The sequence below is a fragment of the Seriola dumerili genome, unplaced genomic scaffold, assembly GCF_002260705.1.
Source record: "Seriola dumerili isolate Sdu_G_001 unplaced genomic scaffold, Sdu_1.0 BDQW01000331.1, whole genome shotgun sequence".
NCBI classification, from domain to species: Eukaryota; Metazoa; Chordata; class Actinopteri; order Carangiformes; family Carangidae; genus Seriola; species Seriola dumerili.
Genome location: NW_019174586.1, coordinates 7,742,032 through 7,814,120, shown reverse-complemented (window position 1 = coordinate 7,814,120; position 72,089 = coordinate 7,742,032). Strand labels below are relative to the sequence as shown.

Sequence of the window (72,089 nt, the reverse complement as noted above, 5' to 3'; positions counted from 1 at the left end):
TGCACACTGCCCAGGGAGGCAATTAACTCCTTTAATGCCAGAGCATGAATCAGAGGTGTTTGAAACCTCTAACTATGTGCAAGAAGTGAATGACAAGGTCAAATGTGTTACAACTAAGAGAAGACCGGATGAGTTCAAATTCAAGTTTCACTGTCATGTACATTTAGAAAGTACAGCTGTACATTCAAATGCAATGAAATGCATCTGCCCAGGCTCTCTCAGCCCTTAAAACTATATATAAATAAATGAGAATAAATAAAAAAAACAAAAAAAAACAACAACAACAGTACTTAAAAACACAACCAATAAATAGCAACTAATCCCACAATACACTAATCAGTGAGTTATGTAAGGTGCATTTTGTTCAGTAGTCTAATCGCCTGCGGGGTAAAAACTGTCTTTGAAGTGGTTGGTCCAAGCTCCAATACTCTGTAGGCGTTTTTCTGAGGGAAGGAATGTGAACAGCCCATGCGCCGGGTGGCTAATATCTTTCATAATAATTAGGGCCTTCCTTCACAGACAGTATGGTCTCTGTTGTGTTTTCTTAATGACACAACTGGTGTTTAGAGATCAAGAGAGAGTCTGAGATCTGAAATAAAAAAATCTAGTAGATATTCACAATTTCAACAGGGACATCGTTGATGTAAACAAGTGGCTTAACAGTTTTGGATTTATTTTCCTAAAACAAATAAACAGACACAGGAGAAAACTATTGAAAATATATCAGAATATATCAGAATCTACTCCTTCTTTTATAATATAATGCTTTATGATTCACTAGTTTTTGTATTTACACTGAGAAAGATAAGTCAGAGAGAAACAGCTGAAACTAGCTCAACAGTGCCATCAGGATTGATGGGATGGATTCTTAAGTTTTTATTTGAGGCAGCAGCTCTATGTTTGGGATATTAGTTTTTCACTTTCTTGCCAAAAGAGAGATGAGAAGATACCACTCTGAGGCCTGTCCACCAAATATTAAGCTACATGTAGGAGATGGTTAGCTTAGCTTAGCAAGACTGGAAACACAGGTAAACAGCCTGGTTCACATAATCCCATAAAGCCGCAAATTGCTGACTTTACACTTTGGTTTTTGTAAAGATAAAAAACAAAGTATAAAGTGTTAAATATAGAGATTTAGAGAAGCTGGTAGAAAGATTGTCTTGCTGTTCAAAGGATCAGTCTGCAAAGTCATGCAAAGTTAACAGCCCAACCCCAAATTTGGTATTCAGCTGAGCATTTATCCAGACTGGCACACTGCACAGTCTTACAGTCAACAATGGCGTAAGCTACTCCCGGAGCAAAATGATCATGACAAAATAACTTGAGTGATAGATTTATTATATATTTTTCTCATCTTAGATTTGTATTTTCATTCGATTTATTCTAATTGCGGCGAAAAAAACTGTACGGCACTTGTGACAGGTTCACTCCGTCAGTGACAGCGGCAATAATTGGTTGTTTAGTAGATTTTTGTACAATAAATAAATCGATGGATAAAATAACTTGAATAGTCAGTAAACAGTTTGTTGTAATTGCCATAACTTTGCCAACAGCTAATTCCAATTCTATTACGCATTTTGGTGACTATGTGAGAATTATCTTTTGAATAGACTTAAATAGGAGCATGTACTGTAGCATCTTGAATTATTGTTGTGTGTGTGTTAATTGTAATTGCACCAAACACTGCTATATTATTTGGAGTTTTCTGTTAAATGAAGGGGAGGATGCAAATAAAATATTAATAGGATAATGGAAAATTGGAAAAATGGAAAATCTCGCTTTTTTACAAAGTAAAACATAACTTTCACGTCCTGCTCTTAAACCACAAACCAGGTGATTCCCATGAAAATGTGCAGTAATTAACATTATATGACAGAAATCAAAACGTTTTAGTTTTTGATTATTTTCAATGGCAATATTGTGCCAGAAATCATGTTATGAAGCTCCAAAATGTAAAAAGTAGAGGTGACAAAGAGCAAAACAACTGATTTAGTTGTGAAATAACTTCAACATAAATTGGTTCTAACTGATCAGTTATAACTCTGAAGTTGAATTTGAGCCACGGCTTCAGTTTGATAAACCTGCTGCTTTCTCAGTGGTATTTCAGTGTATCAGTGTTTTGCAGGGTTTATATATTTACTGTTCTTTGGCAGTGGCATAGATGGCAGCAGTGCAGACTTTGCCTGGAGTATAAAAGTCTGTGTGCTCTTCCAGGTGATAATTTAGGTGACATGAGGTGGAGAGCTCGCTGCTCGCTCGTCTATGCAAGTAAGTACCGAGTTAATGGGAGGCAGGAAATGGAAAACTTTATTCTGCCACAGCGTTGTGTTATAATTGTGTGCACCAGCCTTGGCACATTTGCTGAATCTGGAGGTGCATGTTAATTTTGACGCAGCACACGTCTGACTGGTTTCATGTTTAATATGTTTCTTCACCATTGTTGTTTTCAGTAGTGTCTGCTGTTGAAACTTGGTTTAAAGACATGCTGCTAGGCTGTAAACATACAGTAAATGTGATGTTCGCTTTGGTGTCATGTTGGGGTGTGATTATACTGTGTTTTCAGTCATGCTGTCTCTTATTTCATCTCATGCTCTTATTCACTTACTCAGCGACATTGTGGCAGTTGTCGTCTGTAAACTGTAAGTAAAATGTGTGCTCATGTGGCCATCATGGTTGTTTTCCATGATTGCTCCATGGAAACGTAACGTTTGCACATCCGAGTCACTGTGCTGCCGATCGAAGCGGTGAGAGCAAGTCTGAGAAACATCAGTAAGATTGATGTTTCACAAACATGTCAGTGAAAACATGAAACCATGTTTCTGAATAGAAGCCTTCAGACACACACACACACACACACACACACACACACACACACACACACACACACACACACACACACACACACGCACACACACACGCACAAACAACCTTGAGCCTCTCCTTCAGCACTATTTACAAGGCATCTTATAAACGTCTTTTTTCCTGCCTTCAAACATATACAGTATAGATTTTATTTTATGGGGACCTGTCTATGATTTATGAGAAATGATGTATATGCAGTACCTCACATCCACCTCATGGACCGAAAGAGTTGCGTGGCTACAGTGTTGTACTAAAACTTGATAGTTTAAAATCTTGTATTCAGCTAATGCACTACAGTTTATGGTGCAAAGCTAAAGGTGCTAATACAGATATATTTGACCCAAATATAGAGTAGTCAAGGCTGAATAAACAACACAACCTGTGCACCTATAGCTTTGAAGCTGATCTTTACAGCTTGGCTGCTTCTTGGCTCGACTGTCTTTAAATTATTTTACACAGCAATGACACATGCATCGATTTATAGTAAAGATGTTCATAGTGAAGTGATAATACAGTAAAGCTGTCATCAGGATGATTGTTATAATACCTGAGGCCATATCCCACAGGGATTATAAAACACAAGAGAACAGAGAAAAAGCTGTTCTCTACTTAATTCTAAACACTTCCGCTTTAGCTTCACTTCCCCTTAATGTCCTTTCCTAAAATGCACCCTGCGAACAAAACACAAATCACACTTTGACTACTAAGTTACACTGGCCTCTAATAATCGCAGCCTCAGAGCCAAATTGTGAATTACATTTTACTATACAAGAAGATGAAGGGGATGAAAATGTAAACAAAAACATTCACATGAAGGCAGCTACCTCAACAAATGTCCTCCAGGACCTGCATCAACTCTGGGGTGAACATATCACATAACCTTATTTACTATCTACCACTGGGTCTCTGCGGGTCTCGTTTCATGACTGTTGAGGGCAAGAGCTTTATTGGGCATCCCTCTTCAGGATGTTTCCATCATGATTGCTGGAGAGGCGCTTGGATGAAAGAAACAGAATTATTACAAGATTACATCTCACTCCTGCTCCTTTCACTCCCCCCATGTGGCTGTTGATGATATTCTGAGCTGCTGCCCTACATGCCTCTCGCTTTCCCCTGCTTATAAATCCAAAGGCAAGCTGCCATTTGAGACTTTACGACGTTCACAACCCAAGTCAATGATCCAGGCTTGTGCAAGTTAAAACAAGCTTGTGTAAAATGAGATTGGCTGGCAAGAATGTTCAAACTGTAGTGTAATAATTTTGATAATATAAGACATATTTTTGTGTTAGATGCAGGATAAATCATCAAGAATAAACATATCTTCTCTCTTCATAATACAGCACCACAGATATTATACTTCTACAGAGTTTGAATGGTTAATTAATGATGATCGATCACCTGAGTGTGTCATTAAACTCAGCATAATGTCATCCCAGAAGAAATGGAGATATTTGTATTTGCTATAGACTTATATAAACCCATTGGAAAATGTCCTTTTCTTCCTTTTACCCACAGCATAAAGCGGAATAGAACCTGGGTTTGAGTCCATGTCCACACGGCATGTGTGTGTTTGTGCTTATGTTGGATGCTGGTGTCGGTGTTGGGGCGACTTCAAAAAAAGCCAGTGGTTGCCATAGAGACGGGCACAGAGAATTATGGGTGGAACAGACACTAAGGGAGACATCATCGGTGTTTGTTTAGTTAATGTTCCAATATGTTCCCTTTCCTCCTCCTTCCTGTTCTGACATCCGTGGAATCTGAAATGACCTCCATGCATCTCCAGCACTTTCCAAACTCCTTTCACCGATCTTTTGTTTTATAGTTCTTCACATAACTTAGTATTCTACCGACGTGTAACCCCTCACACGCCCCGACTTGTGTTCCCATTAGCCATATTTATTGGTGTAATTCCTCACTCTTAAGACAAGAGGAGCAGTATTGCGTCCCCTGGTGTCATTTGCTATCATTCCATTAGTGCCTGTCGGTTTCATTGTAATGTAATAGCAGCAAGCAAACATGAAACCCATTACATGACCCTCCTGCGAACCCCACACCCCAGCCCTGCTCTCTACAAATTTCAAAGTCGTAAGGGAAATGTAAATTTAGAATAAGGAGAGAGCTTGTGGCAGCAGCTTTAATTTGCGAGGTTTGATGTGACACAAAAAAAAAAAAAAAGGTTTAATTTTCTTGCCCTCAAAGAGGTGAAGATAGAGAGCAAAGAAAGAGCGGGGCTTTCCTTTCGGGTAGCAATAACACCGTCCAAACAAACCAGACCATATCAACAAATACTAAATCACTGTTTTTATTCATCAGTGAAGAAAAATTAACAGGTCTTAAAAACATCAGAATTCAGTTTTATTTTTCATTTCGCCAAAGGCATTTGGTGAACGCTAAATCTAGAGCACCTGTGTCAGTCCTCCCTTATTCTCTTTTATTTTAATTATTCTGTTCAATCTATCCCTCTCTTTCTCTCTTTCCTAGATCTACATGGCCATCACAAAAAAGAAGAAAAAAGCCACTATGTGGACATTCTGTCTAATTAAGGGATTAGATACACTTCCCTGGTCTTGTAGAAAAGCCCCATTTATTTCTTCTTATTGAATTTTCGTTTGTTTTGTTTCTGTTTTATTCAATTTTATGCTGCAGTTTGTATTCATTAGAGGGCAACAGCAAGAGTCAGTGGGCATCCAAAACAATGCCACACAGAGTTTAAGTATCTCCGCCTGAGCAATGATCAGAAAGTATTTGCGTGCATTACCATCTTAATGTTCTTGACTCTTCCTCCATCAAGGAAGGCATGGCAAGCATCCAGGCCTCATATAACATGTAAAAACATTCCTGGTCCTTTTTTTTGTAATTTGCATTGGCTTTATGGTCAGAGATCATCAGGTTGTTCGTCACTCATAATGATCTATTCTAAATACACTGCACTGTACTGTGTTTTCAAATACTTAACCTTGAGGATTAGGTTTTTCCTTTGCCAATTCTTAGTACTTCTGTGTAGCAAAACCCATTATTCATTCATGACATACTACAAGCATTTTAGAATAACATCAGCAAGTAGCAGTCATTTCTGCAAATGCTCAAAAAGCGACATATGTTTGTGTTCAAGACAAGGACAAGCAGCGGCCATAGAAATGGTGACTGTTGTCACCAGTGGAGCAAGGAGGAAATGATGTGATGTTGTCAGAAAGCTACAAAGCCCACAGAGGGAGGAGGACAGGATGGATGGATGGATGGATGGGTTGACAAAACATAAAGATATCATTTAACTATGATGAAGGTCCCAGGTTTTGCCCTGACTCTAACCAAGCTGTTCTTGTGTCTAAGCCTGCAAACCGTAGAGAACCATAGTGGTGTCAGAAAATGTTTATTTCTAATGATTTTAGAGGGTGCTGACAAATGATCCTGCCTATAGGGCAAGTGCAAAAGATCTACTGAGTCATTTAATTTGGAGGATTTGTCGTCAAGCCACCAAAATCTGTGGTTAAACCTATCAAATTATGTTAATCTTCTCACTCTCAAATTACAAAGATTCTTTAAACCGACAGAGCTTTATTGTAATGTCTAGTTTCCAAATTATGTTAGACTGAAATGATATACAGTATATAAGCATACATACACACACACATATATATATATATATATATATGTGTGTGTGTGTGTGTGTAAAATACTTCATATTTTATAATATGATAGAGTGGCTGCCATTGTCTTCACCTGGTGTAAATGTGGCATATATGGTATTTACGTGTATTTGCCCACTCACTTGTAGCTGTATAATTTATAGTTCTTGATTTTAGTAGCTAGAAAATATATAGGAAATATTTATTTTAACCTGTAATACTGACATTGGTGTCTTTGGATTCATTTATTGTTTTTCTAAAAGAATATATTAATTACAAGAATTGTACAGAGAATGAGTTTTGATTTATTTAGTTTGATATATTTGTTCTGAGTCAGATCAGTTGGTAGTTATACCTTTATAGTAAAGCCACTGAAGACCAGCGAAGTCATTGTTGTTTCTTTTATTCTTTCTGAATAAAAGTAGCCTCTTTCTTTAAATATATTCATCCTGAGTCCAGTGTGATTCGTGGGTGCAACATAAACATCATATGCTGTAGCATCAATACAAACATCTGAAACAAGCCGACACAGACTATATTTTATGTATGATAATGTCAGACTGTGTGGACTAAGGTGATTTTTTTCCATCCTGAGGAAAAACAAGAGAAAACAACCAGAATATGTGTTAGAACCAGTTAGAACCTCAACATTTATCTGGTCTATCTCACCCTAAAATTTACTAAAATCTGTTAAAAACCTCTTCAACCAGTGCAGCATCACCAGCCCACAGTGCAGGTATTACGCATTAGACAAACATGGAATCGGACTGGAATTAATAAAACTACGCATTCGTCCGTTACTCTCCTTTCCATCCAGGTACACTCCGAATACAGGTTGTACTACAGTTTTGAGACCTTTAAAAAGTCTTTCATCATATTCCTGCAATAGAGATGGAAACAAGAGGAGGAAGTTCCCTCGTAAGAGAGAAGATACTGTCAGTTAGTTACTTGGCCTTATCAGTGTATCTCAGCAGGGAGGCCAGAGCCAATCTACAGCGGCTGGTTTTGTCAGGATCCATGCCACATTGGGCTTTTGTTTCTTCAGCTTCCCCGGAGAGCTAGCCATGAGCCTGAGAGACGCGACTGAATGTCAGCCTCTCTGAAAAGAAGATCCCACAGGTGTCTCAGCAGGATACTGCTTAAAGAAGGGCTCCAAGACAGTTGAGCACACACCAGCACAACCCTGCCAGGAAGTCATATCTAGGTAGGCCATCATGCAATTCTGTGGTCTGAAAGGAAAGTGCAGAGGAGTTTTAGTGAGCCATAAAATTGAAGCTGGCATCAAAGTTCATAGAAGTAAAAAAAAAAAAAAAGTGAGAAATTAAAAATAGTAGTGTATTTTTACACCAAATCAGTCAAGGCTCACCATCCTCGTCGCAAGCAGAGACATAGATTTAAAGATGCCATTTCTTGGAACTTAGAAAGTGGGAAGTGTTTTGCAAATTTGAAAAAGGCTACAGTGAGACGAGTCCCAAAGGGTGGCTGTCACTTATGTGATATAAAAAACACAAAGGCTCTTTTGAGGCATGAAAACCTCTGCTCAGGGATTTCAAAGGAGGAAGATGATTATTATGATGAAGATGCCTACAAAATGGCAGACATGCAGGCAAGCACAGGGGTGTGATTTTCATTAACAAAGACATTCATGTCAGAAGGCAAAAGTAGCGGGAGTGAGCACTTCTGAATTTTAATAGACCATAAACAAGAAACAAAAAAGAAGAGTGAAGGAAAATGCTTCAATTTTTTGTGGTCCCTCTTGAGTGGGTGGTGTATCCTACAATAGAGACACTTGCTGGAGGGCACCAAAGCCAACTTAACCATAGAAGGGTGACCTAAATGTTCATGTACAGATGGTGATTAGAAGGATTGATACATGAGCAGGCATCTTATTTTGTCTGTGGATGTAAAGGAAAATGTCCCGCCCCCCCCCAAAGTAGTTAAAAAAAAGAGAATCTGAAATGTCTAGCTGAGATAATTTTAAGATCCAGGAAATCAGTTCTCATTTCCTGAAGTTGCTTGCCTACCCATTAATTTTCAGAATAAGATGTTGTGCCTTTGCATGTCATAAACCTAATTACCCGTGATGGATGTTAGACAAGTTTCTGACAAGAACTAATAACTATGTTGATCATTCCCTGAGAGTTCGCTGCTTCCCCTTCCTCCCACACCCAAACCCTGCCTTCCATCATGTCTGGGGATGCTTTGACAAAATAAACCCACAACATGCTGATGAATTATTCAATTTTGACTCAGTGATGTATGAAGACGGAGTTGCAAAAGAGAGATGCGGTTAGCACTACTGGCAAAACCCTTCCTCCCTCCCTCCCTCCCTCCCACTGACTGAACCTCCAGTCAAACCAATTACCATCCACACCCCTCCAGCTCTTGAGCTCCGTGTGAGAAGTCAGAATAGAAGCGGCTGCTGACATTATTCTAGAGTAGCTGCAGCCAAAATTGCTGTGGTGGAAAGATGGATGTGATGGAAGTTATCAATTCATAGTGTACCTCAAAGTGATTTCCAGTTGTTCCAGCAGTTTGTCATTGGCAATCTGAGAGGAAGTTACTGCTGTACTTCGCAGCTAAAGCGAACAGAACACTGATGTGATGTGAAGTCTAAGGCTGCAGCTCACAATGATTTTCATTATCAATTAATCTGTGGATTTACTTCTCGATTAATCAGTTAATCATTTGTGTATGAAATAATGAAAAATGGCTGTTTATAATTTCCAAGGTGATATCCTCAAATGTCTTGTTTTGTCCAAGCAACAGTCACAAGCCAAAGATATTCAGTTCAGTTCCTATTTCCTGCTGCCCACTGCCAAATTGAGAATATGATCAACCCTCACCAACCAAATCTCTCACTTTTCACTTTCTCACTCTGAATTCCCCCAAACTGAAACGTTATGATTCTCTCCCTCTCTCCCACCCTCCCTCTCATGTGCCCCTGGCTGTTGGTCTAAAGCTCTCTTAAATATTCATAACCAGGGAGAGGGGGAAACAGATGAGGAGAGCAAAGAATCACACTCTTCAAAAAAGTAAACCAGAACTATACCCCCGTTTCTGGAACAGTAATACACACTTTTTCAAAGTCATGTTTTTGACAAAAAATGTACCTGTACCTGAAACAAGCCAGAAGCACCACGGCTGGGAATCCAGCAGATCGCTATGGGCCATTGATTTGTTGTGCGGAATTAAAATCCTGATCAGGCCTGAAATGATTACCGGTAGTTAATTGACGGACAATTGATTGGCGACTATAATTAATTAATTCATCATTCAGTTAAGACAGTTTTTTAAGGCAAATGCCAAGATGTCACTGGTTCTCAAATCTGAAGATTTGATGGTTTTCAAAGACACCAAAGTGAACATCCTAGATTTCAAATTGTTGGACGGAAGTTATGCGGATAAATTGTGACTGGCATTTTTAAAAGGCAATTTTCTGACAGTTTATGGACCAAATGATTGATTGATTAATCATCAATCAATCAATCAAATGTAGATTTACCACAAGCTGGCTGCAAATTTTGGAGAATGTCGTCCTGTAAAAAATGACCCATATTGCAAGCTGATTATTATGTACAATGGTTTTTCTTATTACATTTAATTGTTAGGCAGCTCTAGTGACCATAGTAAACATGACGGGGGCAAAGGAAGAAGTCAGGACATATAGCAGACCTATACAGAGCGACAAGGTCTGCATTAGGAGGAGGTTGGGGTGGATAGATGGGTCAACAAAACATCGCGCTTTCACACAGGACAACACTGTTCGTTTCCCCATGTGAACTGTTAATATTGTTTACTTTACCAACAACTTATCCTCATGCAACAACGTTGATCATGTGTTCATTATTGTAACCATGTCGATGGTTCTCTAACCTTAAGGAAATACTTATTTTAACGCACAACGTGATCTTTTCCCAAACATAACAAACCATGACTGTTCATAAACTTAACTTGTTTATTATTGTAACTATGACAATGGAAGCGGGTAAGGACAAATGACGTATCCGATGGTTAAGGTTGAAAACTTTTGTATATACAAATTTGAAATTGAAATTTTGTATATTTAGTATCAGGAACTATGTAAAACATTTGTATTGCACAAAAAGATGTGAATTCAGTCTCATGAGACCCACTATGTGCTTGCTGTGAAAAGTATACTTTTCGGTACAAACATGAACTCCTCTTCAATCTTTATTTTTGAGTGTGCAGCAGTGAGTGTGCGGATGAAGTGTTAGAGAGTGAGTTCTTCTCCTGGTTCTCTTTCCTTTTGCTCAAATACCAGGAGGTCATGCACATAAAAGACCTCACACTTGTGTTGTTTACAGTGTTGTTGAATCTCCTGGTGTTTTCCAGCTGTGGGCTTATTTTGATGTCAGTGTGAGAACAGTGTTACACAGCCGAGACAGATGAAGGTCAAGCCCCCCAACACTTAAGACATGTACAGAATATTATAGACATGTTTTCAGCAGAAGTGGTTACTCGTCAGTGTAATAGTGTCTTTTGAGGAATGAGTGAAAAAATATTTTCTTTCGCAAAACATGATCCTGCTGTGTAAACTCTTCTTAAATGCTGAAGATAATATTCAGTCACTTTTTTTGAAGACTAACTATATCTCTCCTCTCTGTAACTTTTTGTCTGGAAGTTTACTATATTCATGCACCAACGTATATGCCTTGTTCCATAATGCATGAGGTTGTAGCATGAAAATTAACAGTAATCTATGTTGTAAAACTTGACTGTGGAAAAAAATTGAAATAAATCTTCAAATAAATAGCTAACAAGTAATTTTGGATAACTTGAATCTAAATTGTGCTGCAGATGTAGCCAGTGCAGCCATTTTAGGTTGCACAAATCAGTGGAGCATGCTACTATATCACATAGTTTGCCGTTGCTGATGAGAGAGCTTTATTTCACACAAAGGTGCTGTACAGAATACCCTAAGCAGTCTTTTTTTAAATTCTTTTCAACCTTTAAGCCTTCACAAGGCACAGACTTCTTTTTTTACTTGGCTGCATTTTGTTAAGATAAGGATAGAAGATAAATACATGTTGGTGAATTCAGTGATGATCACTGTAGGAACTGCAGCTAGGTGGGTTGTGTTGGGGTGAATGAAAGAAACGTTGAAATTTTACCTATAATAGTATATTGGAACTGAAATGACCCCACAGGTGACCAAATAAAACACAATGAATTGTCTGAATGCTGTAACACACCTTTTCAGTATATCTACAACCCTACAGAGGGGGCCTGGTACCTCTTGTGCTACCTCACGTAAGCAGTTTCCTGATACTGCCCCATGAATCATCCTCTCCCTCGTTTGCTGCACTTGGTCTCTTGCTCGTTTGTTGCAGCAAAATTGTTGGTTACCCCCCCCCCCCTTTTCCTCAGACCATTGTGAAATGAGTAGCATTAGCTAACTGTCCTATTCTCCAGAAAATCCGCTTTACCCTTGAGCAGCTGGTGTATAACGTGCAGAGCAAAGGACTTCTGGGAAATATAACCTCTGAGGTCTGTTCCTTGCTAAAGTGGTAGACTACAATGTCAACCTTTTGCATTATAAAAAGATAAGGTGCAGTTGCCCCTGGTTTCATCATGCCTTATGTCAGAGAAGTTTCTTGTTGAATTCTGCAGATTCCCCCCTCTTTGTCTGGACACCTCTGACAGCTGAGAAGAGCTTCAGTCTTGTTTATTTTGTGTAACATAACTCAAATCCCTCTTAGACCCATTAACTCAGAGAAACATTTCCAGATCCCATCACATCACTAACAATTGAGAGTAAACAAATGAACCTGTTAAGATTCAAGGATCCTGCACAAAGGGGTTGATCGACTGGATGCTAATTGGCTCTATTTTCACCCTGACTAATTTTGCACCTAATTTGTACTGCTGCTTAGAGTCACTGATCAATTATAAACACGTTTTCCAGAATGCATGCACTCAAATACTTTCAGCCATGGCAGAATATGAATAAGAAAAACCTACCCATTGTGAATGCCAATCAATAATTTAAACAGATATGTTCACTTCAAATGTTGGTCTGTTGTTGTGCTCTCTGGCCACAGTGAAAGAAAGACATCTCCCCTGAGTAGCACTCATACGTCTTTGTACTTCACTCTGACACTAACCATGCAGTATACTGAACTAAACCAATTTAAGGTGCATTTACTCAAATGTGGATCATACTGTATCTGTGACAGCTTAGATGGCCAAATAGGACCATTATTCATGTTCAAACATCACAGTCCACTTCCCAGCCAAGACAGCTGCTCAATCAAACTGTGCCAGATTATTCTGTTGATATATAACCACATACCGGTAAAGCTGGAGCACCAAAGAAAATTTTGTTACAGGTTTTGAGGGAAAGGTTTGCATGCTTCCAGATCCATCATAATTATGATCCAACCTAGTGAGTAAAATGAACTCTATTGCTGCATGGCTTACATTTATGAAGGTAATCTAGGGCCAGGATGTTAAAAAGCAAAATAACAAACAGGGAATGTAAAACAAAACCCATAAATGAGAGAACTAAACTGAGAATGAGAACAATTAACTGAGAATGCTTTCATGGTTCAGTTCTTTCAAAGAAGAATCTGAGAGTGCAAAAAGCCTGATCATGTTACATAATCAAAACAGGACGACTGATTTGTTCCTACTTTAGGTTTTGGTGAATTAGTGGATTTTGCAAGAATTTGCAAGTCATTATGGGTTAACGCGAAAAAAAAGTGAAGTGGTCGGAATACTTTCTGAATGCACTGTATGATTATTAGGCTCATGTCAGCAGTGGTGGGAAAGTGTGTAAAGCTGCTTTTCCACTTTTCCCCCGCATTCTGCATGAAGCTGAGGCAGCAATGTTTTTGAAAAAGGTTTCCATCTAGAAACTTTACACTCGGGGACTATGCACTTTTTTGAGCGAATACTCCCTGAACGGTGCAAAAACAGATTCACATGTTTAGCTGAAGTTAATATGAGGCTTCTGTAGTCTGATTTAGTCTCATCAAAGGGTATTATAAAAACATCCTGGCCCACTTATTAAAATGTACTGCTTTTGTTTCCCAGGATAGTTTTTCCTTGTTCAGTTGCAGCAGAGTGTTTTGTTTTGTTTGTCACCAGTGTCTACTAAGATGAAGATACCCACTTGATTTGCCTACTCACACTGCTGAAGCCAGATATTAAATATGTGTGAACTATTTTGCTCAAAACAAGGATCGTGGAACCCATTTCATTTTTACACTGTAGCCGTCTTGCAAAGGAATCACTTCATGGAGAAGAGGAATGATCACAGTGACCATTACAGTGACCAGTGTCTCTTTCATGGTATATGTGGTATATTTGTATTGCATTAAGATGTTTTGATGTTCTTTTTTTTATTGAAAGAACAACCTGAGTCAGAGCTGCAGTGTTTTGAAATTACAATAACTTGTAACTATGCCAACAATGATCCATTCAGAAAATAATACTGGTTCCACAGAGTTCTAAGGCTTATGATTGCTGTTTCAATATAGTGTGTAGCACAGGTGACTTTCCAAGAAAGGTAGAAGTTAAAAATTGATATGTACAATGCTGCCTGGAGGCTACATGAACTTCAGAGCATTTATGATTGAATATTATCCATGATTAATTCAAAAAGAACATAGGTTCAATACAACAGTAAAGAATATCCACATAAGAAGAGATGGTACTGTGTTCTGTAAGACCAGAAGATCCCTCGCTGTGAAGGAAAACTACAACCAAGAGGGAGATTTCTTAACTCTTCACTGGCTCTGTTAGCTAATTAAAATTTAATGCATCATCACATTGCTTGTATTCTATTCATTCCCATCACATACTCACAGCAGCAACACAATAGAAGCCACAGGGCACTGTATTGTTGTCTCTCGCTGTTTCTAACCCTGCAAGTGTCACAGGCATAACGTGGAAAATAGGACAGCGATTGAGCGCTTCTTCAAAATCCACTCTAACAGAGATGAGTCACACAGATGCTGTTTAAAACTGCAATCTTTAAAAAACTCCTTTTATGAGTCGTTCATTTGAATTCATTTAAATACGTTTTGCCTTGGAAAGGTAATAACAACAATAATATTATTAACACATTTTATTTACAGAGTGCTTTTCAAGGCACTCAAAGACACTTGAAGTTGAAGGGAGAACATAGAGAAACGTATTTGAGGTTACTGCATGTTCCTGAGCCATTAGGCTGCACACCAGCTGCACAGACAAGTCAGCACAGCCAGAGTTGTATTTCATGATTACAGCTCCTTAATACAGTGGCTTGTGTATCATAAAAGACACTGCAATTAAAACCCACTGCATCACAGTTGTAACATGGCTCAGAGCACACCAGTTCCAATCTGCTCAGTGTACAAATCATTACAATCGATCAATGAAGAATGGTGTGCAAGTGTAGAGTTGTTTGTGTGTCTGCTGACAATGAAACCTGCTGTTTATTCTTGGTTTCTACAAACGTGTGTGTGTGTGTGTGTGTGTGTGTGTGTGTGTGTGTGTGTCTTCAATTTAATGGAACAATCAGTGCTTTTATACCATATAAATTTGTAACATTCACATATGTTACTGAAAATCAAGAGTAATGGATGGAAAATCAGCCTTTTGTCTGTTTCTCAAACAAACCTGTTTTTCAAACCTGTTTCCTACGCTGACTTTGTTGCTCTTTAATAACATCACCTGACTTTGGTTATTCATTTATTTATTTATTTATTCATTTACTTTGTTCCCATCATATACGTTCACTAAAAGGCTTTGTCACTTTAATGTAAACATTTGTCACTTGCTGACATGTTATCAGTTTTCTTGGGCGTAAAGTCTCCTTTCACAACACTGGAAAACAAATTTAGATTTTGTCGTTTTGTGTTGGTATATTGTTTGTCTTGTGTGAATCAACTTGGAATTGATAGCAAGCAGCTTTCATACAGTATGTTTTGATTTCTGTTTTTGGATCACAGAATGTGCCACTAAATGACATGCGCATGTGTGTTCATGTGAGGGCCACCTTGTATATGGAAGGATGCACAAATTGAACAACACAGTCCAGTTATCTCTGCAGGCCACACTGCTTGTCAACAGTGTTTCAACACAAAAAAAAAAACAAGATGTGGTTTAGTGTGGTGAGCTGGAAGGAATGCAAATGCAGGTGCAAGGGGTTACATGGTGTCCGTTTTGCCATTTAGTCTTGCCCCACATGTGGCTCGAGAAAAAAGGGCAGAGACGGTCTCGTCCTGTGGCTGTAAATAAGGCTGTGAGAGAGTTAAAAGGTGCAGGCTTGGCCTTTTCTTGTTTGAGAGATAGAACAAAATTGCTGCTCAGGTTTGAAGCTCTTATCTGGAATTCAGCAAAGTGTTCACATCACTATTGTACACGAGACCAAAGCACCAGCGTCTGTCCACTTGGAGGTTGTACCACAAAGCACTTGGTATGCTGTTGGGGGAAACAGTTCTACCGAACCAATAGGCTGTGTTGAAGACAAGTACAGTGAAGATAAAAACAAATTACCATATGGTAAATATGCTCTAGCGTGCAAGACAGATAACGCAGGAATGCATAGGAATGAAAGGAGATACTAACTATCTTTGATCAGGCCTCAAAGACATTCATTCATGACCTTTCCCTCAGTGGCATACCTAACCCATGTCACCAGATTCACATCTGAAGTTTGACCTTTTTTTTTCATTTTAGTATGGTCTTCTATGTACACCACTGTTGAACATACCAGGCCTACAGTCAGGCTTTGACCAGCCTCTGTGTGGTTGTTTGGCAATATACAGTAGGTAGATGCCATGTTCCTCTGACAGGTGTCAAAGAGTGGCATTTTGTAGGCCAATGTATATACTTTTATTTTATGTGGATTAATACATCTTTGGTAGAATCTAGATAACGTAGTGCTTCTGAGTTTTCTTTGTAATTATGTCTCAATCAAGTGATAAAGGCTGCCTGCCTCACTGGAAGCTTGAGTCGGAGCCAGTGAGGTGAACTACATTGCAATACTTTTTCTTTTTAGTGCTCAAAGGCTTGTGTCTCAGAGACCTGTTTTCAAATGTAGAGCCGTTAATCACTCCCAGATTCACGGTAGGAATACATGAACACGGCATTACTGCTAAACATAGCTTTACAACAGGGCGCAGGGCATCCCCATGTGAGGGATCAGACAGTAAAACTTGGATAAGTCAGCAGGCCAAAGTTTAACAAGGAGGCAACGGTGCAAAGCAGTGGGCTTTTACAGTTGACAGCCTGGGTAATAACTTTGACATTCACCTTTCTTTTCACCTCTAAACAAGTGAATCACATATTTTGGTTAAACTGGGAACTTATTTAAAAAGGCATCTGATCACTAATGTGATGACGCCATGCCACATGCATTCTTTCTTAAAACCTGTATTATCATTGTATTTCTGTATCTGTTAACATTAAGAATGTTAAAGAAATGTTAAGAAATTAAAGTGTAGGTAAGTTTTCCTTTAAAGGAATAGTTAGACATTTTGGGATAACATGTGTATTTGCTTTCTTGACTCTTTCCAGAGGTAAATAAAAGGTTAAAAGATCCTCAACAGCCACACACCAGATTTTACCTGTAGTTTAACCACACAACGTTAAACATGACTGCATATTAATAGAAAGTGTTGAAGATCAAACTTGAGATGAATTCAAATTAAGGATGTGGCTGCATTCCCAGAAATATATGAGGTATATACAGTATACATCCACAGAAACGGTGAATATTGTGAGGCGTCTAAATGTTTTTTTAAGCTGACCTATATCTTGATTGCAAAACGACCAAAAAGAAGCTGAACCATAAGTCTCAATGTAATACAGGTGGTAGTTCCTTCGAGACAGTTTTTCTCCTTTCATAAGTTCTTTTAAAGGAGATTGCTTCAGACCGGAGAGCCGTGGTACTCCACTGAGCTACGTGCTTGGGAACCATAAAAGAGTCTTTGACTACCACTAATATGAATAACATGTAGAGACCATATTGTGTTAAACTTACTTTGGCATTGTAATCTTTCAATAATTTGGTTGACTGACTCTGACTGACTGTGTATTGCCTTGTCATTTCCTTCGTGGCGACTGTGTCCATCTGTCAAAGCCAATCAGCTTTCTTTAGGATTGGCTGTCTACTTTGGCTGGTTGTACAAATTGAATGGATGCTTTATGCATGCAGACTGATGGTCATGTCTGTTTGGATTATTCCTTCACTTGTACATCTGTGAAGACCTGGAGCACGTTTACCTCCACATGAAGAGAATGTAATCGTATGACACAAATAAAATATTTACGGCACACTTTGATTTTAAATAAAGTTTGCCTAAAGTAAAGTTTTTGAAGCTGAAAACATGATTGGGCAAACAGCAAAGGCCATGAGGATTAGACTGAAATGGGCCCATATTTATGTATGAGGAGTTTAGATATGACCAAGCACGTTTTTCATTGAAAGGTGGGTAGTTTTTGGATAGGTTTATCTTTGTACCTTTTAGAAAACCTTATCAAGAAGTGTCTTTCATATACACAAGATTAACACAAAAATGACAAAATGAGACCAGAGAACAACACAGATTGTATCAACCCAAAAGTAAAACTTCAGTAAATGAAAAATGATAAAAAGAGATACGGCAGAAAAGGAAAACAAACCAAGAAAAAGACATAAAGAAAACATCTGACAGACAAACTGAAGAAGAGGTCTGGGGCTTCCCTTCGGAAATATGAAAATTTGCTCTGCGTGTATCAGAGTTCTTGAATATTGTGTCTTTGATATGCACCATTCGCACACTCTGTACTATTGTTGCTTATGGGATTTTATTGTGCTACATTTCAAGCTCATTTTGTAAAGCACTTTGCTACATCCTTTAAGTTTATTTTACTTTCATTTTGCTTCTGTCACCATGAATAAATAATAATAATGATACATTTGATTTGAAGCATCGTTCACATAACACTAAATGAATATAAAGCTTTTAAAGAATATAAAAGTAAGTCTAGGTTTAAAAACAAACAAATTCAGTTAAAAGCAATGAAACACACTAAAAGCAACGCAGAAGCAGTGAGCAAACCGGATTTCTCACAAGCAAGAATCCATCCTGCCGGAGCCTCAGCTATTCGCTTGTGACCGAACAACAGTGGTTCAGACAGATCTGTGTTCTATGATGGAGGAACTACTAGCAGCTCCAGGGGAGCGACTGTCTTGGTATTTGTAATATTCATAATTTTCCTCACAATGCTGGCAAGAATCGCCCACCGACATGATAACTAGCTTCCAAAGCTCCTCAGACTGTGGTTTGCTCCTGTGTTGTGTTTCCTCTTTGGCGGTCTACTACGTCATATGATAGAGCAGATGGTTCATCCAATCACGAGTCAAGTATTTTTTTTTGAAAGCACCTGCCCTTTTCCAAACAGTTTCCAACAAAGCCTTCCCAGATGGTTCTGTGTAACAAACCATCTGGCATGTCAGGTTAGGTTTGTACTGAGGAAATAAAATATCTTTAAACATGTAACTCATCCTTTGTAGTGAATGTGAATGAGATGCATGTTTGTCACCTTGACAACAAAAGAAAAGCCTTAACAAATAATTTGCACATGATGCAAATGTTAAAATCTATCTGAGTTCATCCAGATCGCCATCCTGACATCTCTAGAGGACAGGCAATTCTTTTTACCAAAGTCCTAAATACAGACAGGCTGAGATACCTCCAGAGAGCATGGCACCTTAACCTTGTCTCCATGTAAGTTTCTCTAAACATTTTAAGGATAATCACCTCTTTAGGCCATAAACAGCATGGACCACTGCACAAAGCTTTTTGTATTCACCTAGACCGACCGACCCAGACAGCCATGCAGAATGTTATTTACTCTGCAGTGGAGGATAAGAAAGAGGTTAGGCCACAAACAGGCTACTCCAGCCACAGGTCAATCCTTCAGGGGAAGGCTCAAGATTGGGATTTTGTGCGAGGCTGAGCAGCCATTTCTCTGGGACTAAGGGGGTGAAAAACCGCTAAGGCACAATTTTGCCAGCTCAAAACCACTTTCAAAACAAATGTACAAATGCTGGACACGATGACAACATAATGGATAGTTGATAGAGAATTACATGAACATTTTGAAGCAATTTGCACTCAACTCTCTTACTATTTTAAATCAGGGTCTCAGTGATTTCTTTCTTTCTTTACAGACTTCAAGTAAAGAAACATGCCTGTGATGTCATGTGGGGAAATATTAGAGCCGATCTCAAACACTGTCTCCTTAGGTTACCATGTTAAAAGGTCAAGTTTGGTATGTGACCATGAATAAAACAGAAGCATGGCTCGTGGTTATATTAAGGTAGGGTTGGTCAAAGAACACTTTCTGTCCGGTTGTATGGGTGAAAGGGAAAAAGGTCAGAGTGATCACCACAGCTGAAATCTGACCTTTCATTGGCAAGCCAGCCATTAATCTACAAAAACTGAGGGCAGGGTGAGAGGTTACAGAGTGACAGGCAAGATAAAAGGGTTGACATTTTCAACATTCACCACAGATATCACTTAGGCGGCTTTTCAGCAGCTTATTTTCTTTTTGAGTTGAGTTGTTTATCTTTACGTTTCAACATCAAAAAACTTGCAGTTGGGTGTCACTTTAAGAGGCTGGTAAAGATTTACATTGTTCTTACTGACAACAAATCACATGAAAACCTGCTACGAAATGATCCTCATTAATCTGTGCCTTAGAACTCCAGTTTTCCCCAAAAAAAGGAAGCCAGAGAGAGCCACCATGTTGCACTGAGCGATGAGTCAACCCCACATGTACTATCCTGCTGCCATAACTACTCACTACAGCACCACATGTGTATTAATCCGCTGCTGAAAATAGTCACCAACAATTGCATAATTTCTCCTCAAAACTAAACTGCCAAGAAGTTTTAAGTTTGTTTGTGTTTTTTGTTTTTTAAGTGAAACCACCTTTAAAATGCACGTTTTAGGTCTTAGTAGTTTAATCCATATAAAAAATGAAGCGTAAAAGCAACACTTGGTGGTTTTATATATGTTGTGCGCTGGACTATTTCTTGGACTGGTACAGTGACCACTCATGACCCCATCCACCCACATATACTGTCCCACTGGACGGATGTAAAAGTGGTGTCAATCCTCTTATCCATCTCTTGGCAAGAACACAAACAAGCATACTTCCTGAAAATGTCAAACTATTTCCTTAAAGATTTGTATCTTCAGAGGGAGTGAATACTTGAGGCTACAGACAGGGTAGGGAAGCCTGTAAATATTGAGAGACAGGCTAATGCCTCTGTGTTTTTTCATGGGATTTAATGACTAAGAAAAATTTTGACTAACACAGCCTTCTAAAAATCATATATATAGTTTACACAGGGCTTTAAGTTACAAACAAAGACTTAGCCAGGCCTCAACCAACTAAGGGGAGATGTGATGTTTATATTCATCTAAATTTGGTGAGCACTGTGTTCCTTCGAGGAAATCTGGCAAGTGAAAGTACTAGTAAGTAGTAGGTGACGTATTCTCTAGCCCCAGATGTCGGCACTTATTTTAGAGCTCCACTGCTCGCCAACTGGATGGGAGAGCAGCAACAACAGTCTAGCTGCCAGCGACAGAAGCCCTCATCTTTTCATTTCCTTTCTCTGTTTTTCTCTCCACCATCGACTCCACATCTACTCACCCCATCTCCACCTCCCTCAACTTCACATCCTCGCTGCACTACTGAGCTGGCCTCTCGGGTTTCTGCAGCTGGCAGAAAATAAATAGAAATGCAAGACGGTAGAAAAGAAGCAGAGTGTTACACCGGAGTCTGACACTGTTGCCATTGCAGCTATATACCAGAAACCATGGGAAGCATTCTAATAAACTGTTTCAGTATAATATTTCACAAGTCTTTTGACTTCCACTACAGGTATGAAATTCTACTTGTCAGCTCATATAGCAGAGCTAAACATAAAAGCAGCATTTGGCTGATATGTATTAAAAACTGATCTAAATTAATTATCAGATTGAAAAGGCAAAGACGCTTATGATTTTTCAGTCCTTCGTAAGAACAGAGAAATCTAATGCATCTTTAATACCCATGCCTCAGTGAAAGACGAACAAGGAGATTGAATAACTGTATAAGGTAAAGGTTAATCTGCTCTGTTTTCCCATATAAAGAGAACAAGAAAAGGGTGACACCTCTGCCTGCTTAGGAAACACTAGATCTGCTGGGTAGAATCCACTTGGGAAGAAAAATGACTGCAACACAAGCAATTTAATGGTCAAACCCTGTGAGTGATGTGTCACATTGTGCTACTGCCCTGTGATCGCTAATACAGAGCCTTTAATGGATACTGAGAGTGCAGATATACTGATCTATATCCTGAGTCAGTGCACATCTGAAACATACCTAGGAGGTATGTAATCAACACAGATTTACTCTCCAGTGGCAGAGACAGAGCTCATTCCCACAAGTAGAATAATGGTGGACTTGTTTGAGAAGTCCACCTGCTTTGAGATGTCGGAAAAGGCCTCGTCATTTGTGGAATGAACTCACTGAATTGTCAATTTAAAAGTAACAATATCCGGAAAAATTTCTATTAGTGTCTTTATACTAAAATCTTTTTCTCTGATACTAAATGTATCAGTTGGGTGCAGCGAATATGCATGTTGTTACGTAACTTTCACGCCAGAGACCAACATTTCCACCCAGTACATTTCATTATTGGCTTATTATATTTTATTGCTGTGTTCTGTCTCTATCCTAAACCAAGCAGCTTTAGGTGTCCAACCTTAAATCCACATTTATAGGACTGGACATGTCTAATTTTGGTGGCTGCTGCTGGTAGTAAAATAAGACACAGTAGCAGAAAGCAATGCACACTGTTCCCACCAACCCAGTCAAAGCCATGTTGACTACTACCATAAAAAAAAAATAAAAAAAACACTTTCTGTCTCTCACAACTACATAAACTTGTTCTACATAGTGAGATAATGAAAAATAAATTGCCTTATTAATTTATTTATTTGGCCATTCAGGGTCAGGAGAACAAGCTGATGAACTCCATCACGTGTGTTTACAGGCCCTGGGAAATACTGCTGCATATGTGAAAAAAAGTTGTATAAAGGCCTTTGTGGCTTCAGAAGGAGCTGTGTGCAGTCTGATAAATTGCCTCAAGTTATGTCACTAGAGTCAGCGTCGTTTGAAGCTGAAAAGTACGAGTATGAAAAAAGGAAAAAAATCTGGCGGTGTGGCATTAGAAAGAAGGGAGCTTATGCCAGACCTCTGCAGCCTGAGCTCTGCTTGAGGCTAGCAGCTCGAGGCTACATCAGCCGCAACTATTGCAGCTTGGGTAATGTAGGAGGCTTTGAATAAAAAAAGGTGATATCGCTGGTTCTGCTGCATCGATTTTGCCACTTATTTATTCAACTGTCCATCGTGAGTAATGTTACATTGCTAAATTCATGTAGTAGCCTATTCTTTAAACTCATAATGTTGTTCTGGCAAATATGTTAGCAAATATTTACCTATTTACACATAAACCAAAAATGGAGTAACATTAACATTCATTTGGAGTCATGTTTAGTGGCCAGAAAACCAAAACAATGAGCTGAAAGACGATAAGACGCTTGGTGGAGCTGACGGAAAGTGCGCAGTTACGAAATAATTCTCTGTGGGTTCCTCACTGAGAAATTCCTTTCATATTAAGCTTATACAAATTGATTAGTGCAGCTTTAAATCGTCCCCATGTGTACAAAAACTACTTCAACATGCTCTGCCCTCTGGTGGCCTAAAACATGAACCTAAAATCTCAGAATTTACACTGACGTATAGATACTGACTGAATTCACTCCCAGTCTCAAACTTTCACTCACCACCTTAAGCCCATTACACCAGCTCTATATAGACTCTACTCCTAACCCCAACCCCGACCTCCTCCTCAAACATTTCCTAACTGAATTTTCAGTTGGTGTTTCACTCCAGATTGGTCATCAACCAGCGTGTATTCAACATTGCAATTTAGCTCATCATCACAGCCATCACTCCCCTCCATCCTGATTAAGGCTAATTACACATGAGGAAGACATCAAAACAAAAGCTACTGTTCCTTTAAATCTTCACCCCTTTTTTAATTTTTTTGGAGTGAGGGGGGGATGACACACGAGAGAGAGAGAGAGAGAGAGAGAGAGAGAGAGAGAGAGAGAGAGGAAAAAAAAACTGGCGAAACCACACTTTAACAAAAAACACACATTGACACGCAAACCGACACTCCCCTTCAACACAAGCAGCAACTGACTGACTGACTGACTGACTGACCAGAGCTGTCCAGCTGCCTGAAGCAGAGAGCCTTGCTGTGTGGATGTGTGCAGCCCTCTGTGGACTTGGTGGGAGGGGGGAGAAGTTTCCCCAAAGACAAGCTTGGATCACTGAGAGAGACGATGCCTTCCTCCTCTAACCCAGTCTCACAAGCTGCTCAGTGGATTTGCTGATTCCCGAAATTATTTTCTGCAAGTTTATTCAGTCGGACTGAGGAGAGATTTTGAGCCAGAGGATGCTCCCACAGGTCATTCGGATTCTGTATGTCTTGTCTTTCTGCTTTTTCCAAGGAGGCTTTATCAGGTGAGGCGCACTAACATGTATTATTTTCTTTGTTGTTTATGCGAGTTGTTTTCTCTCTCATTTACTGCTTTACATCAACTTTTCGACGCGCAGAGTCGACGCCACTGGCTGCTCATATCACATTTATCATTTTAAAGAGTTTTACTTTTTGAACTTGATACGTAGATGAGAGAAACAACGTGGAAAACGTCTTTAATGACGGTGTGAAGGAAAGGTTTGAGGTTACCTTCAGCTAACTAATCTTCAAAAATACTGGTCACATTTAATTAGATATTAAATGAGAAAAACCGAGACGTTTCCTTTTATAAAGCGGATCATGCGAGCAGAGATGGGCATGTTTATCAAAAAAACGAAATAAATAAATAATAATCCAGGTCTTTTACGCACGGCGCAAACTCTGATCCCTCAAATCACAATTTGATAACATGGTCGCAGTTTGTAAACAGATAGCAAATGCAAATTAGTAATAAGCCTTCTGGCACTAATTAACGATTGCACAAAATATCTCACACTGTTGCCTTATAACCTGTCCTGGCCGCAAACTACCTGTGGAATTCCTACTTGCATTGCACGGTTGATTTGGTGGCTTTTAGAGGAGGTTAAAAGGTAGCGTCAAGACTCCAGTGAATGATACGATATTCATGGGGTGATTAACAATTTACCAACAACATGTGAGCAAAGAGCTCATTGGGAAACAACCCATCCGTTGCCTTTAAAACCTGAGAGATGCCACGCATGTTAAACATCTGGATTCATGTTTCCAGAATATGAGAAATCGAGTTGAGCACGCATGGCACATGTGGTGTGGCAGGCTCCAGCCAGTGTGTATTCAGCGTGTGGGGACAGGCAAAAACACCTCCCTCCTTCTGTCTTTCTCTCTTGCTTTCCACTAACACACACCTCATGTCTTTCTTCCTTCCCACATTCACTCACTCAGACTGTCTCACAAGCAACCCAAGCTCCCTTTTCCCCTTGTTCCTTCCTCCTTCCATACGTCCTTGTCCCCTCCCCTCTTGGTGGCAAAAACTTTTATTTGCAGTGAACACTTTCCCTATTTCATGCCCTGCCAACCTCAGGTGTGAGCTGAAGGGAATTAAGATCTGCATAATCCTGGAGCGGAACAGAGCCGTGACTCTGTGAACCCAGGGGCAAGGAGAGCAGCTCTTAGCCCGGAGAGCAGTCAGCTGACAGCACGTCCTCTTGAGAAATTATATGCTCTCCTACCAGCCTCTCTGCTCGCAATGTACGGAGGGAATGAGAGGGAGGAGGGTAGCAAAAAGGAAGGGATCGAGAAGGAAGAGGAGGGCAGGTGTGAAAGACAGGCAGGATCTGATAGGGGTGTGGTGAGGTAGGGGGAGGGATGGTGGGTGAAAATGGGAATGGAGCAAACTGGGATGAAGAGAAATGTGAGGGTGATTCATTTAGCTGGAGGCAGCGAGGAGATTAGTAAAGTGGAGGACGGGCTGCGAGATGGAGAGAAATGGTTCAGATAGGAAAGACGAGATGAGATGGAGAGAGAGGTGGGGGGTGGTGGGGGTGGTGTGGGTGTGAGGAACAGGAACTGTTGTAAAAGATGTGAAAAGAAGATTGTTATGTAAAATAGACCACAAGCTGGATTGGTATGATAGGTTTTGGACTGGATTGTTGTCAGCAAGAGGAAATGAGAAACAGGAAACGAGGCTGCAATAAATAACAAAGTTCATATCATAGGTATCATAAGAGAGGGTGAGGGTTAAGAGAGTGTGTGTGTGTGTGTGTGTGTGTGTGTGTGTGTGTGTGTGTGTGTGTGTGTGTGTGTGTGTGAGAGAGAGAGAGAGAGAGACAGTGGACAGTGTTGTGTCGTGTTTTGTATTGTTGCAACACTTCAGGTCTGTAAGACTTGAATGTCAGCTTTTTCTACCACTAGACTTACTTGCTTGTGGGATGTCTCTGCAGGTTTTGTTAAGCGTCCTTTTCCAAGGAAGAAATACAATATAAATACATTAAAACTGCAAAGTTGTCAATTTATGTTGCACTGGCTGTGATAGCTGCCACAGTGTGAACAGGTTTGTTGGTGTAACTGGTTGAAAATTTAATTTTTGTTCACTTTTTTTTTTGATTATTTTCTCTTTCTCTTTCTGTGCCGATTCATCAGATTAATTAATTTAAGGCTTGACTCGTTTAAAGTTTGGGTTGGGTGTCAGTTGAACTTTTCTTATTCGGGTGCCAATACACTAGTTACTAAAAGATATTATAAATACATGGATGTTATATTTGATATGTTACATTGAGAAATATAGACACGTTTTCTAAAGATTTTTTTTCCTTTCAACAAAAGAATAAAGTCTGAATTCTGAAATATTAAACATTGTCAAGTCAGTTTTGAAGACAGTTTTACAGTATTTATTAAGCCCAAAATCAAAAAGCACACTGTTGGAGCCCATATGAGTGCTTTCATTTTATGGTTTAGTTAATAACTGGGCACTAGCATGGTCAGTAGGGGGCAACAACATGGCTATGGTGGTGGTACTCACCATTACTCTAAAGCACCTGCACTGAAATTGTGCTACTCGCATTTGCTCTCTATTAGATTCGAACATTATCCCTAAAGGCAAAACTAAAAAACTATAGTGGCTGGGAAATTTTGTTCTCTCTAAAAGAGATTGTGTGTCATCAATATAAAATCAACCTCAAACTGTCACACATGCTGATCTCACCAGTATGGGAAATCACAGCAGTGGACACACAAATTGTTCAAATGTGTCCATGTCCCCTGGTCATCTGATGTGTATCTGTTCGCTGGCAAATTGAGAGTGAAGTGCAGTGAATTGCACTGAAGTGAAGGGCAGAGAAAACGCACCAAGGATCCCTTTTGTCCTTGCCTCCAGTCAGTGAGAGATCATGAGTCAGAACTGGAAATATCAGAGAATGAGTCTTATCATCCAGTGGAGCTGGGTCCTCACATGCCTGATTATTGGGTGTCCACTTCACTGTGTGCGTGTGTGCATGTGTTTGTGTGCATTTGTGAAAGAGAGAGGTGGATTTTCTGGAGACCTACTGTCTTTCCCTCCTAGCTATAATAAATATTTTCAAGTAGCTAATGGCTTAACTTGATGATAAACTTAAAACACATCACATGTTCAGAAAGTGGGTCAGCATTAGAATTATCGAAATAAACAAATTGCAAGTGACATCTTTGGAACTTGGAAGAACTTTAACAAAAATTGCTCTAACCCAGTTCAGGATATAACAAGGCAAGTTATTTTTTGCTTTACTGAGAGTCCTCACTGCATTGCTGAGACATGCTGTGTTTCTCACATTTGGTTTTAAATATGTGGAATTGTTTTAATGTACTGTCACTGGGCTTACAGAAAAAGAATCTACCCCCAAAAGTGTGAACATTGTTAAAAACCATTTGAGATTTGCATTTCTGGTCCTATTTTGTTGTTTGGTGTCAAGTCTCTAGTATCCCCATGGATAACTGGCCCAATTAAGATGATGTAAATGCCACTGAGATACTTTCTAGCCTGACACCAATTTTGTTTAATAACAGAAAAATGTTCAGATATCTAAACAATAAACTTTAAATGTCAAATTTCATAATCAAAAAGCAAAGCTCTCTAGACTCTCCAGTTTGCACCAGTGTTAAAAAATCTTCACTTAAGGCTGAGAAGTCATTATTTTCAGTTTAAGATCTCTTATTTACAGGCTACTTTCAGGAGGAAACTGAACAACTTTTTGCTGTGTAGGAACATAAACTGCATTCTTTTCAATGAAAGTTGGTATAAATTACAATGATAAGCCTTACTAAGGGTCTGTTCATACCCCAAATAGCCTGCCTATCTGTTATCAGGCATTATATCATAACATAATGTCAATTTTGCACTCAGTTTGAGCTGTTTTTTAGCTACTGCACCGTTCTGAAAAAAGTGTAAGAGAGGAAGGTTTGGGAGTGGGTCTGGTCAGGGTGAAGAGGAATGGGTGATAACATTTTGTAACAAATGACCTCTCTTAGGACAACTGTCCTTGAACACAGCTAACTTTTTCCTGAACAAACTTCTCATTTTAAGCACTGGTGAGCAATTGGTTGCAGGTTAAGTGGGGTACATACATTGTACATACAAGGGTAGAGTTGCTTTTCTACAGCAAAATGAAATCATTTCATTACAATGGAATTGCCATAATCTGTGGAGTGGCATGTGAGGGTGAAGTAAATCCATACAAATTTTGTCCAGTTCTACTTTTGTGAATCGTGATGCACAAATTCACACTATTGACCAACATCCAACTGTCTTGACAATGACCTCTGAGGGAGCAGACAGCCAGAGAGACCACAGATGGAGAAGGCCGTGTTGCACCATCCATTTTTATTTATCTCCTCTGTCAGAATATAAGCTGATCCAGAATGGTCTGTAGACAGGTGTGATAGAGGTGTCAGTGGTACAAACCTTTTGAATAACTTGTGTGAACTTAGCAACTGAGCTAGCAACCTTGCTAGCTCGCAGCTGCCAAATTGGTGTTGGGAGAAGTTTGTCTTCAAGGCTTTATGTATATAAAGTAATTAAATGGACAGCTTCACTGTTTATTAATTTAAAGTTAAAATAAACCGTGACATGGGCCTCTCCTGCTCCAGGCCTAGTTGGGATGTCAGGGTGAAAGCTTTGCACTCGTCATATAACACAGCTGCTGGCGAGAGAGAGCGAGGACGATAATTACGCATCGTAAAAGTCCCAAAACGCGAGAAGAGCGGGAACAGGAGGCAAAACAACTCACTGAGCCACGGTGGTGCCGCACATGTTTGCAGAGCAAGCACATGTACGTACGTACGTACGTACTCACTCACACACACACACACACACACACACAGGGAACTTATGTTGGGAGAGCAGGCTGGGACAACACTGGTTGTTAGATATTGTGGCCGTCCAAAAATCTTGTATAAATAAGTTAGAAGAGAGCATGTATGAAAAGACCCCAAATTAACACTAAATGAACTACTTGATTACTATAAGCAAACGATTTAAACAGAAGTTATATGGGAACGACTCTGTCCCACACTCTCTGATCCATACAAGTTTGATCGCTGTAAATGACGTTAGCAGTTTCCACTGTACTTGAAAGCAAGTTCACAGCTCAGAAAGCATTTTTCCTCTTTAATAACGTCTTATTGAATGAAGTGATGTCAAGTCTGGAGAACAAAATGCCAGATGAGGAACCAGCCCAGTTTAGAGAGAACAGAAAGAAGCTCAGAGAGTAGTCACTACATCATGCCTCTACTACCACATAATTTGTCAAGACGCTCAGATAAAGTTGGCTGTGGCCCTAACTTATGCAGCTGTTGGACTCATTGTGATTCAAGATAAAGCGTCACAAACTTAAATTTAAATGTGTCGTGAATAAGGGTTTTCCGAAAGGGAAAGGTTAAGACACTATGTTAAAACTCAGACCATATTTTAATGTTTACTTAAAATGTTGCTTTCAAATGATCAAGAAACACCTGTGAAAGAGCAGGCGCAAAAAGTGTTCCTTGCAGAAAACATTCTGCAAAGAAGTAAACACGATTTAGTCAATCCAAACTTCAAAAGCTCAGTTGTTGTGCGAGGACACAATCTTTCTGTGATGGTTTTTAATTAAATTCTGATGGTAGTCCCAGCTGGTATAGAAGTATCTGCAACAGCAAAGTAATATCTGGAGGCTAGTAAACAGTAGCGGGAAGAGGACCGCCACAACTGTGTTCCTTTATTTCATTTACAATGTTTTACAACTGACAAGGACATGAAAATATGGTTTATCCAAAGAATTAACATGAAAAATTTGGTGAGAAAATGTCATTTCTACGGGAGCGTGTCTATGTTCCCACAGCCCTATATTCCCCTTTTATCCCCTTTCATCCACGTTCCACGGCGTCTTCACATTTATCCACCGCAGCGATCGTTTTTGTAAAGCATCGTTTTCAGTTTCAGAATTCACCGTTCTAATGTGGACGGAAGGGCTAGCCGGATAAATATTACCCGGGTTAGTGTGGACATGGGCTTATGGGAACATATAAGACTGTGGGAAAATAGGGCCTAATTTTCAAAACATTCTTAGAAATGTGGGAACATGGGGCTGACCCCATTTCTACCTGTGAATAATTTTTCACACAGGATGAACCTTCCACCATTTGCATAACGGTGGGGAAATGCACACCATTTGCATAACACTCCTAACTGAAATGAAAGCATATAAAAAGGAATTAAAATAATAAATAAATGAAATCCAGATGTGGGTTGAGCTCATGTAGGATTTCACTTGTCAATCTTTTTCTAAAAGACAATTGTACATGCCAGTGGAAGAAAAAACAAAAAACTATCTATCGACTGTAGCAGCAATTTCACCTTGAATTAGAGTGTCACACTTTCGGGGCTCTGTTATCCTTTCTGAAAACACAGGAAATCCCCACACACTTGGCTGATACACAGACTAGAGCAGAGAGGAGTGCTGACGAAAAGGAAGCATGAAAGGAGGACAGATGGGATGTTTACGTGAGTTAATGACTAAAAAATGAGAGCCAAGCTGGAGACAGGAGTCGAACAGACGGTTTGCTCTCCGCAGCCAGCGCCACCATGAACAGTAGTGGTATACTTATCAATGAAATATGAAGACTAGGGATACAAAGAAAATTCATCAAAAGATAAACAAAGAGTTTATATTTTTGCCCTGGTAAGCCTTAAATTCCATTGAGGATAAGTTGATGATTTAATTGTAGCTTGTTAAATAAAACTTCAAAACAAGTCATTATTTATTCTGCTCACTCTCGGAGGAATGTAAGGATTTGTTTTAAACCAGTTAAATTTTGTAGTAACTGTCTTTGTAGCCTGAAAAAAGTCTCTGCAACGTTCACTTTCACAACTAAGGAGCCTTCCTCCTGATTATAAATTTGCTATGAGCAACTTTTAATAGGTTGGTGAGGACACATACTTGGCCTCAGTCTAATCTGAAATCCCTGACAAGAAAGCGGTGTCTGACACAGATCTGCCCATTGCTTCAGTGGGCATTAAATTTGTGTTTGGATATATGGTGCAGGTGACAGCTTACTGATGGTCTCCAGCAGTCAGCCAGCACCTTCAGTGTTAGGCTGACACCCCGAGCTGAGAGATGTGACTGATGGTTTTCTGCCCATTTCAATCAAACCACATATGACCTTTCCCTCTTTCTGTAATATAAAATGTGCATTACAGTCTCCTTCGCCACATCTGAAGACATAGTAATTTTCACTGAGATCATGATGCTCGAGGATAAAGATGGTGGTTTTATGCTTAGGGAGAAAATCTCCTGAAATATGCCAATTATCTTTATGAGCTTGTCTCTTATTAAGAATCTCACCATGAGTTTAAAAGCTATAATCAGTGACATCTTACAAAAACTTTCCATCCTGGAAGAGAAATCGGATCTCTCCCCTCCTTTTCCTTACCCACACTAAACCATGTGTCTGTGGCATGCCTCTGCTACCAGCTGAAATCAACCCCCCCCCCCAGCCAATGAATAATAAACTCATCATGAAGTGTAACTGATACGTATCAGCTCAGGGTAAACGTTTAATCTCTGCAGATATGTAGTTGGCTACTGCTAAGCTGGCATCACTTGCTTCACACACGTGTATCTATATGGATAAAGAGTTATGCCATGAGTCAAAGGAAGTGAATGAAACTTACCACCTCATCGCCACAAACTCCGATAAACCTGCCAAATGCAATGCAAGTAGACTTGAAGCAACATTAACCGAAGAAGTAGGAAGAGACGTAGAGACGCTCAAAAATTCATGAAATTAAAGCTGCTCTTATCAATATATTTATAATAGTAATGGATGAAATTACTATTGATCATGTAGAAAGGGTTGCTTGCTGTGATGAACACAGAGGATGATTACTTCCCCTCAGCTCTATATGGAACTTTTTAGTGTCTTTCAGCCTGAAATTGTACTGTTTTGATTCACACTTCATTTTCAGACTCAGAAAGACGCTTTCATCAAAAAAAAAAAAAAAAATGATAAAGCCACCGTACACTACCTACCCAGATCCAAGTGGAAGACAGACAAAGTTAGAGACTGGCTGGTGAACACAGTGCAGACAGAGCAGAGCATTTAGCAGCTAAAGATTCAGACATTTCCATCCTGAGCTGGTGGAAACCAAAACAGAGCTAAAAATGAGAGTGAATATCGGACTCAAATTTCTCAGGTGTACAGAAACAGTGGTAGGCGTACCGGACATCGGTCGTCACGGTGACAGTAATTAACACGCAGACAGTACGGAGAGCGGCATACCTACCACCAAGGAAGAGATCGTGATTTTGGTTGAAATAAGAACCTCATCAACATTACACGACCTTTACAAGGTTACGGTGACGGTTACAACAACAACAACAACAACAACAACGTGGTTAACTTTGTCTAACGATCATAGATAATAGAAACAACATAAACTGCTACTTCCACATGGAGACTCGAACACCACTCTCCTGTGTCAGTCCTGTGTTTTGTTGACCCATCCATCCACCTCAACCTCCACCTGAAGCGGACTTTGTCGCTCTCTACTGCACTTTTCCCTTTGCTCCCGTCATAATTACTAAGGCCGCAGGATTTCACCTGACAACAAAACATAACTATAGGTCGAAATAACCTGCTGCACAAACTTGACAGATGGATTCAGGTGGCGTCATTACCCACAAATACATGTGATTTTTTTTTTTGGTTTCAAAATGTTTTCACTGTGCACGAACCAAAACAACAGAGCACACAGAGTCTCGTTAGTATCTAGGTAACAAAGTGTGTGACACAGTGGAAGAGTAATGCAATTAAGTGGACCTCTCCACTCTTCTTCTCTGGCCCCGGCAGATTAAAATGGCCACTTATTGACTAGAGCAGCACTTTGGCTCTGAGGTTCACCACTGTAGGTCATTATGTTCTCTGCAATTAGGAACATGAAGTGGGGGCCCATTGTGAAACCCTCCATCATGTCATTATGTCTGACCATACAGTCCACACTGATTAAACTTCACTCTCAGGGACGAGGCAATGTGAGGCCTACAAAACACCAGCTCTCGTAATAAATGGTTGGACAAAAAGAAACTGTGGGAAGTAGAGTCAAACTGAAGATCTGCTTCATAATTGAATCAAAATCTCGTTAACTGAAGCATTTAGAATGGCCATGCTGCAATCAATCAGTAATTACAAAGGCATGTCATTTATCAGTCAAATGATGCAGGCAATAGTAGTGAAGCACACTGCACATAGTAGTCACTAACTCAAAATAAAATTTATACTGCAACCTAAACCATTAGCTTAAATGGAGGATATCAAATCACACGTATGGACTTTTGACAATAATCAAGATTTTTATCAAACTTAGATCAATAATGATAATTCATTTAGAACACAGCTTTAACTGTAACCTGTTTTGGGGTGGTGGTGTGCCTTGATTGAAACAAAAGGATTATTCTTATTGTTTGACCTTTGAAATGAATTTGGACATTCATTTTTCAAAACTGTATTTCATTTTTGATTTGCTTTGAAAGCATGTAGACTAGAGAAACATCAAATTCCTATGACTGTCATGTAACAGCTCACTGATTAAAGAAGGCACTGTGTGGCTCATGTGCCCACTGTGATCCTCTCAGAGACGGTACGTCGTAACACCCAGTGAGGTCTACCTGCAGTGAAAGTAAAAGCCCACACATCAAAACGTGTTCCTCTCGCTCCATTTTAGTCCACCTGAGGTCACAGATGACCAGTGAAGCAGAATTCGTCGGGTGGTGAAGGGGCAGCAGAGGGTCGTTGAGGAGGATTACAGCTGTGTTCGTCAGATAGCACAATGGCTGAAAGAGGTTCTCTCCTCTCCAGCAGCATGAAATGAGAGTGGTCTATGTTGGGATACAAAGCAGGAGCCTGTGTAATTTCTCTACACACTGAATGAATTACTGCCTGATGTTAGGGCTCACTCTGGCCTGCAGGTGACCGTCTTTTATGCACAGCACAAAGATGCTTCAAGGGTAAAACACTACAGTTCATGTACTTCCACAAATCCCTCGTTGTCTGACCTCTGGATCACTGGCAGACTTTTTCTCACCACATTAGTGAGATGACTAGTTGTCCTTGACAGGTGAAGTGCAGTATTCAACTGTAATGATATCATCGCGCACTCCAAAAAAAGGTGAACCAACTTTTTCTTAAGAGTAGAACACAAATAGTTTGAGCTCTGAGAGGTGTTGTTGCTAAGTCCACTGCTATTTTGTATTACACAACTTCACAGGGAGGATGGTTTTGAAAGGATGAAACTTTGACTATGTCGCTACCAAGTATGTTTTTGCAAAATAATTGCAGTTGGCAACCAGGAGCACTCCTGTTAAGTAAGCCGTATTTAAAGTCAAAGTTTAGACATTTTAGCTTGTCAGTCTTATTATTTCACTATCTGTCATTGAGGCAGAACTAAATCACTGCTTCATGGATTCGTAGAACTGAGAAAGAGATAAGTACGCCTCATTGTGGACAAAACCATTTGAAAACGATCTAATTAAACATAGTACTGTTAAACGAGATTAGTAAACCTAGTGAGCGTATTCATTTACAGAGCACATATTGCTGACAGGAAGTTTGTGGGTTATGTGAGAATAGCAAGATAATGGCATTGAAAAAAAAAAGAAAAAAGAAAAGAAATCCTTTAGGTTCCTGCTGCCTTGATTTTCATTTTTAAATGTGCTTAACATTGTCATGCATTTTATTTATTTGGCAGTTATGAATGGTTTGACACAAATATATGGATTTATGCATTACCAGTACAAAATGTTTCAGACTGAAAGTATTCATCACCAAGTATGTGAGTCTATTAGATCCTTTCCTGAGTCTTTAATTAACTCTTTCCCCCTTTCTAGATTCAATCAATGGTAGTGTTAATATGATGATTAATAATGTTTATATTTTATGCCCAAACCAGACTGAAACTGTGATCCATGTGAAAATCTGCCCAAACCAGGCTCTGCTCAAGCTCATCAGGTCCTATCGTTCTCCGGTCGGGCTGCAGACCTCAAGGGATTAATAGATTAATAGAAAAAGGCTTGTATAATTAATTAATAATTAGTTCTGCAATTTATTAAGTTCATATGTCAATCTAGACGAGACATAGTTTTGTCCATTAAAACAATTTAAAGACAGGCTGTCATGCGTGCACTTGATTTTACAGGGATAAATGAAAAGACTAATGTAGTCTTGGCATCATTTTTTGAATGTTGATAACTTATAATATCTGCTTTAAAAAGTCTATCTGACATCCTCCAGTTTACTGTAGTTGGAAAAACACAAAGTACAGAGAAACATGGACATATTGTCACTGCCACATGCGAGTTACGTGATAAAAAACAGAATGTAGCTGCTGTTTAGCAATAAAAGAGGCCTCACTGGTCACAAGCAACTGGTGTGTTGAGATGGCAGTAATATTCAGCCCTTGCTCAGTCAAACAGCAGAAATGGTCATTTCAAGGTAAGCCAGTTAATATTTAAATGTCCTTGTATTAATGACGTCTAATTTGGAAGTCACATTGACTTTCGGGTAGAGATGTGTTGACATCACGGTCGACAAGAATAAATGTGACATTTTATTATGGCTCATTGGAGGAGACGACTTGGACGTCTGGCTGATCTTCACAAGAAGTGATTTTATTGTGATTTTGTACTTGGTGACACACACTCTTTTAGTCATGCATGACCATACTTTGTTCATGGTTATCTCGGCCCACACACTAGGCTCAGAGCTTTCAAACCATCCAGGACTGGAGACGTGTCTTTATCATGTTGAACAGACACAATGCAAGTCTGAAAATGTATTCACCTTGGTGCCTGACCACTGAGACTCCCTCCATTTGTCTGTATGTTCCCACAAGACGCCCACATTGTTTCCTGAAATAGTGTGTCAAATCCTCTGGTTCTCCTCTTTGGAGGAGAAATGCGTGCTTTTCATTTAAAAGGGGCGAGTACACTTGATAAACGTGTCATGGACTCTGTTGATGGCCTGGGGTTATGCTGTTGTCATTTATTCAAATCCTGAAACACTTCAGAAATGTTTTTAATCTTTGTAATACATGTCTGCAGTGATGGGGTATTTTACACCAACAAAAAAACTGTTTCAATTCCAGTGAAACGTGGAAAAACTTTGCTTCTCTCTTATACAATGGAGTAATTAAATCCACCTGATAGTAAAGACATGGAGAAGGCACAACAGTGTATGTCCAACAGGATTAGTTTGTAGTCTGTCTGAACTTGTTTTTCCTTAACAGGCTAAAGGATTACCATAGCCATATGCCTTTGTTCTTTGGAAAAACTGCAAGACATGCAATGCGTGTCCAGCACCCCAAGAGGCTCTTGTGAACAAGACATCACCCTTGAAAAAGTGCACAAAGCAAATGGAGCAATGCCTGAGTTGTCTCTTGGACTTGAGCCTCAGAGGAAATCTCACAGAGCCAGTGTCTGTCTCGCCTGTGGGTTTTTCAAAACATGAGGACATTTCTTCTTAACTGCCAGCTTTGTTCCATCTCAGACTTCCCTACCAAGACATAATCAGTGATTTGAAAATGGTACCATCTATACTGTTGTTCACTCAGACTGCAGTTAAAGCTCTTTTGTGTTTTTCTGCATCTGTCAGTATAAAATATGGAATATTTTAACTGGTGTCATACACAAGGACAGATGAAAACATACTATAACGTATGTCTTTCTAAATACCTTTTACCATTTGACAAAACAATCTCATCTTAAGGTCTATTCAGTACAGTAGTTGTGACCTTCATCATATTTCTGTTTTTTCTCATGTCACATGATAGAAAACTCCAGAGCAACTACTTAATAGAAGTAACAGTGTGGGAGACATGTTTTGTCAACTGTTTGAACTTTGAAACATCTTCAAGAGTATCAACATTACTCAGTGGCTTCAGTTGTGATTTCCAAAGTTATCACTTGAATAACAGTGGTGGATCGGACCTGCCTTTTCTCTGATTTACTCTGACTGTCAGCATCCTTTTGGGCTTGCCATCATAACACGATGTTCTGACACCTTCTTTTTTTTTTACCACTGCAGTAAAAACGTTGGAGACACTTTCCACTCATTAGGAATTTATCTCCCCTTGAATAACAGAACAACTGCAGCTGGGTAAAGTCTAAGACTAACTTTTTTGGCCTTCGCAATTTTTGGCCAACCAATTTTAAGGATAAAAGCATTGTATAATATATTACTCTCTTATACAAAAGCTGGAACCTGCTCCTTTCAGTGAACATATCTACTGTAGAACTGTAAATGCTTAGTGTTTGAATTCTCTACTTTTTCAGGTATCAAACATTACTGTGTATTTGGCCCAATACAGTAGTACTGAAAATACCACCTAAATTTGGTTTCCTTCTAATAAACTGTCTGCCGTGCACAGTTTGAGAAAATCTGTTAACTGGAGTTTACTGTTCAATATTTAAAGAACATTTTTTTCCTTTTAGGTGTTTAGGGCTTTAAAAGATCTCTACCTGTTGACATCAAAGGGCAGTTGGCATGTGTTAACTAGTTAGAAAAATGCAGTTACATAAATAAATTTTATCATTTGGCCAAAGGGTTTTTTTTCTCTTATTATAGCTGATAAAAAGCAAAAACCAGCAAAGAAACAGGAAAAAAATGCAATATAATTAAGTGCAATAATAAATATCCCTTTATTTAATGTCCGTTTATAAAGAATCTCCCATTACACCTCTGTCAGAGAGCAAGGACATACAGAAAGAAAAGCACAAAACAGGTTCAAACAGTGCAAAGTTCTCTTTAAAAAAGGTAAAAAAAAAAAAAAAAAAACAGCTTAGTGATATTCTACATTAACAGCATAAGTGAAATAAGGAACTGACATTTCACAAAGCAGTGTTAGGTTGCCTCCTTTATGGGTATGATTCAGAAAATCCCTGGTAGACTGAGCTCCATGGTGGCTTTGTCATGATGCTGTTGGTTCCAGCCAACAGTTTGATCAAGCGAAACAGGCCAGCGGCTATGCCTACAACTTCCTTCCTCCTCGCTGTCATGTCCAAAATATGGGTCATGTAGAGTGCAGTGACTGTCTTTGTGTGGGTTTGGATGTAACTTATGTTTTTGTGGGAACATTTTTCTGTATTTGCTGTGCCTCGCCCTCCTGGGCTGAAACCTCACTCCTCCGTACAGATTGACAGCAAAACCCTGGTAGCTTTTATCCTTTGTGCTTGGTCCACCAGTTATGGTCCACCTGTGCCTCAAAACACACTGACTCGCCCACTGGCCCTTAGATTTCTCACGTCCCTCCTACAATGCATGCTTACTAATGTGGTGCTATGGTCCTCGGGGCAAAATGAGAGCGCCACCAAATCTTACTTCCTCCATAAGCAGCAACAGTTAGCAGTTAATAACCATTAGGGAGCAGCCAGAGGAAAGTCAAAAAATGCAGAATACTAACCAAAGGCTAACTCCATAGCAGCAAAAATACCATTGCATATGCAGCTTAAAGCAGTTAGTAAATGGCTAAACAGAAGAAAAAGATTACGATAGCTGTAAATGAGCTAGTGGTAACAGGAAAACAAGCATATGCTATCAAAGAATGTGATTTATATGGAGACAGATGGGAGCTGACACCTCTATCCATATTCATATAGGTGCACGTAGCAAATGGAGAACATTAATCATCACAGCCAAGCAGTCTACAGCTTCTAATTACATGTTCACTGTACACCGTTAGACTGGAGTCTACTTCTGTAAGATTCCAGCTCTAGAGATTTCCCAGTGGCCTTCAAAACTAGAGAAGGATGGGAGGGGTATGTGGAGATGCAGAGCCCAACATGTGGAGGCACACACAGCCTTCTTTTTATACGTTGAAAATGCACATGCACACGCTCCATAGTGCTTCATTATGTCATGCGATTACCATCCCAGTTTGGCTGCAGCGAAAAATCCAATCTTACTGGTACCCCCTTTTACTTCTATCAACTGCATTGCATTACCTTGACTACAGTACATGGAGAAGATGAGAGAGACAAACAGTCTGCTTTGATCATGATGTTTATACCCTCCTGCATTTGAACACAGACATTCAGCTTACAGCGAGGCTCATAACGATATAAGCATAAACTGGCATGCAGGCATACATCAGCTGTGATAGCTTCAAGAAACCATACAAGAAGTGTTGAATGTGCAGATGATGAGATGCATGCATACACATGTATATATGTTATATATAATATATATGTGTGTATGCATACATATATAGGCTAGGCCCCATTTGCATGAATCTAAATGTGCTGTATTTTGTGTTTGATGCAAGAGAACAAAATTAACAATTATTTCACTGCTTCACAGTCTGCAGAAACATGACAAAACAAACCTAAAGCTTATGTGGTGAGCAGCTGTCTACTGTATTAGGATAAAGCCTCAGTCCATCTCAAGCCCCAAAGCAGACACATCAAAGCAATCTTTTGCAGTCAGTACAGTCCCTTCTCTCTATCAGAAATCCTGCTAACTCTGTTTCTCAGAGACTGACAGGAGGCAATCCGCGGTGATATCAGATCTTAGACGTGGAAAAGGTGGCCTGAATACAGAGAGGCTTGGAGAGATATCTGGAGGATGGGTGGGTCTGAGGATGCTCTATGCTAGATTCATCTCCCTCAGGGGGGGGAAAAGGTGAGTTCCTCAGGTTTATCACAGAAATTGCCATTTAAACCACCACTGTTGGATACCATTAGTCTGTTTGATTTAGCTTTGGGTAGAGCCAAGGAGGTAAAAGCTGAACACTTCATATACAATTAAATACATATTTTTCCATGAAAGTTGTAATGCTAGTGGCTAGATGGAAAGGGGGCTGTAGATTAAATGACCTCAGTTGAGTCACCGTTAATTCAAATGTCAATGATGACTGTTGGTTTTAGCTAAGAATATACATTTGATACCATGTGTAATATAATAATGATTCACATTTAACAGGGAATAAATGACCGAACACATGAAGGGTCCCTCTTCCAAGGCTATTGTGTGGTTAGCAAGTATCCAACCAAGTAGTAGGCTACCATAACTCCTTCTTCCCACATAAGTGTTTCAAGTGGTGATATTGTGTCTTGTTGCCACCATACCAGTGGTACAATGAAGAAGTTAACTCCCTCAGAGATGTGTATCCATGAATCGTTCATATCTTGTTCAAGTTATATGTTAGAGAATTCAGAAGCTGTTGACCGTGAACATCCACTTTTCCCACCATTTTTTCTCTCTCAATTTCCCCATGTCGCTGTGCTGGGAGTTTGAGTCTTAGAGTAACACTGGGTGGCACCAGCATGTTTTTTGACAATGAATGACATTTTATCTCAATTATCCATATGTTTGGCATAATGGGTTTTTAGAAGAGCAGTGGGGTACTGTAACCACTAAGGAGGCCATTTACATGGTTTCTAAGGATTAAGGTGCAAAGAAACCGATAAGCATCCATCAGTGGAAGTGACAATATCAGATGAAAGTACAGGGTTAAGATCACAGCAGTAAAGTCCTGGTATTACCATTGTTTGACAGATTGTACAATGTCATCTAAAGTAAGCATACAGTTTAATGGCAGCGCTCTCATCTTTAACATGTTTGACATGTCTGCATATTGAAGTGCAGTTTCTTCTATTCCCAAATTTAAATGTAGGAATATTTTCTAAGATTAACTCAAAAAAGAAGAATATTTAATGCGTGTGGGCTGAACAATTCATTCTGTCATAGCATTTTGACAGCAGATTTAGAAATTATGAGTTGGAGAAAGTGTGGGACAGTTTCCTTCAGATTTAATGGCTGTGTTCAAAAACCCAAGAGATAAAAGAATTAATCACAAAGAGAGATATTATATTTCACACAAATATGAATTTTAAGTCACTTGCCTAGAATGTATTAGAGTGCTGAAGATTACTCAAGGCTGCATGGGAAAAAGCCCAGGGTGGTAGTTGGAGTTCAGCGTAGTAGAAACAGGCCATCATTGAACAAATCTGTCATCAAGCCACAGCTCATTGTGCCCTTGTCATTACTGTGGCACAAGCCTGGAAACGTCATTTCTGCTGGGTACTCCAGAGATGTCAAGCCTCACTCTCACAAGATTAAAGATTGCATTACAAATTAGTACACACGAGCGTCAGCACAGGGTTGCGATTTACTCTGGGTTAGCATGGATTAATCTAAATCATTAAACCCAGGGTTTGCATTGAGACAGCTATATAGAGTACTTTACCAAGAAGTATATTCTACTATTAGCATTGGCTCATGGTTGAACTAATTATGCTTTACTGAAAAATAAAAGATCAAAGTTAACACTGTGGAGAATAGAGATAGTTCAAAGATTGGGACTGAGCTGAAAGCAACCCTGTGAACACCTGTCATGCCCCGTCTGGATAGTTAAGTAACCATTTTGTTTCTACTAGTGTCTCGTACTTCCTGTTTTTTTTTTTTTTTTTTTTTTTTTTTTAATTACTCACCTCTTGTCTCGTTTCAGGTCCTTTACTTCCTGCCCTCATGTGTTTCCCTCCTGTGTGATCACCTGCCCTGCCCTAATGTGTTGCACCTGTGTCTCATTGTCTCCCCTCCTCCTGAGTATATAGTCTTAGTGTCCCCTTCCTTCTGCGCCAGTTCGTCTTGTTCCCTTGTGACAGTGTTCCAGCATTTTTCCTTGTAAGTTTCTAGAGCCAATGGTTTCCTGACCTGTTTTTGCCTTGACCTTGCCTTTCGCCTGCTGATTTGGACACTGTTGCCCTTCTGACTGATCACCTGTGTACCGACCTCGTTCTGATTAAAAAGGACTGATTTTTGAACTGAGTCTGTGTCTGCATTTGAGTTCAAGCCTGTGGTTCAGCATTGACAAACACCCATATCTATATCTAGTGGGAGTCCTCTGCCACTGTTGAAAGTACACTAAATCCCCCAACCATCTTTGTTCTTCTTTCAGCTGTATATCCCCTGCTCAGGTGTATAAAAACAGTAATAAGGTTGCTGAAGCAATGAAACATACACCATTACATTTATTATGTATATACCTGTTGTATTCACTTCTCTGAACATATACGACAGCGTCTGGTGATATTCTACATTTCTCTGTCAACAAATCTCAAACTAAAACAATAAATTGATTGAACTAATATAGATTGATTTCCTGTGTAGCTAAACCTTGATATAATATAAACTTCTGTTGTTGTCCAGAAATGATTAAAAACACATTAATAAGCCTAACCATGACACTGGCTGGCATGTTCCTTCGTTACGATAAATATGGGCACTGTAATCTATTTTAGGTTGATACCACATACACTGCAGGTACTTGCACTGAATATGCAGCTTCATAGTCCCCAACAAATGCATCATTTACTAGTGTTTGAGTATCATTTGCTACGAACTACAGTGACAGACAAATTCATTGTTGGGTTTGGCCTTTTCATGGGATTTATTGGGAAAAGCACATTTTTAGAATGTCACCAAGTTTATGCTTTAAACTCTCTCTATGTATCATTCAGATAACCATAGTTATTAATGACTCCAGTGGCCATTAAGTGAATTTCAGTCAGCAAGTGCTGGCCCAAGTAATGTACATAGAAATCAGTCCAAAGACAACAGAGAACGTCAGGGAAGGTGTCATTTTTTTTAAAGTTACGTTATAATCCCTTTACACATTGGCAATAAAAAAAAAAGGTGCAAATAGCTTCACATTATCCAAATAGTACCTTTAACAAAAGCAGCAAAACAGAATGTAGCTCATTGTCCTTTTTAACTGTAGACAGTATCTAAGCAGGTAATGGTGTCAAGAAGGAGAGTCTTTAGCTCATCAATCTCCCCCCTGCATAATGACAGATATTGCTCTACAGATACAGAAAAAAAATTACTGATTCATAAGTAATTTCATATCCATCCATCTTGTATTTTATCAACATAGAATATGCATGTATGCCCTGTAGGTTTCTCCCATGACATCATAAACCCAGTGGAACAATTTCTAGTAATCTGCCTTGCAAATGACACCTCTGTACTGAATGCTTAACCACAATTTTTCATTTCACCTCAATCCTACTAATCTCTGATTTATAGTTGTACATTCTGATTGCATCCATTTTGGCCTCCATTGGTTGTTTTAGTATGTTTTTCCAACCTCACAAAGTCTCAAGTTGTGATCCATGTTTCCACTTTACTTTGGTTACCGACTAGTCTCAGTGAGAAGCTTTTAACAGAAGGAAGCTCTGTCTATATCTGTGTTTCCATACCTCGAGGTGTCACTGCGCAGAGTGGCAGTGGTCATGTCACTGAAGATGAATGTGTAAGGGTAAATTGCAGTGTGCTCCAAATCCCATCCCCCAATGAGCCTATTGATCAAAAGAGGACAACAGTAGCCAAAGGCCATCATATACAGTAGTGTGAAGACAATGGCTACACAGGTCATTTAAGACAAAAAAAATGACGTCAATGTCATTGTATTACCATAAAGCATGCCGTCTACATTTTGATATAAGGCCTGTCACTAGCATGAGTCAATTCGTATTGGTTGGTTTTAAAAGTTGTGTTGATTGTCCAGAAGGCCTGCATTCAACTTCATAGTGAGAGCCCTGCTATGAGAGCAATTCCTAAGGCTCAAGTGGATGTCAAGGTCAATTTGACAAGTAGGAAATTAGAGCAATGTGTTTCAACAGGCAGAGAAAGCAGTTTTGTTCTCTTTCCCATTATGCTAATGGCACTAAAAAGTTGGTATGTTCATGCATGGATGTCTAATGGCCCTGATATCCCCCAGTGCTTCCTTGTAGGAAACCAGGAACAGACATACTGCGAAATGATGTGCTTTTCTGATCACCAGCTTCCTAATGAAAAAGCAATTAACAGAATATGTTTGCACTCCATGGGCAGAATCCCATCCCACCTAATTAGAAGTCATTTCGGACCGTTACTTCCAAATCTGAGGCTCAACAAGGTTGAAGTTATACAGAATAACACGATAAGTTACTGGCAAAATGCTTCATGTTGTTATTAAGTGAAAACCAATCAACCAGCTTTGTGTAGCTGAACAAATGCATGTGTTTAATATTCATGTCTGTCCATATTTGTAGGATATACTTAAGCTTTATATTGTAAGAAAATAAGAGGACGCAGTGGATTTTGCAGATGTAAACAAATGTTGGTCTCTCGCTGACCTTGCCGCCCTAACCCCTCTCCCCAGTCCATTTATGTCCTCATACATTTGAGCCTTATGTACTGTACACACAATGGCAGCTCCAGCCTCTTTTCTTTTACCGTGTCTGGTCATATATTCCTTGTAACCAAATGATGCATTGTGCTGGAAGTGGGTACAGTTTCTCTAGGTCTGCCTCCCCACATTCATTTTAAATATTATCTACTATGGAAGCTTGTAAAGGGTCAACCATTAATGCTTTATAGGAGCCATTTTGTGTCTTTATATCCTAACTGGAACTCAAAATCAATCTTAAACACTAGCTGCAACAGTCCAGTATTCCAGTATTAAATTTAAGGAGGAAGTAGTGTGCCCTGTATGTTGCAAAGCAGAAAGGAAGTGTGTGTAGGTCAACTCAAGACAGAAGTTTGTGTTTCATCCCAGACCTGCAGTTAATGTTGCCTTTTTATTAACTGTAACGATGATCTTTCCCTGACTTTAGTGTTTTAGATGCCTGATTATAAAGAGAAACTTAGCACCGGGGCTTGCTAAATTTGTTGAGTTGCTCTTTGACCACTTACCACTGTTCATTTGCCATAACCATGATCTTTCCCTAATGTTCAGAACAAATGGTTAGGGCTCTTTACATAATGTTTTTGAGATGAGCACATATTACAAACAAATGTTGGCCACCATGATTTTTGACTGACGAAGTGTTTTCCTGTGAGAAAAATTGGAAAACAAGACAACCATGGCCAACACTGCTCCATGCATCCATGTATGCAGAAAATGACTACACGCCGTTTTCTTGAACCACTGGTCATGTGTACACATACTTTGATTAAAATTAATGGCTGACTGAAAATTTGTTTCAGGCCAGGTGGGATGGAACGGTAATCAAAAGCCGACTAGCTCTTCTGATTATTTTCACATACAGTGGCTTCCCATGGTGGATCTGCTGACAGCACAGTCCTGACATTTTTGTCCTAACATTTCCCTCTCATAGCTGTAGCCTACGCTAGCTTGAGCTTTGAGCCATACAAACTCCTGGTAGAGCACATGCCTTTTAGGCTCAGTCCTTACTGCAGCGGCCTGGGTTCAAACCCGATTCAGGCCCTTAACTGCATGTCATCCCCTCTCTCTCTTCCCTAACTTTCCTGTCTCTCTCTCTCACTCTCCCTTTTGCAATAAAGCCAACAAAAAAATAAAAATGGCCAAAAAATAACTTAAAAAAAAAAGAATAGAAGAACTATAGAAGTACTGAATCTTTAAGTCTATAATTACTTTACATGTCAATATCTAGACAGGATTTTAGGATTAAAGCATTTCAATGTGTATTTATTTAGTTTTCTCCTCAGAGAGATTCAAGAATTAAAATAGAAATATAAAATGTTCATAAAAGCAATAAAGATGTACAGTAACACCGGCTGACATACTGAAACTTCAAAGATACTAAATCATTCCGCAGCAGCTGTGAAGGTGTGTTTAAACGTGGCAATTTTATATAACCATCTCTCTTTTTCTGAAACTTCAAAGTGTGTGTATATACAATTGTATTTCAGCTTTGAGTCAACTTTACTTTAAAAAGCCAAATCAAATCCCTTGTTAACAGCGGAGTGACAGCCAAAGCTCTATAATGGAAGGAAAGAAAGTTGTTGCGTATTCTCGACAGCAGTCTGGCACGGATGCTCAAATGAAAGGGATGTAGAGGGAAGTAAAAGGTCAGGCTCATTAAATGTCAGCAAAGAGCATCTTAATAATTGAATCATTCAGACAAAGAACCACATAATTTAGTTTTGAAGGGTTCTGTGGAGCCACTTGCAGTTACACTTGTAGTTTAATGGTCAATACAAACTAGATTTAATTTTAAGAGTGACTTTTGTACAGTACATTAACCTCAAAGGTATTAATATCTAAAAATATTTGCCTAACACACACAATATACTTTTTGTCAGTAAAGACAGCCATTAGAGATTCCAGCTTTCTCTCTTTCTGCACTGTATCTAAAACCTCTATCAGTCTTCACTTCGCACACAGGTATGCAAATTTTCAGACATATGGGTTCAAACTAAAAACTCAAAAAGACCAAAATTTTGACATGCTTGTAAAACAGATTTGGGCTGTTTCTTATTTCACCCTCTCCATGCTATAAGATAGCCAGTATTCAAGCACGGATGGCACCATACACAATAGGAAAGTGTCCAATTAGAAATGCATGAAGGCTGACGGAGAGGCGACGTAGGTTCCTGAGGGAAAGCAGAAACCCACAACTACTCACACAGCCGAGGGTGAGAAGTTCAGCCATATAGTCACACCGCAAAGAGTTTACTAAAGTGCCTATAATAAGTCAAGAAATGCTGAACCTCTGATGTGCAATTAAGCTAATTAATGCCAAATATCTCTGAATTTAATGAACTTGTGTCTAAGATTAGAATTACCTTTAGCAAAATAAATTACCATGTCATCCTCAAGAAGCCATTGCAAATATTAGAGTGCTCACAAATAAGGAAATTAAAGAAAAAAACATTTTTTTCAATTAACAATAAAAGTGCAAATAATGGAGATTAATGAAGCTTAAATTTGCATTAATCAAACCAGAAACACAAAAAAGAAACACAGATATCAGACACATTAGAGCTGTATCCGCTCTGTGCTATACAACAATGAAAAAGGCCTAACTGGAAATGATCTTTAATACAGTTTAAGATCACTAGAGTTTGTGATCAGTGTTGAGAAAACGCCATGAAAATAATAAGACTTTTCACATTTGAGGAGTGTCATATTGCCGCTATCTTGTGTGTTCATTACCATCAACAAGCTGAAATGACTCACAGAGAAATGACACTCACAAACCCAGGCTATATTTCACTAGAATTTGCTGCGGAAGTGTGTTGTTTAAATAGTTTTGACTTCAGAGCACTGACACATCGATGAACAGTGTAATAAGGCAAACCTTGTCTTATGGGCTAGACCTTTGACATTTTGGAGATACTGTGTTGACTGAAGTGAACCCCTTAATGATTTTCACACCAGAAACATCATCAAATTGACCGTTTTCATCAGTCTTGAGCAGGCCAAGCATTCAATAATCACTGCCAACATGTGCTATTGTGTCAGCGAGCCATTCTTCTTCTGCCAATATTCCTTTAAGACTAAAGAGTTTACTGTCACAGTCATTTGTGTCTGAATCCTTGTGACTACCTGTCAGAGTAAACTCACACTTGAGATCAAACAGGATATTTTATTTTTTAGCACTGGTTTGTAAAACAAGTACAACCCAAGAGAGGCTATTCGTTATCAATGGCTTATTGTAAGCTTAAGGGTCAAACCATCAATCCATCTCCCTGTGTAACTGTGTGCATTTGTGATTGTGTGTGTGTGTGTGTGTGTGTGTGTGTGTGTGTGTGTGTGTGTGTGTGTGTGTGTGTGTGTGTGTGAGAGAGAGAGAGAGAGAGAGGGGGATGAAAGGGGTACCAATATAGTGTAACATCAGCAAAACTACAGAGTGGACCTCAGCCAGAAGCAGTGGAGTGGAGTCAGGGGACCAGTGAGAGTTAAGCTTTATAATGTTAGAAAGACTGAGATATGTGTGCAGCTCCACTGGGAAAATAAACCAAAGGTGCTGGGTGCTGGTATTATTTTTAGCCACACTAACTGTGAGGCTCCAGGGATGGAAACTATTCAGTGGTTAGCAATGAAACTGTTTGTATGTTATCATGCTTATATGGCAGCTGTCATGAATTCTTCTGCCTTCACTATGCCCACATGGCTATGCAGCAAGCTAAACACGCTTCCAATAAAGGTTAAAGGCAGGACTTGCACATATTAGTAGTACAGCACAGTAAATAGTTTAGTAAACACATCGGGTCCACGAGAGTAAAAGTGTTCAGTATATGTATGGAGGAATCTTTAAGGCCAAATTGTCAAAGTGAACTGACTATACTGATTAAATCCGTAGCTCGCCTCACTGGTGACTAAAAGAACCGTTGTCAGGTCAGCTGTGAGGTGGATAACTTAACTGTTAAAAGATTATTAAGTCACTGCAAAAGCCGTGGAGACAGTCATGATGTGATGGCTCGATGTTATAAGTAGTAGCTTACTGAGCTATTAAACTTATGAACAGTGGTTGTCTAGGCCTAGGTCAGGACTGAACTGAGCTGAACAACCAGAGCCAGCAACAGGCTAAATGTACTGCTGACCTGAAGGTCATCAGAATCAGCACTAAAAGTTGCATTGGTATCAACAGCGATGCATTCACTTACTGCAGTGCATGCTAAATATGTGCTAACAGCGATGCAGTCTGAAGGGAAAAGTAAACAAACCACATTGCTGATTTGGATAATTTCCTTCAGTTAGGTTAGAAAAAAAATCCTAGCCACTAACAAAGTCATGGCAATTTACACCTCTGAGTGAGTAAGAGGAGAAAAGTGCCTCATGGAAAAAAAACAAATGTAATGTCTCAAATTAGAAACAAGTCATTATTATTGCCAAAAAAGAAAAAAAACTGAGATTTATACAGATGGTTGCATTGCTTTACATTCGGACATTGTAGGACAATTGACAGCATGCAGGTTTCCCCTCTGTATGCTGGGAAGCAATTACAAATCACTGGTGAGCAAGGGCATTTCAAATGTAGGTGCGTCAGTGAGCAGTGTGTGTGGAGAGCAAACAAGGAATGGCTAAAAAGTAAACCCCATTAATGCTAGTATATTCTGTGGAGAAAGATTCTCAGCCTGAGAGGGTGTACAGGAAGGTAGATGACTTAAGTGGATCCAAATAATAGGGGCAGCACCAATGATGGTATCCCATGGAATTGCCCGTTCCTCTGAGGCTAATAGTGTGCAATTAGCTGGTGAGCCCTGATATTTTAGGTGCAATAGAATATTAAACTATAGCAATAACTATTTTATGGAAGAGCTTCATAATATACAGTGTGTGTCTGTCTTTGTCAGCAGGATTACGCAAAAAGTATTGAAGCGATTTGCACCAAACTTGGTAGAGGGATGGGGCATGGGCCAGAGAAGAACCCATTCAATTTTAATGCATATCTGGTGAATGTGGCGGATCCAGGAATTTTGTATCACTTTCCTTAACATTACAAAATAAGGTATTTTTCAACATTTTTAGCAATTTCTTAGGAAATATTGTATGGATCCTGATGGAAAAAAACAGACATATGACGTTGACATCTATGAGTTTGTACAATTTGGTGCAGTTAATAATGAATATGAAGTAACTGCATATGGCATCAGCAGCATTTAGGAATGATCCATCAGTATTACATTCAACATGCAACTAATAAAATTACGCAATAGCAAAGATGGTTGCGACATAGCAATGAGACAATTCATGATTCATGATTTCTAATGTTGTCTACACTATTACAAATGGAAAATCTCTCAGGATCATCTTGGCTTTACTCATGAAGTCCTGAAAAGATCCTCCACAAATTCCTCCAATCCTGTAGCCCCTGACAATGCAGTTTATGTGACTCTAAATACAGTTAAGAGGCCATAAGATTGGTGGATCAGTGGCTGGCTCCAAACACACTCATGAGAACACAGGGCATCAGCAAAGCTGTGCCTCAGAGGGGATTGAACCCCCCCCCCATCTGTACTCCAGAGTTTCAGATCATGACAGATTGTGAACTGTTAACAATTGTATCAAAGCATGGGGTGCAATCAGCTGTGCTACAACAGGAGCTGGAGAAATCCACTGCATAATAAACCAGGGTTTCCTGGCTTAAAGAGCGTTTCCCTCATTCCTTCTGTCTTTCTTTGTTTCTTTAAGATTGTCTCAGTCCTCCTTCCTCTCTTTACTTTCTCTCTGGCCTGTTGGTTATTCCTGACAGTGGCTGCCTGAGCCTCACCAGAGCTTGTATCAACTTCTTCCTCTCCCCTGTGTGACATTCATAGCATTACAATTGAGCCATCAATCTGTCAAGTCTTACCCCTGCTAAGCCACAAGCAGCAGGAAGCACAGGAGAGGGACGAGTTTACCTCTGCTTCTGTTTTGCTTCTCTCTAGTCGGGGCCTAACAACAACGATAAGTCTCAGACATGATGTGAAATAGATAAGCTTTTAGTCGCCAGCTGAGTCAAGCTATTCAGTCGTCATTTTTCACCCTCATTTCCCCTTCCACCGCTGGGTATTTTTTGCTGATGACTGACTTGCTGATAGCTGTTGGCTTCTCATTCTGTTGGTTTCTCATTATCCCGCCCCCCCCACACTGCTACCTCTTATACATATACACTCTCCTCCTCTACTATTTCTCAAATCCTCTCTCTGTTCTTTCTGTTTGTATTTGTTCCCCCTCTCCCCCCTCCTCTCCCTGGGTAATGTCAGACTGAGCTCCTGTAAGGAGGAGATAAAGCCCCCCAGCAGGGCAGGACCACAGCTGTCGCCTTCTGACTTCCTGGACAAGCTCATGGGGAGAACGTCAGGCTATGATGCGCGCATCAGACCCAACTTCAAAGGTACAGTACATGCCGAGGCCGACCAACAGTAGCCCTCAAGAAAATCCAGTGGAAAGCATGAGCACAAAAAAAATACACAAAAAGAAAAAACAAAGACCAGTGGATCTGTGCTGTGAAAGCTAAGCAGCTGACCGTTCTCATGTGTATGTGCCGAACGTTGTTCTGTCAGAAACTATAGTGTGAGTCTGAGGTTTCCAGCCTTCCACTATACATATATTGCATCAGCTTGTCCTCGTTTTCACCCCGGTTGGTTTCAAAGACTACGGTTGGTTCAGCATTTAATTAAGCCTTTGTGGTGACAGCCAGCCATTTTGTTGTTTTGCTTTTGACTTAATTTAGGGATAGAATATTTTACTATGCAGTACAAGAACACTGTCTTCTAGAAGTTACATTTATATACTATTTAAGTGTATTGACAATTATGTTTTGATGGAAAAACAATTGCTGCCAGAACTAGGGCAAGGTTTTTATATAGTACAAGAAGAGCAACATTTTTGTACCACATGCAAGTCAAACAGAGATGGCCAAGGTTTGATGGTGTGCATCCAAAGCACAGGACTTAACACCGGGGTCCTCATCCTGAGTCCTGTGGTCTGGTTTGTAGTGGGCAGGGGGTTTCAAACACTGACATTTAGCAATGTCAAAAAATATAAATAAATAAAAAAGTTAATAGTAATGGCTCTTTTCACTTCTGTTATTCTTTGTCTTAATTTGGTTTGGTGGATAATCATGTTCATCATGGTTTTGGAACTTCGGTTTCAATAATCTGGGGGCGTCAGTGAGTTACTTGTGGGCTCAAACCCGAACCCTGTTTTTTGACCTATATTTGTCTACATTGTGGCACTGTTAAAAGTTTGCTGAATTAGTTATTGTCAGCTCCTGTTTGCAGTGTACTCATGGATGAAAACTTCCAAGTTCTGGGATTGTATGCATTTCTTCTCTAAGTGGATTTATGGATATTTATGGGTGATAGATATCAGAGATATTTTGAATGAGTCATACTGAAGCTACAGTTATTTGCAAATACTTTTGCAAAAACTTTTCCTCATCATATTGATAAAACACAAATTGGGTAACGTTTCATGTATTTGTTTTGCAAAGTAGAAACATATAAACATAATTTGGCGAGACGATTGCACACTGACAGAGCAGACACATCTCTGTGACCTTCCTTGGTCTTAGTTTTAACAATCCCAACATTAACCGTTTTTCCCCTATAATTTCTCTTAAATCTTTTTTCAGTTTGGTTTCACTAAATTAGATTTTTTAGCTGTAATTACACTTGAAGTGACAGGCCTGAAAAAAAAAAAAAATACTTTCTCTAAGTGTCTTTAAAGAACCGCAGCAGTAGCACTGGAGATGGTGTGACTTGCACTGTAGCAACATTTTGAAAAGTAATGGAGAAAATGATGTACATTTTAAGAAGCCTCAGGGGATGTACATTATAATTGGTATGTTTAATGCACACAACAGTGTGATCTCATGAATCCTGTCTGAAGTGAAAGATGTGAAAATCAGGCTGTTTCTTCTTCCCTCAGGTCCACCTGTGAATGTCACCTGTAATATTTTCATCAACAGCTTTGGGTCCATCACAGAAACTACAATGGTGAGAACACCATGACAATTTCAAATGTTGCACATTCAGAAATGCAAATGTGTTCTCTTAAAAGCAGTTTTATGTTTAAGACTCATTATAATTAATGTTTTTCTTGACATGATTATGGGAAATGGTTTGTGGTTTCTTCTGTTACATCTCTCCTATGATTTGCACAAAAAAAAAAAAAAATCTTTAAGCGCTCCATCCTCTTTCTTTCCTACAAACTTCTTTGCCAGTCCACTCTGTGCTGAAGCCATTCCCTCATTTCTGTGTTTCCTGGAGCATAACAGTGCAACCTTCAGAGACCAGTGGGTCACTGACATACTGATAATGAACTGTCCACTCTGCAATTAAAATGAAAAATTGAGAAAATGAATGAAAAGGGGGCAGAGAGAGAGGACGAGGGGTTGGGGAAAAATGGCTGCCCTCGAGTCTGCACTTACAGTGTTATAACTGCTGGATCAGCATAAAATAGCAGTGAATTGTTTAAGGGTGGCTAAGGGAGGTGCAGAAGGCCAGACCTCCGGTCAGGTTTGCCCAGAGAACGACAATACTAATGATGTCACTGTGTGCATTGGTGAAGCATGCTTTTTATTTTGATAAATGAAGTGAACAAGGAAAGTAACAATCTACAATGCCGGAAGATGAATTCTGAATTAATTGCACGGATTAGAATTCTAATTTAATTACTCATGTATGCTGGCTGCAGGCAGGAGTGATTGTGTTCGGCATTTGTCCTTGGCCTGTCTTGTATTGCCTACCCTTTGTTCACCAGCAGCACTTCTGCAACAGTTGAGCAAACAGTTCACCATCTTAGTCAAAGAGGGGCATCTCAACAAGAGAGCTGCTTTTATTATCTGGCATCATTACAATATATGTCACAATTATAGTGTTCACCCATGAATATTAAACATTTAATGTAACTTTTATTCACAGAAACAACATTTGTCAAATAAAAACACTTATTTGCCAATTTTCTACTAACAACCAACCATTTGATTGTTTTAAGTCCTCTGAGACCAACACTGCTCTCCACATCATGATGCTGCTCATCTGCAATCTCCCAACAGTGGGTGCATGAGCGCATTTCTGTACTTAATACTGTTAGTAATGAAATTGGGCACAATGGAAACATGATAGTACATCATAGTCTATTTTCTAGTGATGTAGGATTCTATCCTTGCACTTAAAACTTACGTAGAGGAAATCAATTTTGTATTTTCAAAATTTAAAGTGATACTCCATTTAAATACAGTTACTCTTAAAAGTTTGGTCTTTCATTGAGTACAATGAATTGTTCATCTCAGTCACAATGGATTCCAATAGTGACCAGTATCAGACCATTCCCAGAAGCATCTCAAATCACTACAGCAGAATGAGCCACTCCTAAACTCTCCCATCTGTACCACAAACTGCACTGATGATATATTTTCCATTAACTAGCCTGAGTTCTTCCACAGGACTACAGGCTCAATGTATTTCTACGGCAAAACTGGAATGACCCTCGTCTGGCATACAGCGAATACCCAGATGACTCCCTTGATCTGGATCCATCCATGTTGGACTCTATCTGGAAACCTGATTTATTCTTTGCAAACGAGAAAGGAGCCAATTTCCACGAGGTCACCACTGATAACAAGCTGCTACGGATTTTCCAAGATGGCAGCGTTTTGTATAGCATCAGGTAACTAAAAGATAATTCTCCTGAAATTAAAGATTGCATTCACTGAGTGCTGGTTTGGCCGGTCAGAGAATGACATCAGGGGCTTAATCGAGGGCTCAGTTTTGAAACAGAAATGTTGCTGCAGAATAATTGCTCTGCCATATTCAGATTATTTTTGTTTTATAGGGAGGATACCACTAAATACACACAATGAAATGCAATGAGTGCAAATTCCTTGTTGCCAGCAATTAAAACGTACAATTCAGGGATGAAAGCATGTGTAACAAAAATATTTATGTTTTAATACAGTGTGATTTTATCATTTTTCTGTGTTTGCTTGAGAAGTGGTAACAGCTTTGGGAAGTGGGAGAGATGTACAACACACTTCTCCAGTGTACCCATAATAAGAGTATTGCAAATACAGATAATCACCGCTTCATTCCACTGATTTACTGCATCCTCCAGATTGGCTTATAAACTATGTTCTGCAATTACGGATCAAACATTTTTCTGTGCACTAAATACATGACACAATTTAGGCAATGTTGGGAGAGTCAATCACTAGAGTGTTTATAGTTTGTTCTTCGTGTTGTGAAAAAGATATTGTGTCATCATAACACAGTAGCAAATGGATCCCTGTGTGTATAGTGCTGGCGGCTCTTGTCTCGCCTCTGGGCGATGCATTACAGCAGGTAATTACATAGCTTTCCTCCAGACAGACTCACAAATAGCTCTCTCTCTCTCTCTCCTCTGAGGATTCATGAAGGCTTAATGCATCCACACCACAACAAAAAATCATAAGGGTGCCTACACCAATTACTTTGGCATTACTGTGGTGCAATGAGTAATCAAATGGCAGTAACGATATATATTTTCTCCAATCTACTGTTGGGTAGTAAAATGTGTGTTACTTTTTTTCTATTTGGTCCATTTCAATGCACTGAACATTATCATACAGACTCCTGTTTCATAATTTGTAAAGGAAAGCAGCTTGGCACTGATTTATTTCACTGTTAATCTATCATTTTTCCTTGTGTTTAGTGTCTTTTCTTGAACCCTTTTGTGCCTTTTGACATTCCCAATGGCTCCTTTTCTCTTTTCCAATCTGTCTGTCTATCTCAGGCTGACTCTTACCCTGTCCTGCCCTATGGACTTGAAGAATTTCCCAATGGATATTCAGACCTGTACCATGCAGCTTGAAAGCTGTGAGTCTTCTCTTCTTCTGCTTCCTTTTTTTCCCCCTCACTTACCTCCTCATTTCCTTCTTTTGTACCTTTTGCCTGGCTTGTAAATTGCCCAACCTTGTTATATTCCAAGAGACACAAACTGTATCATCCCAATTATTTGTCTCATTACTAGGCTTATATTCACAAAGTTCATTTAGAAAATGCTTCCCTTGTGTTTTCTAATTGCATCCCATGTTTTTGTGGTTATCTATTAATGATATGGGTAATGTGACTGCCACCATCAAGCTAGTCAGTCATCAATGTACTGTGGTGCTAACGTTAGCATTAGCACGTCAGGCTAAGCTTGGTGTCTACAGTGACCCAGCCTGACTTCCAAGGCTTGGGGTATTTCATACTACATTGTTTGATGCAGTTACAGGTTGCATTTTTAAAAAAATATATATATATTCATGACAAGCACATCCAGTGTATTTCCTCACTGTGGAAGCCAGTCTTGGATGCTACATTGTCAAAATGCAGGGTAACGTTAGTGACTCTTTTTGCTTGAGACATGTAGCTTTATCCTTTTAGCACAGTATTATGTATGTATCAAGCACATATCACCCCCTTGTAGGGTTTTTTGTTTTAAAAACAATTCATCTGTAAATGTTGAGTCATCTGGAGACAACATCCAACTCACCAAGCTAATGTCACCTTGATTAGCCAGCTAGCTGCAGCTGATCTGCTAGAGACTGCTGTCATTTGAGCTGGTAAAATTGATGGTTGCAGACTACAAATGAGACATCTGCTGTTGTCAACCACTGTCTGAAATCAATGACAAGTTGTTTCAATAATTACTAAGAATTTGAAATGGTTAATCTACCGCTGTTATCACTGTAAACTGCACAAGTACTGCACAAGAGTGTAAAGCTTGACAGGTGTAGCAACAGAAAGGTGTGGTGGGGCTTAGCAAATGGTCAGTTGTTTTTTTTTTTTGGTTTTTTTTTTAAACTTGTTCACATTTTCTGTACATTTATTAAAAATATAGAGTTCTAGAAATGTATGAAATGAATTTTAAACCTTTTAAAATGCTATTACAGTGATAAAACATTGGGTAGGAATAACATTATCCCCTTTCAGTCCTCCCTTGCCTTTAGCAGAGATAGTATCTGCCCTCATAAAACCAATTTCCAGGATATAAATAATGAAACTTTAATTTTGTGTCCCTTTTATTATATGTGACCCACCCCTTGTGCCTAGAGGTGACCTAATTTCCCATCATCGGGACAAAAGAATTTAAGCCTAGCAAAAGGGAGAAAACAGACAGAGCACTCATACAATGAAGTCACTGCCCCTTTTCAGAAGCATTGCTCACAAAGAATAAGTCAGCCTGAATGGTAGTATCACTACCTGCATCCTTATCTGATTCAATAAGAACAATAGGTATTGGTTTGTGTAGAGCTAGAACTCTCTCTCTGTACAGGAGGCAGCATGATTTATTTCTGCAAATTAACACAGGGACAAGCGATAAAAAAAATCCAATGAATAGTGAAGATATATGTCAGCCAGCATAAAAACAAAAATATAAAGATATTTTACCCTTTAGCAGCATGAGATGGGGAGACTTTCAGGCAAACAGACGTGTAGCTGTGTGTGTGTGTGTGTGTGTGTGTGTGTGTGTGTGTGTGTGTGTGTGTGTGTGTGTGTGTGTATAAGTTTGTGTTTGGGTAAGTGTATCTTGTCACACTGCCATTAGAGGAGATGTAATCATTTCTGATTAAAGGCCTGGTGGGTGAGGATACTTGGCCTTGTGTTGACAAGTGCTGGTACACCACCCAAGGGTGTGATCACCTTGGCTAGAGCTCGATGTTAAGAGGACATTATAGGTTTTACTGCCACTACTGGAGCTGTGGCAACGCCGTCTGTTCAACATGAGAAAGAGAGAAAAAGGAGGGTGATGAAAAAGACGAGAGTTATCTTTGGGGTTTGAGAGAGCCAAGGCCAATCTTCTTTTCTGGCCTTTCATGCCATGGGCTTATATAGACATATAAATAGATTCTGCCTTATTCTGACACATCAAAGCCCCATATATGCAGCTTATACCACTTCACTTTGCCTTGAGCCATTAGTGTCCAGTAACCTCAAATCCACTTCATAACTTGCACCATAAGTGAAAAAAGCAAGACTTAAGACTGCAAATCTGAAGCACAACGTACATTATGATAGGGGCTATCATTAGGTGAACTGCCTCTTTACATGAAAAGGGAGATGACATGTGACTAACAGTCATTACCTTACTTTGCTGAGATATTCCAGACGTTCTGTCTCATAAATTTCATTATTATTGCACCTTGAACACTATTGTGAGTTGAGTTTTAACGCCTCTTAGCTGTAGCTGGTGGAAGAAAAGGAGACCATTTCATTATCTTTTAAAGAATTGGTATTCCCCTTGCTTGTTACGGCAGGGTGTGTGAATGACAGTGAATTCTCCCCATGAACAAGATAAGCGTGTTTGAGTAGTGTTGTTTTTCAGGCGTGTGGTACGGGATAGGGTATAACATCTTGAATAATTGATGTCTTTGTAGCTCAGTCCCTAAAGGGTCCCAGTAGACATCAGTATTATTCAGATGTGTGAGGAATTCTGTGTTGTTGTTGTTGTTGTTGTTTTTGCATGTGGCATGCATTTTTAATACACCTGTAATCAGGCAGCTTTGAGGAGTGCAGCCCTGAAAGAGATCATGCAAATCAACAGCGGATGTGTGCGTTTGTGTTTCAAGCGGTTAGGCAAAATAATTATTGACCTCTCCTGAGTGGCGATTTTCTAAATGCTTCAGTAGTTGTATATTCACTTGCAAACACAACTGATGTATTCCATTATATTGCATATGATATTGTACACTTTTATCGGTGCAGCCACATGCAGTGCATTAACAGGATTACACACACTAATACGCTCAGTGTTAGTGAACACATGCAGTATATCTCATCCGTCCTAAGCAGATATGCTCCTCATGCCCCCCCCCCCCGCCTTTTTTTTTTTTTTACTCTGTAACCTTCAAGCAACCACAACAGCACGAATGTAGCTATGGTGTGTGACCTTTACTGTGACAAACATGATGGCAGAGGGTAGCTTGTTGCTGGACAGATGGGCAGAGGGCCTTTACATCACCAGTCTTCCAAGTTTCATCCTCTCGCTCTCCAAGTCTCATTAGCCAAGGTTTCTGATGTTACTATGGAATAAAATCTGTGCCTCAGAAACAAGATCCCAGTGAAAAATGAGGTTAAGGAGGAGGAAGGGGAGGGGAGGGGGCGAGGATCACAGCAATAGTGATAATAAGGATATGAATTTTTAACAGCTAGTGCAGCATATTACTTGACTTTCAGCAATGTATCAAAATCTAAACAGCTTTGTCTTTGTTATTTTTGTACTGAATACAAAGCAAGCGGAAATATGCTATACTCCATGACAGTTGCAAAGCCTCATTTCTCACTATCTCTCCCTTATTTAGATGTCTTCTCTCTCCTCTTTATCTGCTCCGTTCTCGTTTCACAGTTGGTTACACCATGAATGACTTGATCTTTGAGTGGCTGTCTGACAACCCTGTTCAGGTGGCTGATGATCTCACCCTCCCACAGTTTGTGCTAAAAGAGGAGAAGGATCTGGGCTACTGCACAAAGCATTATAACACAGGTACATTATGAATTCCATTTAAAGTGTTGAGAAACCAGTGACCTCATGCTAAAAAGGCAAATTGTAATTGAGCGCTTCAACTGATTTCTTCTTCAGAAAAGGTCTGTAAAATGAACAAGACGTAAAAGCAGAAATTCATCTGATTGAAAACGGGTTCAAGAATATTATACATATTTATTCTTGTTGGGATTTTACCTATGACTTGTAAGGTTAAAAGGACAGTTGCTTTTACCAAAATTTCTTCTCTGCAAATATTATATTTATCTTACATGTACTTTATATTCTACTGCTCCAACAGCGTAATTGAAGAAAAACACAACTGCTTGTACTATGTCATGTGTCTGCAGGTAAATTCACCTGTATTGAGGTGAAGTTCCACCTGGAGCGTCAAATGGGCTACTATTTGATCCAGATGTACATCCCTTCCCTCCTCATTGTTATCCTCTCATGGGTATCTTTCTGGATAAACATGGATGCTGCACCTGCCAGAGTTGGTCTGGGCATCACCACTGTGCTGACGATGACCACACAGAGCTCTGGTTCTAGAGCCTCACTGCCCAAGGTGAGTCTGGAGACTCCTGCTTGTATGTACATAGTGGCAGGTTTATTGTTTGCTGCAGGCAGACTCTTTACTGAGCAAAGTGATCAGCAAAGACACAAAAGGTGCAGGGGGCGAGTCAGGGCTGCAGACTTTTTCATCTATGTGTTTTTTCAATTTTGTGGGATGTTTGAAAATGACATTGGGCTACTTTAGATGTTTTGCTTTTGTCTGAAAATCAGTGAAACACAAAGAAAGTGTAAGCTCTCTGATACTGAGCTTAAAATATGCTCTTCTTACTACAAGAAACAAGTATATATGAAAGAAAACAGCTTTACATAATGCTCATAATCAGCTCAACAAGAAGGTCAGTGACTAAATAAAAAAGTGTAGTAAACATAGCATGGCCTGAGTTGGAAACCTGTAGACTATTCTGACATTTTGCCCTGATATATCCCCCAAAAACATGATGCATTTAGAAATGCTATTTCCTTTCGTGACTGATATTTCCTGACATGTTGACAAGGCTGACACAAATGCCCCATGAAACAAGTGACAGACACACAAATGTTTTTTGTTACCATCAATTGCAAAAAGGTATATTGGTTGTGTCCTCCAAAGTAAAAGAGGCATTTCGAGGAACAGGACGACCTGTTAGGGCGCATTTAGTCATGACATGCTGACTTTGCATGAGGCAGGTCCTGATTCACGACAAGGCTAGAGACTAATTAGAGAGGATACAACAGCCAGGTGAGGTGAGGACACTGGGCTCCATGTGAAAGACATGCAGGGCACATCTACCCGGCAGAGGCGGGCACACTGTACCCACAGAGAAAACGCAGGAAGAGGCGAAAGGAACAGAGGAGAGACATCTACCATCACACTGCCAAATACTTGTTTCTGATTGGCTGACAGGTGTCCATTAAAATGTGTTTTACGATACCTTGATGAGATCCGGTGTTCTTAATCACTGCACGAGGATTATTAGATTGTAGGTAACCATAGCAACAGTTCTTCTGCCTCGTACTAGGTTACCAGTTGACTCTCACTGGTGGTTGCAGATCTTGCCTGCATGTTGACCCTGAGTAGAATTTTTATAAACTTTAAGACAAAAAGCTGTGCTGCGTTTTTCAGGAACGTCCTGTTTGCATTCACACAGTTACACACATTTCCACCTGGAAGCTGCCCAGTATAATCACAGTGTTCAGAACCACTCTCTTGTTCACTCTTTCACAATGACACTCAATTTGTCATTTGGCATCTTCACTGACAGCTCCAGAGTCACGCAGCTCTAATTTTCATATCTATAAAATGCAGCATGTTGTATTCTGGGATTGTTAGAAGAAAGTAGTGTAAATGCCATGGACACTTTGTGTCCCGTTTGTCTGCGGGTCAAACTGGAGAGCTTCCGGGCGCAAACCCGATTTTGTGGTGGCCTATAACCTTTAAGCCAATTGATCCCAAAGCTTTAGGCTTGTGATCCCTTAAAACGAAGAGATGTGAGCACCTCTGTCACAGGATCTGGCCTAAACGTAGATGTAAGTTATTCCCTCTGAAATTGTTGTAGCCATGATAAACTTTCATACTTTAGCAAAGCACCATGGTTTGAACTTTGTGTGTTTCTCAACCATTCATAATCAAGATAAGCCTAGGCCCTGCTATAATGTATATAAATACTACTAATATACACAAACATTTTACAGTACCAAAAAGTGTTAAACCAGAAAAATACAGTAAATGTGCCTGTTCACTGTAATTATATCAAATACTGTCCTGTGTTAAAAACTTTGTGCCTCTATCTGTGAAACAAATCATAGGTGATCCTGTCAGAAAGACGTCTGTGGTAGTTTGTGGTGTTGTTGTATTTTCACTCTTCTATGTATTTGCATACACACAGAGGAATAAAAGTATTCCAAAGAATTAACAATATTATACAGAGCATACAGTCCTTATTTTAAAAACCTCAAATGAATTGACACAGAAATTTGTTTTCATAACTCTATATTTTGATTTGTGGTAGTTGGACTATTGTATTGTTTACATGTGGTTTTCTAGTGGCTATTTCCTCTTTGTTTGAGCAATAGTAGTTACAGGTGTCCTTTCATGGGTTAATCATGAAAGGAAGAGATAGATAATACAAGTATTTCACACAATAAATTAAATTAAGATTGTTAGAAAGCCTAGTGAGTAGGTGTTAAGTGGTATTTTGACACAGTGAAAAAAAGACAAAGATGTGTGACAGCTGGAGTATGAGACTAATGCAGTGGAAGTGTTGATTAAAACATGGTTGAGGTGTTTCCAGTGTCCACAGGAGGTAACAGTTTGTACCCAACTGATGTGTCATTTCCTGCTTCCCCCCACCCCATGTCTCTGCATGTATCTGTAACAGTCAGAACTGCTGCTCAATTGAGTGGAGTTTCCACACTTAGCTTGTTCAATGTGCATTACTGATGTGTTGTGACACATCTTCTCTCATGAACGACACAGCCAGGGCTCTCCCCAAGTCTTAGTAGTGACCTGTCCCATGGCTATGTGTCAACTGCCCACATCCCACTGACTCATTACAATTGTAGGCCATGCCAAAGATGTGTGTCATTACATGCCAGAGCTGAGGAATGGGTAGATTGTGAACAAGCCACAGATTATCCATCAGCCTCATTGACTGGCTATTGATGACTCTGTGACCTTGCCTCTTCCCAGGTGTCCTATGTAAAGGCCATTGACATTTGGATGGCAGTGTGTCTTCTGTTCGTGTTTGCTGCCCTGCTGGAGTATGCAGCTGTCAACTTTGTCTCAAGGCAACACAAGGAGTTCATCAGATTGAGGAAAAAGCAACGACAGCAAAGAATAGTAAGTGGAAATCACACACGCACGCTCTCAGGCTAAAGCATGCTCCAACAAGGAAAAACATGCACATACACACTGTCACACATTGTAGCAGATTCTAAGAACTAAGCCACACACACACACACACACACACACACACACACACACACACACACACACACACACACACACACACAGTCCTTGTCAGCCCCTATAACACTGCCTTATGCATCTTGTTATTGTGGGACGCTGTATATTCAGGAACTGACAACATCAACACGCTACAGCTGGCTGTCATATTACATGAGGAAGATCTGCTCATTTCAGTTCAGCTTGTTTCCATGGTGAGCACTGACCTGTGAAGAACCTTTATGATCCTTCCCCTCTGTCATTTGACACATCAGCAGCCTCTTGATAAACCCCCTGGGAATGGGATACCCCAACTCTCCTGGAAGCAGCCTGGTTAACATATTTGTATGTTCTGACCTGTTGTGGACAGTGTGAGAGACTACCTTGTCATTGCCTGTCATAACTATTTGATTTTGATGGATTCATTAACTATCTAATAAGTGCTAATCCGATAACTGTATTTTTTATTATCATTTTTACAGGTCCCCTCTAATACCTATAAATCATTGTAAACTGTTTCTCGATAATATGTCCTATCAAGGCATGCTTATAGCCATAGTTTGAAACTTTGGAAAATATGCTTATCTGTGCCATTTGTGTTTGGGTTTCCAGATTGTAAAAAAAAAACACAGTATCTATACATCCCCCTCTCACATAACTTCAGGGAGGAATAAGTAATAAAGTTTGACCCCAGACTCTAAGGAAAAGAGCTGCAGACCATCCCAACCAAAATCCAGTAATTAACAAATTAACATTTACAACTCAGGATTTCATGGGTTATTGTACTGTTAGACCATTTATGAATTACTTACAAAGATTTATAACTGTGGGTCTGATTGCTTATTTCAGTGACAAAGCAATTGCTTTATATTAATGGCTTGCTTAACTTTCCAATAAGGCATTGGACCTGCAGTTATGAAGTAAATGTTAATGAGACATTAATTAAGGGTCATGGGTTTTCATTTTCTAATAATACATAGTAAAAAGTCTGTAGATATAAATGTTATTAAGTTAATATTAAATGGATGTCCAGATTCTCTGTGCAGAATTGTGGCAGCATCTTCCTGATGTTGACTAAAAAGATAAAACAAGTAAAGCTGGAAGAGGAACGACAACAGCCGAAGGGATTTCACACCTCAACAGTTTGTTCTGATTAATGCTTATGAACGGTCTATAAAGCATTAATACATGATTTATTAACATTAATAAAATCAATACTTGGTCTTATCAGTAAGTGGTATCTTTGTTTTTTTGGACCCAAACATTTGCCTGCTAAATTGTTGGATCTATCTTGAATGAAGATTATCAAGGCGACCAGCTTGTAAGGTTGACAAATAAACCCATTTGCCAAGAAGTGTGAGGCCTTCTGTGACAGAGAGGTTACTCTCAAGAGAAACAGATGAGATGTCTTGAAAATCCCATTAAAAAACAGTTCAGAGACTGGGCAGCCTCACAGACTCATGGCAAAGTTCCCTGTAAAGGCAGAAGAGTCCAGCAGATTTACTGGGCAGTCTGCCCTGCTGCGTCGATACAGCAGAGAGAAAATGATGGTCTGTGGAGGAAAGGACTTCCCCTGTCCACATCAGCAGCACAATTACTCCCACTGAGGAGTATGAGGTCGCAAACCATCCATCTAAGAGGTATTGACGCATGACCCGATGTGTTTTACTAGAAAGAGGCTGGGAATCTGATGGAGTGTACAAATCCCAGACTGACCAGGCTTAATCAATGCACTTTTCCAGCCTTGTCTTTGGCTTAGAAAGCACGAGAGAAACAACTACAATGGGTGTTGTATACCAACACAGCCTTCAAAACTACAAAAAAATAATAAATAGATCTGTAACTCCATTTATAGTCTTCACAGAAATAACTTGAAGAAGCTCCTTGAGGATTCTTTCGTCTTCAAAGCCAGTTCTCTAAACTAACAAACAGTGGCAGATAATGTCCTGTACTATCACACTCACAGTGCCTCTTTAATTAAAGGCTGAGAACGTCTGCTTGAGTTTGTTGCTTGGATTTGAAGTTTGCATCTTTAATGACTTTATTTTTGGCATGGCACAGGTAATTTGTCTTTTCTTTTTTTTTTCACTATTTAAATGAGGCAGAGGGAATTATTGTTTCCTCCAAATATACAAAACAAAATACACTAACCACTAAGGAATTTCTCTTACAAGAGTTTTCATACTTGTTTTACATCAAAAGATGAAATGAAAATGAGCAATAACTGTTATTTCAATGCATCTACCTTCCTTTTCTATGGAGGTGTTTGACAGTCAGCCTGGAAGTGTTGAGTCGTTGCGGAAAGCGAATGACACCCCCGGTAACAACTCAACCTACAGGAATCTGAATCAGCACTGCAGCGCCTGTGCCAGGGTAAAAATTGACCCCCGTGTCAACCCTGACCTTCAAACCTAATTTTTGTCCATGCCTCCAGCCTCCCAAATTGATTGTGTTGTGCAACTTTCACCTCAAACCTGACTTTATCCTGGCATCTCTCCCACAAACAACCAAACCCGCTTTATGCTGATCTCACCCCGTCTCTATGACCCTCTCTTTCAGACCCGTCTGCCCCTTTGTACCAACATTACAAACTTGCCCTTAAGTCTTTCCTAATGTGTGACCTGTTTTTAATGCCGATTTAAATTGAACATAAATTTCTTCCTCTTCTCTCCTTGTTCTTAAATTTGCCATCACTGTTGGCATTTACTAGAAGGCAGAGCTATTGTTTTGTTTGTAACATTTTGGGACATCGGTTTATATGCCTTCATGAAAGGTGTTAGATGAGAAGTTTGATACTTAATACTAGCTTAGCATGAAAACTGGAAACTAGCTAGAAAGCTAGCTAAACAAAATCCATCTACAGCAATCTCAAAAACTCACGAATTAACCGGTTATATATCTAATTTCTTTGATTCATACAAAAACCTATAAAAAGGTGTTACCATCGGACGGAGTTCTACATGATTCCCGCTATTTCCAGTATTCATGCTAAGCTAACTAGCTGCTGCCTGTAGCCTCATATTTACCAGATGGACAAGAAAGTGGTCTCGATCTTCTCATCGAATTCTCAGCATGAAAGTAAATGAGTGCATTTACCAACATGTCAAACTGTTCCTTTGAGTTTGCACAGTTCTTTCAGTTGTGTTTGCATTAGACTTAATTTACACCCTACAAAAAGGAAAAACACAGATTCTCACCAATCACTTACTGAAAACAACCATTTTCACAGCCAAGGATACAATGTGATAATCAGGGCTAGTCGCAACTGATCTTATGCCAACAAATCACAAAGTGTGCGGGTGCTGTTGAGCGCACAGACTTAAAACAATGAGCACCTATTATCTTTAGCAAAACGCACCATTAGACTTTCGCACATGATGTACTGTATCGTTTAGGAAAGAGTAGGAGGGATAATTAAGATGTGCTAGAAGAGCTACAGCTCCCCATCCCCCTGTCGTACGGTGTAATTTGTCATTGGGGCAACAGATAGCACACACGGAGTTAGTCACACCCAGACAATTGTAAGATGGAGGAAGTTTACAGTAAATGAAGGTAGCAGTTTAGCCTTCAGCTAAACAGTGAAGGTGCAAATAAAGGGCAGTTGGCAGAGATCAAAAAGGTGGGGAAAGTTTTTAAAAGGACTAAGTGAATATACTGTGCAAGAAAAATGTAACACTAAGAGACAGGTGTGAAATACATTAGTAGCATTGGACCTTTGACAGGAGCTGGTAGTGTCTCACAGCCAAGTCTGCCCCCCCCCCCCAAGCACTGGGATGCAAAGTTCAGCAGAGAGCTGCCAGGGTCAGTGAAAGAGGAACAGAGAGAGAAGGAAGGGGACACAGGGATCAGAGCTTTCAGGGCACTTCACACTGACTACTAATCATCCAATTTAGATCCCACATCTTCACTTTCCCCTGCTAAAGTGAATCTCTCAAAGTGTCAGAAGGCTGTCAGAGTTAAGCTGCATGTCTATTAATATTCTCTTCAGAGGGCGGGAACGGTGTCTCATTCACTGTAAGAAAGTGCCCCACCATTCATCAAAGCATAATACCAAGTGCAATTTTTTTTTTTTTTTTTGGTGGGGTTTAGATCATGACTTTTTATTAATAGGCATTTCGAAAAGTCTATCATTCTGCAACTTGAAAGGAGAGATGGAGGTTAATTTTTTGATTAACTTTCAGAATTATAATTTCTTTCTTCCTTTTAATGAAGATGCCCTCCAATTCCCCTCTTTGTGTTGTAGAAACTTCAAAAAGCTTAATTGATTAGAGGAAGTTTATCTGAGGCTAGTGCCTGTTTAAGCCCCCTTCATGGGCCTCTCATGTGTTGCTATAACATACGTAGTAAGCAGCGGTTTAATACATGAAAATGTCTGAACAACCCAGACGGTTGCTCAGCAAAAAGACTTCAATATGTTTCAAGTTATGACGACAGAAGCCGAAAATAGCTTAAGTTATACAATGTGAATCAAAATGTAATATTTTGATCAGTTATGTTACATTTGTCTCCAGTTATTGTAGTTTGTATTATTTTTTAAATTAATACAAAAGATATTTTGCTTGTGCTGTACAACAAGAGATGCTGCCTGGATTAGAAAATACAGTCTTATACAGAGAAACAAAACAAAAAAGACCTTTTTATTATTGTGCAGCAGACAGAATATGATTTTCATTCAGATGGTTATGAGTCTCTGAGGATTTTGGAAATACTATCAGAGCAGCAGTAAGGTGTTGGGTAATGAACATCTGACTTTTTCCCAAACATTTCTGTGTTCATTTTTAAGAAAAAAAATATTTACGTCACACACGAGAGGCGCAAACTGGGAGGCGCCCGTTTTACACACAATCACTGACAAATCATTTACTGTATCAGAACATGTTCCTTTCTAAGGGTGGCCTATGCTTCTTTTTTCTGCAGATGTCCTTAATCTGTTGCACTATGCTACCCTTTTGTGCTGCTATACCCCAAACGCATTTGGGAATCAGCCACCAAAAGGAAATGTGAAAAGCTGTAAGATAATACTTGTTGACAGCGAGAGGCCAATCTGTTTTTCCCTATGCTTGACTCCACAGGAGGAGGAACTGATGAGGGAGAGCCGTGGTTTTTACTTCCGGGGTTATGGACTGGGTCACTGCCTGCAGACCAAGGATGGTGCCGCTGTGGAAGGCGCCACTGTGTTCACCCCCCCACCTCCAGTTACCCTGTACGATGGAGAGGTACTTCACAAGCGTTTTGTGGACCGGGCCAAACGCATTGACACCATATCCAGAGCCGTCTTTCCCTTGAGCTTCCTCATATTCAACATCTTCTACTGGGTCACCTACAAAGTGCTGCGACACGAAGACATCCATGCAAATTTGTAAAAGGCTCTCTGATAACGACAGATGCTACGTTTTAGTTATTTGTTTTTCTCTCAGAACCAAAACTGCCCGTCAGATCTACATTACAATGAGGAAATGTGGCAAGAGGCAGATCTGCTTCTTAAAACCACTGATAAAAAAAAAAACTTTGTGCTCAGGTGCGTCTTCAGGATCTCAGAAGAAGAGGAAAGACGAGGTCAAGCTGCGAGGATTCAGGCTGGTGTTGTTTGTGGTTGGCCTCTGTATCCGTCTAGGTTCGATTTGTCCAGATTACAACAGAGACAAAACACTGCTGGCACTCGTGACGTTTGTTTGAGATGAGGAGAGTTCAGAGAAGTCCATTTTGATCCTGGCTGGATGAGATATACTGACTTGAATTTTGACACTACGCATCTCTGAATGTTTTTGAAAATTAAAAAAAGAAAAACTGGGATTTTTTATTGCACCTTTAGATTATCAAATGGGTACAAATGGGTTTGGGAGGGGAAAGGGTCTTTATGAATATTCAAGAGGTGGTGATAATTCAGTTTAGCTACTTGTAACAAGAGATTATATATATCTATAACAGTGTATAAAGTGTATATAAACAAATCTGTTCATTAAACTGCACAAAGCACAAGTATGTATTTCCTTTTGTCTAAATTTAAATAAATTGTTATTCTGCCAGGAAATCAGAAATGATTTTGCTTCTCTTTGGCTTGAAGATTCAGTTGAATGGTTTGAAAAACGACGCAGAGGTCACCTGCACAGACATGCTTTTTCAAGTGTATAAGAAATTCAGTCACAGATTAACTGCATCACAAGCAATTACTTTTCTATTGGAGTCCTTTAAAAGACCCCCACCAGCTCCAAATCCCAAGGGAGAAGGAGAAACCCTTAAACCGAAGGTGGAAATAAAATTTTACAATTGCGAACGCTGCAGATGCAAAATAAATAATCATTTCTCATCAGTGGTTCCAGCTCTTTGTAAAGTTTTTTTTTTTTTTTTAAATCACGGCAAATAGTTAGCTGTGAAACCATACACTTTCATAAGTGGGAGAAATCATGGATAAACTTGAAGAAATTGCTATTTCTTTCCCAGTCTCAGGAGTGGCTTTGAAGGTGCGGAAGAGCAGGGATGTGGTGAAGCAGGAGCATTGCCAGCAAGGAAGGGTGAATGTTTTTTTTGTTTTTTCTTTTAATGAGAAATCAGAGGGTTGTTTTATCAACTAATGAGTTTGAAAAGGGCTTTGTGTTCCACTGCTAATGACAATGAATTCAAAGAGGCAGCTGGAGCCTTCTGTGCTTTGGTCGGCAATCCTAATCAACTCCACTGTATTGTATGGTTCCCCAGGTAATAAAAGGTAAGTGTGTATGTATGTATGTATCATCTTTTATTTTTTATAGTCGGCATATATTTTAAATTCTTTGTATAATTTTGTTTTGTTTTTTTTGTTTGTTTTTCTTTTTTTCATAAATCAAACTTAGTTGAAATAGGGACCTGGAATTTATATCTTTGCAGCTTAGATACAGAAAAACAAGAGGGGGTGACTTATTGCCTCAGATTGCTGAAGGACAGAGTAGTTTGACATATTCACTGACATGCCCCTGACAGCTTAAGTAGATTTCTTAAACAGAATGTGAGGGCATGCAGAAGTCAAAAATACTGGCTGTAGCCTGTCACTGTCACTGCATCCCCCATCATTTAATCCCATTTTTGTAAATGCACTTATTTGCTTTGGACTTTGTAAGCCTGGCTAGCCATTTACCCCCATGTCTAGTGTTTATTCTAACCCAAGCAAACCAACTGCTGGTTGTAGCTTTATACTGAACAGAGGCACGAGAGTGTCAATCTTCTAATCTACCTCCCATGAAGAAAATTTTTTTTTCTAAAATGTCAAACTATTGCTTTAAAACCATGTTTAGGACACCCCCCCCCCCCGTTGATCAAAAGGCCACTGATGAAGACTGATAATAAGAACCAATTCCAGTGTAAACACCCTACATATTCAAAACCTGTGTAAAATGATGTTGCATGAAATTGGGATGCAGTTACAAAGCTCATCCAATGCTCCTCACACACACAAAAAAAGAATCTGTTGACAGTATGCAAACGATGATTAGTACCCATTAAACAAAAAGTAAACGCTAACGCTGTTCCACGTTCCAAAACAAAAAGCATCATCATTAGTAGTATCATCACCTTAACAACTGTTCTCCCTTCAGTGATAGCACCGTTTCAATCATGATGAGACAAAACAGCACACAGCATATTATGGCAATATAAGAAGCTTTTCTAAATCCACAAACCATGACTGACGCACGCAAAATAGGCCTGTGATTTCTGGCACATAACGCTCCATCGCCTCTTCCAGAAAACAGCGTGTCCCCTCAGAATGTGTATTATTTCGAGGACACGGGAAGACTGATGGATTCCAATAATGCAGGCTCTCAGCTCGGTCGACCGGATTCACGCACTAACTTTCATTACGCACAAAAATCCCAAGAGTGTGATGCCTAACAAACACACCCCCACAACTCTCAACCCTCCTCCTGTCACAAAGCGCCTAAAAAGAAACCCACAGCTATCAAACTGGCAGATCTACAGTGTAAAGAAATCCTCCAATGGGAGGATTGTCCTAAATGAGGACATTAAATATTCATTGTTTCAACAGCTTTCAGACGCCTGTGACGCTTTGCTGTGTGTTGCATTTTATTTGAAGACTTCCCCCTCTAAGGAATGCTTTATGTCCATGAATGATGCTTATACATTTAAGTCATCTGATTCTGTATAAATGAACATAGGATGAGCAGGAAAGGAGACTGTGCATTTGATGTAGCTGCTGGTCGTCATGTCCAAGGCGTGCCCTTGCTGTCTCCCTTGGGGGTAATCAACATGCTTTCCCCTTCCTCATTTCAGCTGAATGTCAATGGTGCCAGAGCTAAAACTGATGTGTGAGCTTTGAGGGAGCAGCCTGAGACCTGCAATCAATACTGCTGTCCCTTAGAGCACCAGCTTATTTCCCCTTTCACATACACACATAAAAAAAAATAAAAAAAACACATACACATACATAGACAAAAAACAATGATACTCCAAAGCCTCGGATTTTCACACATGATAAAATTTTATAACAGCAATTAGTGCTATATTGTAGGAGTGTTTATCTGTCAGTGGTTTGCTCTTCTCCTTGGTTGCTTTTTAAATGTTTTTCTGATCACTTTACAAGGAAAGCTGTTTCTAATTTCCTTGACATTTGGCTTGCAACTGTAATGTGAAGAGTTTTTTTCTCTCTCTCTTTTAATAACAAAATAAGGTAACGAATGACTATCGAGAACAACTAGCAGTAGGAGCAGCCGTAATAGTAGTCTAAAATTAAAATCTTTGGTACCAAACATTAGAAATATTCCTGCATCTCTAGGGAAGTGCAACCTAGTAAACAACTGCTGGATGAAGAAATGGCAGCCAAAGGGAAAATATTGGTTTCTGTTGACAGTGATGAATTAATGAGACAATGCTACACGTGTCACCTTTAAATATATGAGTGTAAACAGAGGAAAATGCTTGCTCCACACAGTATTATGGATGCAAACCTTGTGAATGTCACCCAGCATGTGGAAACAGATATCCTTGTAAATACACTTTTTACCTGTGTGGCCACTTCCGCACCACCCACTCCACTGCTGAGTGGAATGTGCATATAAAAGTATTTACATTGGTCCCGTGTTTTACAATTATTCACCCTTTTTTTTTTTTTTAAAATGGCATTGCCAGCAGTTGCATTTGAACATATGCTCGAAGTTAAAAGGTTCACATCAGCTTCAATGGAACTGCTCGGCACTCCGTCCTGAAAAAGATGTAATGTCTCACCTCTGATGTGGGTAATAAATATTGAGCAGAGCCACAACAAAGTGTAAACAGCGCATGAGAGCAATGTCCAAAACGAAGTAATGGCACATCACTGAAATATGACTTCTCCATTTCTAAACGCGGTGCATGATGATTTCTATTAGCCAACAGCAACAGCAGGGAAGAGTTGAATAAAAGTGAACTCTGACCCATGAGTCCACCAGAACCAGCTGGAGGTTCACACCAGAACAGAAAACATATGCTACAACTGGTCAGTCATACGGATGAATGTGAAACAAGCAACACAGCAGAGAGAGAAATGTAATTGTGATTGTACAGCATCTCGCGTCCGACCTGAATGACACATTACTCAACCACTGACATGACACTAACACATATAGTACAGTAAAAGCTTGATAAACATCTCTCAAAAGCCAAGTCATTTCTGTTGCTCAGTGCTCTATTACAAAACTGTTAAAAAACAGAAGCAATATGAAAGTCATGATCAGTTTGACTGTTTCCTATTTACTTCCAAATGTTCCTTTCAGCATTTACTCCAAAATATTTCTAAATGGAGAAGAGCAGTTACTTTAT

The 72,089-nt window shown here is 39.5% G+C and overlaps 1 protein-coding gene across 1 annotated transcript; it reads left to right on the top strand.

Moving 5' to 3' along the window:
• The first annotated feature begins 23,831 nt into the window (after positions 1–23,831).
• LOC111232496 (glycine receptor subunit alpha-4-like) lies at positions 23,832–67,669 on the top strand. The gene is made up of 9 exons (XM_022760052.1): positions 23,832–24,074; positions 50,566–50,696; positions 52,235–52,302; positions 53,754–53,977; positions 55,079–55,161; positions 58,676–58,813; positions 59,161–59,375; positions 62,052–62,201; positions 67,379–67,669. Exons 1-9 carry the CDS (start codon positions 24,007–24,009, stop codon positions 67,667–67,669), a joined length of 1,368 nt encoding a protein of 455 aa, XP_022615773.1. The 5' UTR covers positions 23,832–24,006.
• The last annotated feature ends 4,420 nt before the right edge of the window (positions 67,670–72,089 follow it).

Excerpts from the sequence above, each read along its gene's own strand:
- LOC111232496 (XM_022760052.1), top strand. The coding sequence starts at position 24,007 with ATGCTCCCACAGGTCATTCGGATTCTGTATGTCTTGTCTTTCTGCTTT. Across the intron at positions 53,978-55,078 it reads AGCGTTTTGTATAGCATCAG|GCTGACTCTTACCCTGTCCT; the intron begins GTAACTAAAAGA and ends TGTCTATCTCAG. Across the intron at positions 58,814-59,160 it reads CACAAAGCATTATAACACAG|GTAAATTCACCTGTATTGAG; the intron begins GTACATTATGAA and ends ATGTGTCTGCAG.